The sequence below is a fragment of the Peromyscus californicus genome, unplaced genomic scaffold (assembly GCF_007827085.1).
Source record: "Peromyscus californicus insignis strain IS unplaced genomic scaffold, ASM782708v3 Scaffold_14__1_contigs__length_90479793_seg_2, whole genome shotgun sequence".
NCBI lineage: Eukaryota > Metazoa > Chordata > Mammalia > Rodentia > Cricetidae > Peromyscus > Peromyscus californicus.
Window position 1 is genome coordinate 75,165,492 of NW_026294436.1, and position 72,089 is coordinate 75,237,580.

Below are 72,089 nucleotides of genomic sequence, written 5' to 3' on the forward strand. Positions count from 1 at the left end.
TGAGTGTGCCTCCTGCTTGTCTTAGCTGCGTGCTCCCTTAGCGGATACTCATCTTCTCTTTTGCCCTCAGCCATCAGGCACATGGAGACAAGAGTTAATCCTCAGGGCCCAGCATCATCCACGTTCTTCCTCACACTTACTGAGGACCCCATGGCCTCTGCTCTGTTTACCTTTCACTAACCCCATGCCACAAAACATGTTTTGGCGAGATGCCATCTCAGGTTCATGGCCACTCAACTGTCACTGATGGTTGACACATTTGATACCCCTCAGGGAGAATGGCTTGTCTCCTGGGGGTGGTTTCTCCCTGGGACTGCACACCTTCGCCTCTCCTACTTTTCCTGGTGTCTTGTACTCTGTCCTTCCCAGTCATCCACACTGGTGTCTTCTGTGACTCTGCTTCTCTGTGCTACTTGCTCAGGAAGTCTTGGGCAAATCATGCCTGCCATGAACCCACCTGGATTCGAGGGGTTTCCAAACCCACGTCACCAGTGTCTGCTACTTTTCTACTGGGGTCCATGTGTACTTTGGAATGGGTCCATTTTACAGGTACCTCAAAATATGATGTTAAGTCAAAATGATGTTGTTAAACTCTGGACGTTTGATGGATGGCATCATTCTACGGTCCAAGTGAGAAGCTGACACTTACCCTAGAGTCCGTCAAGACTGACTAACTCAGTCAAGCTGTTCTCCTGACACCAACTCTAACTTCTCTTGCTAGCCCATCCATGACTACATCTGTCTGTGTTTTTGTTCAGATTCATGACAACGGGTCATCCAGGCTGGTGCCCTTGGGGTCTTTGCTTCATCTCCAACACTTTCGTGTCATCTTAGGTCCACTGACCAGACAGACGGTCTTTCCAGGTGAGACTGCCAAGCTCACAGCTTCTTTTGGGGCCTTCCACCACTCAAGCTGCACAGAGAAATTGAAAATTAAATCCATTGATGGGTAGTTTCTCAGAAGCTGAGGCAGTGTCTCAGTGAGTCGAGTGTCCGCTGTGCAAACGTGAGGATTTGTGTTCAAATCCCCAGAACCCACACGCAGAGCCAGACTGGATATTGCATGTGTGTAACCCACATGTTCCTACAGGGAGGTGGGAGTCAGAGACAGGAAAATCCATCAACACAGGGGCTAGCTGGTGTGGTGTGTACAGTGGTGAATAGCCAGAGAGGGGGCCTGGGCTTAACCAAGGGGGAAGGTGAGGGCCGACACTGGTGTGCCATAGCAAGTGTGAATCCACACTCGTGCATATCACATGTATGCACACATGCAGGCACACACATCACACACACACACACACACACACACACGCACACACACACACACACACACACACACACACACACACACACACACACATCACATACTCCCCAGTCACATTATAACTAATTGCCCACGTGACTAGCAGTCTCTCCTACTGAACACTGCAAAGAAAAGACATTTCCATCATCCCAGGATGTTTAGTGGGCAGTGTTGTTCAGAGCATGACCATGTCACATCCATGACCTTGCCACCCCATCTCTTTGAATTCAGTGGTGCTCTGCCCTCTGCTCACAAAGGTGGTGTCCCCTCATCCCTTCTATCCCCTTAGAATTCCTGTAGAGTGTCTTGCTCTGCCCAGTATCACTCCATTGTGAACCTTCTCTTGGCTTTTCTAGCCAGAGTCTGAGCTCACTTGTTTAAGATCTCATCTGGCATTTTTTACTTTTAGGACACTTGTCATTTGCTCGTGTAAAGCAATGTATTCATTCACAGTAGAAAGTTGAATAATGGCTGCCCAAAGATGCCACATCCCAGTTTCCACCTCTTGGCACATGCATCTTCCATGGCAACAGGGACTTTATAGATGTGATTGAAGATTATGAGGTGGAAAGAACCGCTTGGATGACACTGAGGGGCCCAAAGAAGTCATTGCAAGTGTCCTTAGGAGAGAGATTCAGGAGGGTCAACATGAGACATATGCGATGGTAGAGGCTGAGGTTAGCATGATGCACCTGGAGATGGAGAGGAATAGAAATCAGGCATCCCTGAGAAGCAGAAAAGAGAGAAGCAGATTACCTCCACCGAGTTCCTGGAAGCAGCTCAGCTCTGCTGATGGGTTTCAAACTTGCAGGGTTATAGCACAATGACTTCGCTGTCCCTCCCAAGCTGGATCATGCACACATTCTGAGAGCCTCATTGGATGTGTGAAGTACATGGAAAGCCAAACCCCACAGAACTTTCCTACATTTGTATAAATATATAACATTCATCTTACAAACTAGGCATATTAAAAGATAGACAGTGGTAACTCAATGGTCTTAGCAACCTAATCATAAGATTTTTTTCCCTTATGGCTTCCCCTTGTGATGTCTGAATGCCCAGTGTCATTACTTTTGTACTTTGGGACCATGATTAAGTAAAATAAGAGTTACCAGGCTAAAAGAATTGTGATACAGCAGCAGTTGATCTGAGGGCTGAGCCAGCTACCAAGTGACTAAGGAGAGGGTAGCATACATAGAGTGGATACACAGGACAAAGGATGATTGACAGTCTAAAATTCTACCATGCTACTCGGGATAGGATACAATGTACAACTTCAGATTATTTACTTCTGGAATTTTCTCCTTTTCCATTCTGAGGTTGTGGTTGACCATGTGACTGACCCCAATGGAAGGCAAAAGTGCCCATTGGGGTAACCATTCTAATGCATCTACTCTTCCATCTACCCATCCATGTATCTCTGTACATGTCTGATGTCCATGGTGTACTCTTGTTCTGTGACAGATCTATGTTACCATAGTAAGCTTGAGCCAGCCTTGTTGTTGAGGAAGGAGAAGGCAAGGGTCCTAGAATCTAAGAATTACAAAGTAAGTCAGAGGCTGGAGTACATGGGGCCCTTCCTTCTGGTGTGTGATGTTGAAGCTCTGACCTGTAGATGGTACCGAATGACGAAGGATTTTGCATTACTGGTTTTTGACCAGACCTGTGTGTGACCTGGTTTGGATCTAAATCAATGCTGGAGGCTGGCAGACGTAAGGCTGCCACAGTTCTCTGGATGAGAAACAACAAGAAAGGCAATCAGGAAAGAGATGGGGTGATATTTAGGTGCTATTTCAGAGGCAGAGTGGAGAGGGCTTTGTGTTCAGTTAGATGCTGTGCACGAGAGGGCAGAATCCAAGATGACTCGGCTCCAAGATGACTCCGAGAACAGATGACTCTAAGCTCAGTGCCTGGCACACAGTGGATAAGACGCGATTGTCTTGAATTGAATGGTGTGGCGAGAAGACAATGGGGTGGATGATCACTGGGAGGAAAGGATGATGCCAATGAATATGAATAGTGGAGGGAAATAAATAGAAGAATAAGCATGTGTGCGCGCATGTGCGGGTGTGCGGGGGGCTGGAAAGGATGTGAGCCTTGTGCCCTGTCAGCCGGTGTGATTTCTGCGGCACCGTTTATCCTTTACTCTGTGAGCCAGATTCACGCTCAGAGAGTGAATTTAGGAAACTCTACCCACCTTGCACATGCCAGCTCTCTCAATGGCATGCTTACCAACTGGATTGATCTGGAAGGGCCTGAGAAGGAGGGAGGGAGCAAGTGGTGTGGGCTGACTTTTAGGGCACTCACTGTGCCATCCTGAACAAAGGCAGCGCCCCCGTTTTCTCCCTGCTCACGGCCCACACGTGGGGCAGTGTAGACATCTTTAGGCTGGACCCTCTTCAGGGATATGTGGTGATATATCAAAAGGACACAAATGATCTCTGCCCCCCAGAGTGGCATCCTGATGCCACCACACCGATGGAGGGATAAACAAAATGATCCAGAAGAGGCCATGATGTCCCTGGTTCCCACCAACGGTGTTCTGCTGTGGATCAGCTGTCGTCCCAGTACAACATGTCAGGGACAAGGGTAGGTGGACCAATCTTTTCCTTGACTCCTGTCTCCAGACATTGTTCTACCTGTTAACTGTGAGCTCACAGACTGAGAGAACTGGGAAGGTCTTACTGTTTAATTCAGTTTAGAAATTCTGGGTTGTACAAATATTCTTCAGTCTGGATGAATTCTGAGGCCTCTTCCCCATAACTGTGGCCAGCGACTGAGGAGGAAGCAGAGATTGCCATAAACACGTTTGTCTCCAGGGCCCCGTGAAGCCTGTGTGGAAAGGCAGCCCACGAGCGAAGCACAGCTGGGAAGGAACACACATCCAGCATTCTTTCCTGTGCCTGGCATGCTCAGCAGGAGGCCACAAGAAAGGACCAGCCAGTATCCATCTTCACAGTCACCAGTGAGCATCTGCCACCAGAGCGAGACCGCCGTGGTAACCGGACCAGTCTCCTCATTTTCCTTTCATTTGGGTTCTAAAATTCAATTTTTCTACTGAACCAGGGCAGAGTAATAGATCAGAGCCATTCTGTCATTTTCCTATCACCCTGGAAGCTCCACCCATCTTGTTCCCATCAGGCCACTTTACTAATCTATAGCACTGCAGTTTTCAAAGAGAGCTTTTCTCTCTCATTGTGTGTGTGTGTGTGTGTGTGTGTGTGTGTGTGTGTGTGTGTGTGTGTGTGTGTGCTGTGGGATGTTCTGTATGGCAAATGTGTTGCTGATTAGTCATTAAATAAAACACTGATTGGCCATTGGCTAGGCAGGAAGTGTAGGCGGGACAAGGAGGAGAATAAAGCTGGGAAGTGGAAGGCTGAGTCAGAGAGACACTGCCAGCCGCCACGATGACAAACAGCATGTGAAGATGCCGGTAAGCCACGAGCCATGTGGCAAGGTATAGATTTATGGAAATGGATTAATTTAAGCTGTAAGAACAGTTAGCAAGAAGCCTGCCACGGCCATACAGTTTGAAACCAATATAAGTCTCTGTGTTTACTTGGTCGGGTTTGAGAGGCTGTGGGACTGGCAGGTAAGAGAGATTTGTTCTGACTGTGGGCCAGTCAGGAAAACTCTAGCAACATGTGTGTGTGTGTGTGTGTGTGTGTGTGTGTGTGTGTGTGTGTGTGTGTGCATGTGTGTGTTCATGTATATATTCATATTTACGTATGTGTGTACACATGTGTGTGCACATGCAGGTGAAGGCCAGAGATTGATGCTGGAAACCATCCTTCTGTTTTGAAGTGTGTGCTGAGGATCCAAAGATGGGCCTTCATGTTTGCACATCAGCTAGGTTATCTCCCCAACATCTTTCTTTTGTTTTTTGAGATAGAGTTTCTCAATATAGCCTAGGCAAGGCTGGCCTGGAAGGTGCAATCCTCCTGTCTAGCCTCCAGAGTGTCAGCTCTTTTGACACTACTTCTATACTGCTCTACATCAGATGAGGCAATTTAGTTACACTTTCGTGTAAGCATTCCCTGTGGGTACCACTGAGCCCCTGTGGGCAGAGGTAGGCTCCCCAGCTTCTAAATTCCCATCGGTAAACTTCCCTTTTCTTGAATGATGAACGCTTTCAGCCATAAGCAATGGTGTATCTTGCACATGATCTCAGGTGGGGCACTCTTCTTGCACTCCAGTTAAGTTTTTTTTTTTTTTTTCACTCTCTAACCTTTAGTCCTAGCTGGTTAAATGCTCCCACTTTCTAGCTTCTGCTGTGGGTCTATCTCACAGAACCTGGAGTGGTCTTCAGAGATGGTTGCCTGCCGTGAGACCCTGAGCCTGGCTTCACACAGTCCCTTTGGCCTCCTGTGCTACACTGTCACTTGTCAGCTTCATGTTTCCATCACCGTCCTCTACCATGAGGTGATGTCAACCAATCTGGGGGTGGGGACAGGAAACACACACACAACCTCCCTAACATTTCAGTCAATCATTCTGATTGCTTGTGTTCTCATTCAGACTCTGGGGGTTGGACAGATGTGGTACGGCCCCCTGGCGGACCCTGACATTCGGAACAAAAGCTGGGCAGGACAGAATCCACTTCCAGCCCCTTTGGACTCACTCACTCACCAAGGCTTCTTCAGCTATTGAGCGGGAGTCTGTACACCAGCCCTTCCTGCCTTCTGTGATTAAGGAAAAGTTAGAGGACTATGATGGAAATATGGAAAAGGGTCCAGGCTTCCCAGGGAAGAAATGGAGCTGTATAAATCTAAGGCAGTTACGGCCTCCTGGGGGAGGGCTTCCAGGGGTTCCTTTGTGTTGGCCGTGCTTGCGTGCGCCAGTTGCCCAGTCATTTTCCCTCCTGCACGGTTAGGCTTCAGGTCGTTAGGCTGAAAGAAACATGTACTTCCCTGGAGGAAATTTAGTCACTCCCCTCCCTCTCCCACTCACAACCAGACTCCAGGAATCTCTGAGCATCTCTTGGAAGGGACTTAGAAGTCATTTAGCCCAACTGCCAGGATATTCCCTTGGTGAGCAGACAAGTGGGGTATAAGATAACAGCGTGGTTAATTCTCCATTATTTGGACATGGAATCTTCAGAGACAGAGAGTAAGAGACGTGCTCTTGCGGATGCTGGCGCTGGAGCGCTTTTCTTATCTTTTCCCTCTCCAAGCAAAACAACCCTATATCGCTCCACTGTTCCTCAGAGAACGGATTTTAAACTTTTGAAATCACATAAATCGAAGCCACCTTCATCTAACTAATGTGGATGCCGGCTTCATTTTCCTTCCAAAAACTTTTGGCGATTCCCCATTCAGGGGGGATCGACAGCATTTGAAATCAGATGACAGAATTACTCTAGCTGATACTACCCTTCAGCTACATCGCAGGACCAAGAGGCTCCGCTAACTGCTACCCGCCATAACGACTAGCAATCACGGTGCCATCACTGAAATGAATTAAATTATTAATTTCAATCGCACCCCACGGTGCGTTTATAAATCCCACCATCTGGGGAACATAAATATGGAGGTCCACATTCTAAACTTGGAGGCATGGTGCTGAGTGCCAAGGGCTGTATCTTTGAAGGCAGTAAAGATTTTTCAAGACACTATATGTGGAGCAGCAAGCTGTGCGATTCTGAGAGGGCTGTCCCTGCGCCTCGGCTAGCTGCGCCGTTTACTTGAGGTTCTGATGGGAGCCTTCCTCTTTTTTAACTGTTCTTACCAATAGACCCAATGAATTAAAAAATCTTCATTTAAGAAGGATATAAAATGGGGAATAAAATAAAGCAGTGACTCGGCTGTTTTGCCGCCCCCTCCTCTCCCTGTTGGATCCCTTCAGCTCCTCCCAGCATCTCTGTTCTTACGCAGTAGCTTCACATATGTAGCTATCTGTGTTAGCATGTGACCCCGAGCCAGCTATTCTTGGATATTGAATGTTTTCCAGATCTGTCTAAAATGTCAAGATAATTGTTCCTAAAGAAAAGGGAATGGAAGATCTAGGATGAGTATTTAACAGACCCCTGTAAGAGATTTAATTCTCCTTCCTTATGTGGAACCATTTGACCAGATGTTGGGGTTCAGGGACCTTCCCTGTTTGCCATCTGTGACATCCCCAAGGGCTGGTGAGAGAGGGACACTTCTAAAGAGCGCATGTAAATGACTTTCATGGAGCCCGGCAGGGGCACTGCATCCTGTCTTCCCCTAATGTGGGTTGCCAACTCAAAGCTAAGTCACAGCCCAGCCTTCAGAGGGTCTCCATGCCAGAGTCCTCACACCCACAACAGCCTGATTTCCATGGCACAGGGTTTCTTCCCTGTGACAGCAAGGAGAAATGCGGAGTTTTCTGCAGAGCGAATATTTTGAATGTTGTGATTCAAACAGGATCTTGTCCTGTTTTCTGGGTGGCCAGGGCTTTGTTGAAACTTTCTGTCTTGACTCCTTGATGGTAGGGACCAGTGTTCTGTAGTCCAGTGACTCTTCAGGGTACATACACATAAAACTGGACAGAGTGTAGCTGGCAGTGTCAATGTGCTCCTCAAACTGCTGCATCCCCCACCCCTCCCCTGTATGTGCCACTGACCATGGCTGTACAGCGGTCAATGGAAGGTAGTCCTATATGTGAAGAGAAAAGAAAGTGTTTGGGGATGGGATGTTTCCAGAGTCTGCCTTGAAGGTGGAGTCCCTGTAATTTCCGACAGAGGTAAGCATCAGTGTAAAGAGTACTCGTTTGTGCCCAATTAGAGTTTCATTTCTTCAGTGAGTGTTGAAGATGCCTGTCTTATGTTACTTAGCCAGATTAGCCTGCTCTGAGCCCTGTTAGGACAAGCAAATAAATTGAAGCGGCAATCACCATGGATTTAAATGAAACTTCTGATCTTCATGGCAAAGTCCTTGCCCGCAGCCTAGCCTCCCTTTTTCTCTCTGGGTTATAAAATCAATGCACATGGAATTTGAGGGAGCTGATCCTTTGGAGACTTCCATGTCCTGAGCTTATTAATGACAATGAAGGACCCAAAGTCAGTGATTTATGCACTGTAGACACGGTTCTCCCCAACCTCTGCTGGAGTTAGTAGACTGGAATAATTACAGACTAAATAACGATGATAAGAAGGAAATGTGCTGTAGTTGGAGTTAGTGGGCTGAGAAAACAAATGTTCCCAGTCTCAGGAGAATCTGTTTGCTGCGACAGAGGAAGGAAAGACAGAAGTGAAGAGACCTTGGCCTGATCTGCATGAGTTCAGTAACTGGGAGACATTGTGCACTGCTTTCACAACCAACACAATACGACAATCAAGAAGAGGCCTTCAGCAGCCTGCTTGGTGTCAATCCCCACCCTGCTGTGGGAAAACACCCAGTGGGCACGGCTGTTGAGGTGAAAATCTAGAGTGTTCACTGCTCTGCACCTGGCGTGGCTGCTGCTTCTGAGCTGAGCCTGGAAGACCCAATGTGAGAATGCACTTGAGCTTGAGTTTGCTTTCTACAGAGGAACACTCCCTCAAAAGAACTGAGAAACGCCCTGCCAAAAGCAAACTGTGGTTGCTTGGTGTGAGTGTCGCATGACTACCCTGGTAATTTCAGGATGTGATAGCTGGTGTTAATTGTCAACTGCATCCTAGAATCATCTGCAAAGTGAGTCTTAGCGAAGAATTATTTAGATTATGTTGGCTGGAAGGCATGTCTATGCGAGAGTGTCTTGATCAGTGGGCAGACTGCCCACTGTGGGTGTCACCATCCCCTAGGCAGGGGAATATGGATTGTATAAGAATGGAGAAAGCCAGCTAAGCACTTAGAAACGTGCATATGTTCATTGCTTTCTGCTCTTGACTGTAGATGGAATGAGATTAGCTGCTTCAAGTTCCTTGATTTCCCTACAATGATGGACTATAGCTGGAACTACATATGACTTTTGACAGGGTATATTATAACATCTGGAAATGAAACAGGGGTTCTTTTATCTTGGAGTGTCCCAAGGACTCACCCTACGTAACTAGTACTTATACATTTCCAAGCTGAATCCCTCAGCATCCAGTTCAAGTATCCTGGCCTAATGATGGAGGGCCAGTGTTCACAGAGAACCTGGTGAACATGGCTTCCTGCTGCAGAGAATGACTGCCCTCCATGTTCCCTTGAATCTCTACCAGGATAGACAGCACTGGCTGACACTGCCCTGTGGTGAATACAGGGAACAGAGAAGACAACACTCATTTCATATGGTGCCTTTGAGCAGGCTGGGGAGAGAGACACAGAAGCACACTGGCGACATCTTCAAGGACAAGCAGCACAGAAGAGATGTTTTCTTGCGTCTTGGACAGTATGTAAACAGCCTTCACCCTGGGAAGAGTGAATGCCTGCCTGAGCTTAGAACTCCAGCTCTGCATCCACTTAGCACTTCCTGTTCAAGGGTAAATGCTTATCCTAGCAACTCCTTTTCAGGGAACATTTTTTTTTTTATAATAAGATGTGATGGCCAATTTAATTGACCCCTGAGGCCACAGGATAGAGAAACAGCAAAGCTCTGTAGAGAATTATTTAAGGAAAAGGACACAGAAATCTAGAGCATTCATGATTCAATCCCATATAATAGGATATGTGTAATTTAACAGACATTGAAATAAGATCTTTTGAAGGGGTGTGTGTGTGTGTGTGTGTGTGTGTGTGTGTGTGTGTGTGTGTGTGTAGGGGTATTTGCATGTGAGTGTAGGTGCTCAAAGAAGCCAGAAGAAGGTGTTGGATCTCCTGGAGCTGGAGTCACAGGTAGTTATGAACTGCGTGTTTTGGAGGTTAAGAACAGGTCTTAGGTCCTCTAAAGAAACATTAGATGTTCTGCGTCTCTCTCCCCAGCCTGATCAAAGGTACCATATGAAATGAGTGTTGTCTTCTCTGTTCCCTGTATTCACCACAGGGCAGTGTCGGCCAGTGCTGTCTATCCTGGTAGAGAGTCAAGGGAACATGGAGGGTAGTCATTCTCTGCAGCAGGAAGCCATGCTCACCATGGCTTTGATCACGGAGCCATCTCTTCACCCCCCAAATACGATCTTTAAAGGAGTCACCTGATTTCCTACAACCTTCATTTTCCTACTTGGTTGTATACCCAGGAAAGAGAATAGGGCTAAGGGGAGGGCACCTCTGTCTGACCAAGGACAATTTCCACAGAGAACAGCTGGCTGAGCTTTGTCAGCTGGCAGTATGCCAGACAGCTGGGGAAGGGAATGCGTTCTTGAAGTGGGCTCTGGTGGTGTGTCCCAGGACTCACTATACCTGGCACAGCCTCTGTAACACACACACACACACACACACACACACACACACACACACACACACACACAGCTCGGAGCTGTTTAATTCAATCATCTGTCAGTTCGACAGTGTTTGAGTATCATCCCTTCACTTAGTGTGGGTCATCTCTAAGCCTCCCAGAGCCCTCCAGCAGGGGGTTATCTCTTTCTCCCAGTCCTCACTAGGGCACCAGATCCTTCATCATTGAACAGTGTGTAATGATACCCCAGCTCTCCTGTTTCCCTGGAATCAAATTCTATACAAATTCCAGTGGTTCCTGCTAGTACCATGGACTATATCCTGAAGCTCCTTTACTCTATCCTGGTCACCAGTCCCTCTGCGGACACAGCTGGGCTAGATTGGTACCTGACTAGATTTTGGTCTGGTAGCCATGTAGAGAAAGGGGAGGATCCCATGCCACCCAAGTCAGGGTCTGTGCTGTTACCAAGCAAATGCAACTTGTGACCACCTCAAGGCTCAGCACCCAAGTCCTTCTAAACCAGACCTCTGCTTCTGGCACAGACGACTTGCTAGGATGGACCAATCTTCTCTGAAATCTTCAATCTTTAGATTCAACAACAGAGCCTTATCCTAAGATTTTTCTGGTCTTTGGATGCAAGGCATGAAACTTTTTTAAAAAAAATTTCCAGGCAGGTCACTGGGCACTCTACCTAACGGGTGGTTAGCTACCTCAGGCTCCCAATAACTCTTTAGTGCACCCGAAGCACTGAGGAGCAACCACCCAGCTCCATCATTCTTACAGTTTCTACGCTCCCCAGGGCTCTCAGACACTGGAGATTTTCTATCTCCAATTCATCTCATGTGGCTGGCACCACACCCCTACTCTCCACCAGCGAACATCTTATCAGTTGGACCACTAGAGCACCCTGGAGCTTGTCTGATGGCATTTATCACCTTCCCAGGTTCCTTGTTGCCAGTGGACCAGCAGATGCCCAACTTCCAACCTCTCTTGGAATGTCATTCCTTAGACTGCCCCCGGCATCAATCTCCTGGAGTCAAGTTCCCAAGAAAATCCTTTCAGAGATGGAGATAGATTGGAGTGTCTTCTTGGGATACTGCTTCTAGAGGCAATGCCTGTGAAGGAGAGAAGGCAATGTGGAACAGGGGTGATGCCTTTGCCGAAGAGGTTGCAGGCTATACATGAAATGTCCTGGAATAGGACATTAATAGTTACTCCAAGGAGACAGGGTGCAGGGGTACAGAATAGTCATTGGATACACACTGAACATGGGGACGAGGGAAAGCGCCAAGGACCTGCCTAGTGATCTACACTCCTGGTGGCAGGATGGTGTCACGAGGAAAACTGGGCACCGCCCCCCCAGCATTCACTCACTGTCCCAGCTCTACAGAGCAGGCTCCTCTCTCTCTATAGCTCTACTGAGTTTTTGCCTTTACACACCCCAGTGACTAGGTAACCTCCTGTTAAGCCCTGTCTCAAAGCCTCTAACACCTCCTGTAATGCCAAGCTGAGAGCCAAAATTTTAACTTGTGTGCCTTTGGGAGATGTTGCAGATCCACACTGCAGCGTCCTGGAGGGTTAATGTCAAACACCAGAGTCTCCTTGGTGAATGCTTGGAGCAGTCGCTAACTTACTCAAGATCAATGGCCCGACTTAGATGCAGGTCGCAGGTGCTGGTCACAGCTGCTTCCTATCTGTTTTTATCATACTGGCAGCCATGTAAATTGTCATGTGACTTCACATTTTCTACCCATATCAAGTTTGGGGCACTCTACCTGCGAGGTTTGCTACATTCTAGATGTCCTACCTGCTCTGACCTGTGTCTTCTCTCACCCAGCTGAGCCTTCTTGCCTAGCATACTTTATTTTGAGGATGCTGCTCAGGGTACCTTTTTTTTTTCATATAGACCTTTCTGTAGCTCTAACTAATCTTGCATAAAATCAATTGTCTGTGTGCCTGTGCATGCATAGGCATGTGTGTGAGTCTGTGTGCATGTATTGGATGCTTTTCTGACTTTCTCCTGATATCCACCTCTCTCCTCTGTAGCTCTGTGGCCTCTGGAGACACCTGGACACAAAAGTACCCACTGCTTAGTAAGGCTTTGACATGGCTTGTATTCACCTTTTGCACTAAAAATAACGACTCCTTAAGAAAAATCCCAGTCCCTGTATTCATGCTGAACACCCAGTGAGTTCCCACTGGACACTGACTGATGAGGATAGTTGAGAGTGATAGTTCCCTGGCCAGAATAATCTGGAATAGCAGCATTACCCTGGTGTATGCACAGAGGTAAAGATATGCTGAAACTCACGCTCAGCACTCTAGTCACCAATCAGAAATGCTCTATGCTTTGAGGAACTTGTCAGTATTTGTGCAAGATTGTGAATTATTAGTTGCTACTTAGAAGGAGTTTCACTGTAGAAAATGCCACTCCACTCTTTGCTAGGTGGTCTAAGCGAAGTGTGCCTCATTGTGAAGACTTCTTTATTGAGCTCAGATCCCTGCTTCATGGCCTCATGCCAAAAGTCCTTGACTACCTTGTAAGCACACCCCTCTCCAGGCAAAACCAGGACAAACCTCCAGCTTACCACGGGCAGTCTAAAGAGCTGTAGTACCATTCTCTGGGACTTGGACTTCCTCAGGCCAAGGGCAGGAAAGCAGAGTGGTTGACAAGCCTCACTTCTGAGATGTGCCCTGGACCTGAGAGTGGTCATATCTCACTCCCTGTCTCATGACCACAGCCAGGATTCCAATATCAGTCTTTTCAAGGGTCTGTACCAGCTTATGTACCACCTTATTCCTGGATGACCCTGGCTCTCTGGTACTGAATTCAACGGAGATTTTAGTAAAGATTCCTGTCTTATGCCACTGATTTCTCTCTCTCCCTCCCTCTCTCTCCTTCTCTCTCCTCCCTCTCTGTGTGTTCAAATATGTGTGTGCATGTTTGTGTATAGCTACACACACAAACATATATGTGTATGCATGTGAGGTCAGAAGACAACCTTTAGTGTAGTTCATCAGGTATCTTTTACCATCTTTGTTTGAGTCAAGGTCCTTAACTGGCCTGAAACTTCACCCAGTGGGCTAGTCCAGATGGCCAGCACTCTGTAGAGTTCCACCTGTCTCCACCTCCCATCTCACCACTGCTGAGATTACGACGTGGGTTCTGGGGATCCAGACCCGGGTCCTCATGCTTGTGAGGTAAGCGCTTTACTGTCTGAACAGTCTCTCCATCCTCTAGGAAGCCTCAACCCCAGCCCTTCAGCTGATCTCTGCCCAAGTCCTTGATCCACCTGTAGGACTTGACCTTTTGAAGATTGTTGCAGAATTTGGTCCCTCCCATCTCTCCCGTAGGAGTGGATTTATTATAGAATGTCTTCATTCTCAGGTTGCCATGGGATTTCACATACAATTCTCACCTTGGAAATAAGAGCAAATGGCAACTGAAACTCATGTGGGTTCCTCATAGTACGCATTGTTAACTTGACAACCAAGAGAGAAAGTACATGGAGAAGCAGCCAGGAGAGGAGTAGCTGAAGGCTGATGTAGAGGGAGACTGAGGCACAGGCCCAGTTACATAGTCAGTACAGACTTGCTCTGTGTGCAGGGAAGATATTCTGAGACTCTGAGTGGATGCCTGAAAACACACAGGATGAAATCCTATGTGCAGCATGCCATTTCCTAAACATGCAAACACAGATTTAGTGTTTTATTCGTCTTTGACTAAGACCCTATGGTGTATCATGTCTGTATTTTTGTGACTACCCAAAACTAACATTGAGTTCTTTTTCCTATCAGTTTCACAGATGGAAGACCCTTTCTCACACAGATGTCAACAACTATAGTTTATGATTTTTTTTCTATTCTTATCGTCAGATCCATCTACCCTTTTACCAAAGAATGTACTTTGTGGCTTCTCTTCTGTGTATTCAAGTTCCAGCATCTCTATTCTTACACACTGGGGACAACATTAAGTAAAATAAAGGTGACATGAACTCATGTTTTGTGATATTTTGACACTCTCTCTGATATCCAAAATGTCCACCAGAGGACTAAGGAGAAGATAGCCTACACAGTATGGATACTGTGGGCAAAGGAAGTGTTCGCATCCCACTGGGAGTGAGCCAGGTAGAAAAGGATTGCATCACACTATTCAGCATGCAACTTAAAACAGGATTATTGACTTCCGGAAGTTAACTTTTTCAGACTTTAGTTGGCCTGGTAAATGGAACTGTGAAAGGGCAGCTACAGCTAAGGGTCTGCACACCTTTCATCTCAGTCAGCACCCAGGTTCCAGGACTCGGGTACCTATATAAACATCCAAGATGGCTAAATTCTTTCTTCCTGGCTATGCAAGCCAGACAGACTCTGGAATGGAGCACCCCAAAGTCCCCATGCCTTGTGTTCTCTAAGATCTAGAAGTGGTGATGTGGGGTCAGGGGCCTCTCTACTCTACAGACAGGGCCCAAGGATGACCCTTTTCAATGTTAACTCTCAATAAGAGGCCCAGGTTTTGCCTGTAAGTCTGTTGACAGTGACTCCAGAGGGTTGAATATAAACAATGGGATGTTTTTGGAATAGCCTGCTCATATTTTCTTTTCTTTTTTTTCTTTCTTTCTTCTTCTTTTTTTTTGTTTGTTTGTTTTGTTTTTCGAGACAGAGTTTCTCTGTGTAGCTTTGGAGCCTGTCCTGGAACTCGCTTTGTAGACCAGGCTGGCCTCGAACTCACAGAGATCCGCCTGCCTCTGCCTCCCGAGTGCTGGGATTAAAGGCGTGCACCACCACCACCCAGAATGTTCATATTTTCTTAGCCTAAACCACTCATACTGGACATAACTGATTTCAAGCTGTAGAGCTGAACTATCGTCTCCATTCCTGGAAGCAGAGGAGAATGGGATGCAGGGGCATTAGTGATGCATATCAAATCAGATCAAGACCGGGCTATAGATCCTGTGCATGGTTTGTGGGAGGAGAGGGGATGCTCCATATTGCCCTATTCCCATACTGGGAAGAGCAGAATATGGGAGAAGGTGGGGAGTCACTAAGATCTTAGGTCCCACAGGCACTCCACAGAGAGGAATGCATTCTAAAACACAGCCAGTCCACAGCCAGGAACTGTAGATCACTGGGAGGACCCAAATCTGGTCTCTGAGAATGGTCTCTTCATTCTTTCAATAACAAACGTTGCCCAAATGAGAACAATGTAAAGCTAAACTGTTGCTATCAGGCTTGGCCACGCACACACACACACACACACACACACACACACACACACACACACACACACACACACTGAGGATATCTCTTCAGTGAACTGTCCAAATTCCACTTTTCCTTGTCATCACTGTGACACCATCCTGTGTGTTGGCTTCGCTGATACTATGAGCCCTGGCTAGAGAAGAGCCCTGCAGCTGGTCCAGGGATTGAGGCACCATCTTTGGTTTTATTAGCATCATGTCCTGCCTGATCCTGTCACTACATCTCAGGATCTTCCAGAAATAACCCAAGTCTATAAAAATACTATTTAGATGCAATTACATATTCTTATATCCTAAACAACTATATATGGTTAGTATTGTCAACTTGATAGAATCTAGAATCACCTGGGAGATGGATTTCTGGGCATGCCTGTAGGAGATTTTGCACATACACACACACACACACACACACACACACACACACAGTAAATTTATTCATTTATTTCCATCCCTTTTGCAGTTTCTCCTCTCTCCTTTCCTCCTATTCCTCAACCCCACCTCCTCTCTGCCCCCCCACCCCCCCACCCCCATCCTGCTCCATCCATTCCTCCTCTGTTTCTGTTCAGAAAGGGACAGGCCTCCTGCGGGTGTCACCAAAGCATGGCATATCAAGTTGAGGTAGGGCTAAGTTGCCCCCTTGTATTAAAGCTGCAGGAGATTATTTTAATTGCATTAATTGAGATGGGAAGACCCACCCACTGTGGGTGGCACCATTCCCTGGATGGGATCCTGGACTACACAGGTAAAGAAAGGGACGTGATCAGCAGCATGCATGCACTGTCTGCTTCCTGTTTACAGACGCAGTGTGACAAGCTGCTTCTTGCTGCCATGATGTCCCTGCCATGGCTGGCTGTGTCCATGAACTGCCAGTCAGAGGAAACCTCTTCTCCCTTGAGTCTCTTTTGCCAGAGGGTCTTACCCCAGTGACAGAGGCTAAGGACCTAAGATGCACAGACACGGAGGATACAGAAATATAAAGCTGCCTTTCAGGACACAGGAGATTGTGTCCAAAGTTTAAGAACCACTTTAAGGGAAGTGTTTTCCTTGGAAAACCCACTATGGAAATGCCCCAGCCTCAGATTCTCCAGTCGAAGACATGCTCTGCTCCCAAACAGAATCTCTCGGTCAGGACCGGTGATGTGAACTGGATCCAAAGAGGGTGCCAGGGATGGGGTCACAGATGCCAGAGCCCCAGCACGGCCTTGACCTGACAGCTATGGCAGAAGGGACCTCTGCACACCCCGAAACCTCCATCGCCTTGGAGCCTAGGAGCCACACCCGCTACAGTTCAAGTGAGCCACACAAGGAAGGGAAACGTCTTGGAAAACTCCTGTGGATGTGCATGTCCAGATTATCTCACTGCAGCCACATGCTCTTAAAATCCAGCCGTCTGGGCTTTTCTTGACCCCAGGTGAAGAGGTGACTTCCCTCTTTGAGTCAGTGTTCATAATTGGGCTGTCTGTTAGCTGAGGTGGGGAGAAAACAATGCTCTAAGAGGTCAGGGGTTCAAGGCCCACGTGGGTTAGTTAGTGTTCTTCTGTTCTTTGGCCAAAAGTCTATATCCTCTATGCCTGCCCAGCTACTCTGATGATAGCAGGGGCATGGGGGTGGGGGGAGGGGAAGCTGTGAGTGTCTCTCTTTCCAGACCTGCTCTTCCTGTTCAAGAAAACAAGACCTTACGTCAGCGATGCCTTCTCCAGGGCCGAGGACTGTTCCATTAGTCAGCAGTGAAGAGAACAGCAGGTCTCATTCCCCAACGGTGGCCAGGAGGCTGGAGGTGCAGGAACAATGGTTACAGCCCGGTACCAGCTTGGTCTCTTACTCAAGTGAGAACATAGCAGAGGTGAAGTCCTTGTTACCCTGAAGTGATTTATTATTATTATTATTATTGTTGTTGTTTTCTTTTGTAGTTGCCAAAGTTTCAACATTTTCTGCACATTTGTGTAAAGAGTAAAATAGGTTGCTTCAAATTTCTTCTGTTTTTTTTTTTTTTTCTATAAATGGTATCCCCTGACATGATTAGAGAAAGAAAGTTCTCAGAGGAGGCTGGGAAGAGCCCCAAGTACTCCCAGACACCCACTTGTGGCCTGGGGGCTTTTTAGATGTTACTTTTAGCCACAGTTCCTGATTCCTCTGGTCTTCTGTGATGACCACATGACTTCTGGATGACCACATGACTCCAAGATGGCATTAGCCCTACATGGTGGGAAAGCCATGAGCTGCCACATGGGCCAGACGTGGTCTTATGAATCCCTAATTTTGTATGCGTGTACCTATGGTACATGCCTGGGAAAGCTGCTCTACTTCACGAGCCTCAGTTTCCTTACTGTAAAATGGGAATATCAACATTTACGTTATAGGACTGCCAGGAGAACTGCGTGGGGATGTATAGTCTGGCAGGTGGAGAGTGATACTCCGCAGATTTTTAAGCTTTTCTTTTACTGGCTGGAGTTCTCAGTATTGTATGCAATTCTTTTCATTGTTACATTTCCGCCGCCTTCCCTCAAGGCCACGTGCATAGAACATTCCTTCCTGAATTGTCATGGGCAGATGCTGTGGAAAGTCCTCCCACCTGGCTCAGCTCATCTGAATTCACCAGCAGCCACCATCCTCAACATCTTCCCAGGATCATCCATCTCAAGGACCTGGGCTTTCTCACTGTTTTGCTTGAGGATGCTCCAAGGACCTGGAGAGCTCAGGGCTTGTGCTGCCAGGGCACCATCCACCAGAAGGAAGCCACTCTCCCTTCCTCAGGTGAGAGACTCAGCCCCAAGACTGTCTCAAGGGATTCTCCAATCCATTCGCTTGACCTGATGAAGTCCACAGCGAGACCCACCCACGAGGCCTCTGTGCTGGCTTTTCTAACTTGCCATATTTCTGTGCTTGTGAATCCTGCATTCACTTTGAGACTGACACACTAATAACCACACTTAGGAAGTGCCTGAATGTTCACTTCTAACATAGACTTCTAGCCTTTGCGTGCTCATCTAGTTCAGGATTTTTTTTTTTTTTTTTTTTGAGAACCCAAACTAAAATACCCATCTCTTGGAATTTTTGCTTCTTTTATTTCCAATGTTTGTATATAGTAAAATTAACCTTTTATTTTATTAACTAATTAATTTTTTGAAGACAAGGTCTCACTATGTATCTCTGACTAGCCTGGAACATCCAAGCTGAGCTCAAACTCATAGAGATCCACCTGCTTTGAATCCTGGGATTAAAGGCATGTACCACCACTCCCAGAGTAGTTAAGGCTGGGAATTGTGGATAGAGCTCTTAACCTAGAATGCACGAGGCCCTCTGGTTCAAAACCCAGTATTGAAAGAAAAAAAAAGTGAGAGGGTCTGTAAGTCCCGAGTCTTGACAAGGAAAGTGCTAATATAACGGAGAGCGCAATGGGACACACAGCAAAGTCTCACACCAGCACATTCCCTCAGGGTGCGGTAGTCCACACACCTCTCACCCCAGCCCTGCCTCCAGCAACCAGGAGACCTCTTGAAGCCCGGCTTCTTGCATGCTGTTTATTGCCTCTGAGTTCAGCATTCCACCCAGAACTTGGGAGGCAGAGGCAGGCTGATCTCTGTGAGTTAAGGCCAGCCTGGTCTACAGAGTGAGATCCATGATAGCCAGCACTGTTACACAGAGAAAAAATACAGCATTCCATTCTATGGACATAAGACAGCTTATCAAACTCAGGAGACCGTAGGACTTGCCGCACAGGATGACCAGGACTCCGGGGCCAACACTATGCCGTTTTATCCCACACCAGAACGTTGAGTGCTCAGTAGATGTTAAGCCTGTGTTTGCATCACCCTGCTCTCTCCTTTGCAGACCTCCGCTTTAGATGTCCTTCTGCATAGACAGCTCTTTCACCCTCGCACCAGCCTACTTGCTCCTGATTCCTATCACTCCCTGTCAAGGGACAGCCCCAATGTCGACCTGAAACTCTTTCTTGTCACCCCATCACAGCCTTCAGTGCGTTAGTAAGCTGTGAGCTATGCCAGGGCAGAGAAGGTCTTTACCACACCAATCTGTCTGATGGATGGATGGGTGCACATCTGAAGGAAGGAATGAACGAATGAATGAATGAATGAATGCTTTCATTTCATCTCTGCCTGTGAGTTCCAATTGGACGTTTCCTCTGAGCACTGCCACAATGCAACCTCTTTACTGCGTATGTGGGTGGGTTCCTGCTACTCACTCCAGGACCCTGCTTGCAGTCAGCCAAGCGCATGTTGCTTCTTTGACAAGTTGGATGCCGAGTGGAGAAACTTGAATGCTTTCATCTATTTACTTTTACCACATGCCATAGAAATTAAAAATACATTGTACCACAAGTGCTGTATTTAGTGTCTCCCTTTAATTACATTCAAGTGTGTTGCTAAATAGTCTTGAGGAAACCGTAATGACCAGCTGTTCTACCCTTTTCCCATATGTCAGAGATGGTTTCTGAAATCACATTCTGGGACAGGCAGGTCGTATAATTAGACAGTGTATAGTTAACACTTCTAGATTTCTCCCTTAAACTGTGGGGCCTTTACACTAACATATTGCATGATTCTGCCAGTTTGGCACAATACAATTAAATGATGTGCCAAAGAGCAAGGAGAATATACCAGCGCCATCAGTCGTGGGCTGACAGTGTAAGTGTGTGTGCACTATGCAAGATTCAGTGTGCTCAGCTGACAGATACACTTAGGAAAGAGGACTTTAAATTTTTAATAGTCCCTTGTAGTACCATTTATCTCGTTATAATTAGATGTGAAAGTAGCTCTTTTTTTGTCCTTTCAAACAAAGAGATATCATCCAAAATATACAACAACCATTTAAGAAAACAGAACTGAAAATCTCTGGGGTTGGATGAGAAGACAATACGGGTTCCTGTGGGGGACATGGGAATTGTTTTCTATTGCCAAACTAGATTTGGAAGATAAAAGAAGATGGGTTGAGATAAAGGATTATTGTGAGATAAGCTGTGGCTTCCGGCAGTTGTCTTCTTCAGTTTGGGGACTTGTCTTGAACCACAGTAATAGTTCACTTGATCAAATTCAGCTAGTTCTTTGAATTTTAAAATGCAGACGTTGAAATAGAAATATAAAATAAAAGAGTCAAATCCAAGTAGATGATGTTCTTCATGTTCCTCTTCCAAGGAAAATGACCTGATGGTCATCCTAAGCCAGGAGTCATAAATGTAGCTCTGATTTCAGAGAAGACTTGTCCTCAAGAACACAGCCAATTCATGGCCAAGGCTTTCTTCCATCCGAAAATAACAAAATCACTTTTAAAAAGCCTGAGCGAGGGAGGTACACTCTCCCAAAAAGACCGATTTACAACGCTTTGTCTGTACATTTGAATCTCCAGCGACTTACTCAGATGTAAGCGCCGACAGCTGTAATCATTTTAAATCTTGCTTTGTGTCCTGAGTTAGAATGGTGTTCAATTGATATTCAGAATAATGGCAGCAGTGTGGTGTGCTGCTTTGAAAAGGACCTGAGTACAATCCAGTGCTTTGGGAAATTGACTCGCCAGAGGGTTAATCCACATTTAGAACTTGCATTAATAAAAACTCTACCTTGTGCCACAGGGTGTTCAGAAGACTTCATTTTTTTGAATGTTTTAGTTCAGCAACATGGCTTCCTTTGTCCTGACTTTTAAAGAGATTTAAAAGTTGGGCTCCTGTGGTCATTCTGCAAGGCCCCTTACACAGAGCCAGATGCTCGGCTCACAGGTGCAAGGATGCCTTTGGTGTGGTGTGTTGACCTAGATCTCCATGAACCAACAGAGGATCACGGACAATGACTTGATCTGGGAAACTTCAGCTTGTGTCTCCAACCCACCTCAGAGTGCTGTCTACTTTCCTCCATCTTTTCCAGAGTTTGGTTAGCCAAACCCAGCCGGAAGAGAGAGCCGAAAGCAGTTGGAGGGGGAAGATCCATGAAGCGGCTGCTCTGCCACAGACGGTGGTTAGCAGCATTGGTGACTAGAGGGTCCTTTAAAATACACAGAAACCTCCGAGTCCCTCACATACAACAGAGAGTCTTGTCCTCAATTTAAAATAAATCATTCAGATGGAAAATAATTCATGTCTTCAAAGAGTGGACTGAAGTAGAGAGAATGATAATGAAGACAGGAGGGAAAAAACCATCTCTATTCCCTGTGAGTAGAGTGGTGTGCTCCTGTATGACCAGGAGTCAAGGTGGCAGGCAATGGATTCCGTCATCGTTCTCTTTAGATAGGCCTGTGTGTGCTTGGCCATGACTGGCTGCTTCTCCTCTGCTGAGGGGGACTTGGGCCTGGACTACCCCTCATGCTAGGGAGAGGACTCAGCCACACAAGCAGGAGGATCCCCAGCACCTGGGCAAATGTTGCGTGGATATGGAGGCCCACCTCTAATCCCAGCACTCTGGAAGCAGAGACAGGAGACCTAGGAACAAGATGGTTGGTTAATCTAGTCGAATCAGAGGTCACTGGGCTCAAATGAGAGACCCTGCCTCCATATATAAGCCAGAGCATTATCAGAGAAGATGACCCACATAGACCTGTGTCTTCTACATGCACACAAATGTACATCCCCCAAACACACATATACACATGCATGCACACCACAAACATACATGCAAAAGAATACCATCCCTTACTATGTGCTCTTTCTAGCAGACGCTCTGTGTTTTATCTTCACATAGAACTCCTATTCACCCTTCAATGCCCAGCTCAAACGACACCCTGGCTACGATTCTTGCTGAACTTCCATGATGCCTCCTCTTTTTGTCTACTTCTCTCTTACCTCTGAGCTTCCTCAATGTCTGGCACTTATCCCAGGGGCTCTGGTTACTTTCTTTCTTCTCCCACACAATTCTGTTATTTAGGATTCAAAGTCTGTTGCCGTACATTTTTGTTAAGGGGCACTTGTCCTTCTGTAAGGATTAAGCACATTTTAGACTCTTACAATAAAAAAATTAAAAAAATGTGCATCCAAGTGTTGAATTGTTTTCCTTAAGCTTAGTAAATAAAATAGCTTATAAATTAAGAACTTACGCCTACTTTTGAAATGTAAACATTTTCAGGTGAATGTATATATATATATATATATATATATATATATATATGTGTGTGTGTGTGTGTGTGTGTGTGTGTGTGTGTGTGAACACATTTCTGATTTTCAATATCAAACCATAAAATGCATATAATATAATGATACAATACAATGTAATGATTTACTTTTCTGATCTCAGAGGAAAAATTAGAATGTAATCAGATTGATTTATGATTTTGACTATATCTGGTCAATCTCCCCACCTCGAGAAACACTACTGCCTAGATTATGAATTTCCCACAAGATTTTGATCTGCTTCAGTGTAAGTGTGTATAGATTACACTGAGGAACCGACAAAAATAATTTTCTGCACTACATGATTGAAAGAAAAGTTTTTTTGTGCTGTATTGATCAAAGGCAGGGGCGATAGGGAAGAATGCCCCTTTTCTCATTGTGGAGGGTGGTGGCCACCATCACACACACACAATGTTGTCTCCCCAAACAGACTCAGTGAGACAAGACTCATACAGACCAGGACTTAGAAAGCTGCACTTACAGGCCCCATCCAGGGCCCCACTTATTCCTGCCATAATAAAAGGTCACTGAGGTACCGTTGGGCTCTGTGGTGGCTCTTACACCATCCCTGACTGCCTCCTGGTCACCCTGGCAGAGGTGATGTATGAAGACAGATACTGACCGGCAAAATGGAAAAACGCTCATTCTCAAGCTCCTTGCCAGAAATATTTGCCAATAATGTTTGACCTAGAAGCTTCCTTTTGTCTCAAAGGCAGTGTAGCCAGGTGAGCCCTGCTCTGTTAGTGTGGTCACTTGTATCTTTGTGACACACTGAAAATGATCCTCATTAGAGACCCTAGTTTTGGCTTTTGTTTGTTTTTGGTTTTTGTCTAAGAACTTCTCCATAACTCATGCCCAAGCATGCCAATTGTTCCTCTAATGTGAGACCGTATTTCACTTACCCCTACATGCTAACATAGGCCCTAACATGGCCCCCAACACCATTGGAAGCTAATGATGCTTTGGTTAAGTGAATGTCTATAACTGAGCTGAAAGGGAGTGCAGAACTGTAACTCCAACAGCTTCCACTCAAAGCCCCAGTGCACCTTCTCAGTTCCTGCACACACTTCCTACTCCTTTCTATGGACTTTTGTTTTTCTGTCCTTACTCAACATAACTTAGGAAAACACAACTGCCATCCATTGTGAGTCTGAAAAAAAAATCCAAGAGCATCAAATGATGCATGCCTTTCTCTGTAAAAAAGAACATGGCCACATTCTCATTGCTCGGGACATGCAGGGAAGCACAATTGGACTCGTCCTGAGAAATGGTGCAGATGGTATATTTGGCATCACCAGCCTGCATAGATCAGAGATGCATTTATTTCCACGACTTTGTTTGCGTTGTGACCATTTATCTGGGCTCCTGCTCACATCTAACCTCTGAAAGGATCAAGAGAGTGAAGCATTTTACTCCTGGGATTGGAAGGCATGGGGATGTTTGCATTTCCTTCTACCTGCAAAATACTCATTTCTTGCAGCATTAGAAAACATTTGGTTATGTTATCTCGTGGGTCCAGGAGGAGCACGGAGTGTGCCAAATTTAAGAGGCACCGCCAAATGCCGTAGCCTGCATTATGTAGCTGGGGCTGCCAGAAGAACTGGTGCTAACTAGTTGTACATTCTAGCTCTTGCCTCAGAAGCAAAACAACCCTGTTAGTCATTTCCAACTGGGCTCCCAATGCTCGCCTTTGCTTAGAAGATGTCTTTGTTTCTGTGTGCAGATGCTGGCCTGTGGGCACAGCTGATTGGCTGCTGTGACTGCCCTCTTTGAGCTTGGTACAGTGAGCATTGATTGCCACAGCAAATGGCTAAGACCTTCTGGGGACTTGGACATCATGTTTTTAGCAAAAACCTCTGAGGGCCAGATTCTCACCTTGACCTGAGCCATACTGCCCTGGGTCGTCTTACAGTTCTTATGTGTAAAATGGGGATAGATCACTTAATCTCTTGGAGTGTTGGTTTTCTCCCCTTCCAGCAAAGACAATCATAGAACTGTTGTGAAAAACTTGTTATGGGTGGATGCACTGGATACATAATGCCTAGATGTTGTGGACTGTTGGTCTGTAGACCTGGCAAGTGTTTAGTAACTATATGAGGTGCTGGAGATGGGGTCCCCGTGATGGCATCACCACAATGTCCTGCACTCTGTACTTGACAAGAAGACCATCTCCATTTGAGACTTCATGGCCTTAGACCTCAGGAACTATGATTTGAATAAACTCTTATACCTGATAAGTTACTCAGTCTGTGGTACCCATTATAGCAGCAGAAAGCAGACTAAGACAGACTGATACAATGTATCTGAAACGTCTGGCCTACTAACTGGAAAAGAGAGGGCTCTCGGCAAAAAGATCAATTACTTCTCAGTGTTATTATTGTATTTACTGATATTGGCACACACCAGTAGAGGAAATCAAGTGAAATAATGGGTGTTAAATACTCAGAACTTGGTGGATGTAGGGCTTGTTACTGTAGATGAAAGGCAAGTACTTGACTATTGACGCAACATGGCACAGCTTTTGGCCCAGAGTCCTCACCTACTTAAATGAAGAAGCCACTGTGACCTGTGCTAGGCCCCCAAAGAGACCGGTGCCCAACCCTGGGTGATCAGTTGTGCCAAGGTGTCATCCATCTGTGATGTGCCTGTGACAATATTGCTGAGCAGAACCCACCTGCCAAGACCGGCTAGGCATTGGGTCATCTCAATTGAGACATTCTTCAAGAGGGACTGGGCAATGACAAGTGTGTGCTGGGGGTCACCTACCCCAGTAGCAGCATTGGAACAGATCTTTCTGGCTTGCCTGCCAGCTTGCTGTCTCAGTTGACCTGTTGACCTAATGGGCTGCATTGAATGACAGTTATTGCTGCCCAGCCCCCCTTGGCTTTGCAAAAGGGGTGATGATGGGAGAGACTGGGTGGGGGTGGGGAGCTCTCTTTCCGGTTGCAATGTGGAAAGGAGGGAATGAGACTGCCTTGGGTGATAAGAGAGGGTGTGGCTGTCACATGCCATCCTTTTTATAAGAACATTCTCTCCTGAAGAAAGATTCTTGCAAATGTTCTCATGACCTTGTCATGATGAGTCTTTTAAATTCAATGAGAAGAGATCCCAGATGCTCAAAGTGACAGCTACTGTCACAGCAGAGACTCTGGTGTCACACATGCTTCACACCACCCAAAATCCTCACCGGTAACAACCAGTTGAGGAAGAAGCCATGCAAACTGGCACGAAGTTTCAGTGGCCTTCTCTCAGGCCACGTTGTCTTAGTTGGAGGCACATATATCAGGCATCCAACAGGAACTGAAGAGCAGTGTAAGAACAGATACTAAACACTAGCGCTAGGTCTCCTCCAGGTGCTTTCTATGCATTGGCTCATTTTATCCTGGAGGTGAGCTCTTCAGGGAGTTAATGTTATTATTGCCCATGTTAGAATAAAGAAATAGAGCTCTGAAGAATTTAAGTAGTCTGCTCAAGGCCACACAGCAAGGAACAGTTGAGCTGCAAATGTTTGTGATGTTTTGTTCAAGATTGAAATTTTATCCTTGGTTCATATATATATATATATATATATATATATATATATATATATATGAACATACAACATATAATTATATATACATACATATTATATGCTAGATAGATTTGAAACAGTCTTGTGTAGCCCAAGCCAGCCTCAGACTTGCTATGTAGGATGACCTTGAACTCCTGATTCCCTTCCTCCACCTCCTAAGTCTTGAGAGTGAATGCTCACCACTGTGCTTGTCTTAAAAGTTTACATTTTTCTATGTAGATAACTAGTAAAGATTGTGCAAATTCAATTATACCAAAGCATTTAGAACAAAATTGGTGATTGATATGAGGCCATCAAGGAAAGAAAGAAGCAGGGATAGGAGGGAGGGAGGGAGGGAGGGAGGGAGGGAGGGAGGGAGGGAGGGAGGGAGGGAGGAGTGAGAAGGAAAGAAAGTAGGAAACAAATTTGGTGGTATAGATCTGTGTGTGTGTGTGTGTGTGTGTGTGTGTGTGTGTGTGTGTGTGTGTCTGTGTCTGTGTCTGTGTCTGCGTATATATGTGTGTGTTTGTGTGTGTCTGTGTCTGTGTGTGACAGAGAGAGAAAGAAATAAAGAACCAAGAAGAGAATAGTATTTTTTCCATTACAAGGCTCCATGTTTTCTGTACTTCCCTGATGGTCTAAGAGCTAGAATTTTGCACTTCCCAAGGCACCTGGTTTTCTCTGCTTTTCTTGTTCTTTCACAAATTGCTGTTCTCAGAGAAGTCTCACATAGTGACCCAACACATTCTACCTCCCGCCCCCGCCCCACGTCCTCAGCATGCTCTCCAGAAACACAGCCAAAAGAACTGGTGGGCCAGCAAAGCGTGTGTTGTGCGAGCATCAGAACCTGAGTTTGTTCCCCTGTATCCCTGCCCTGGGGAGGCAGAGAGCCCGGAGATCCCAGACCTGCTAGCCTAGCCAAATAGGTGAGCTCCAGGCTGATGAGAGCTACTGTCTCAGAAGATAAAATGGAAGAAACCGAGGAAGACACCTGCCCTGCCGTCGAGCCCTTGCCTCCACACACAGGCACATGTGTACATTTGAAAACGCACACGTGACAACGCACTCACACACAAATACAAAGGGGGGTGCAGGGGTGTCACCCTCCCGGGCTCCAGCAGCGTGAGTGACAGAGGACACAACTCAGTAAATCTTCATCGTCTTTTTCTGACACCGGGTAACTGACTTCAATTCAAACCAAATCCGCTGTGTGTTTCTTTTCAGTGCTATGGGCTGAAGAGAGTTCTCTAAAGTTCAGGTTGAAGCTCTGACCCCACACGCTGACAGCTAGGCGGGGTCCTGAGGTTGAAATCACGGCAGGATCCACCTCCTTCAGTGTCTGTTCTCGCTGTCCTTCACGTGCAAGGACACAAGGTGAAGGCAGTTGGCTGTGAGCCAGGCAGAGGCCACATAGGCTTCGACCTTGATCTCGGCTCTTCATCCCCCATAACTATAAACCAGTAAAAAAAAAATTAAAAAAATCAATTTCTACAGTTTAAGCCATGCCATCTGTATTGTATGTCAGCAGCACAGACAGGCCTGGGTGAAGAATGGCCAGGGCTCCATCCACAGTTCTGAGACTGTCACCTACCACTGCATGGTGCTAAGAAGTTACCCAGCATGGGCTGAGCACAAAGGCTTCTGTTTGAGGGGACAGAGGAATTTTATTTTTTAAAATTCTGTTAGCATTTTCAAACATTATTTAGTACTATTGTTTATGTGTATGGAGGTGGCTTCATGTGTCACTGAACATGCGTAGAGGTTCAGAAGACAACTTTTGGAGTTGGTTCTCTCCTTCCACCTTTATATGGGTTCTTCATGCAGGACACCAAGCACGCAGGGCATATGGCTTTACGAGTTGAGCCCTCTCACCAGGCCTCTGCAAACATGCCTGCAGAAGAAAAAATGCTATGTAGAAATTAAACCTGTTAATTTGATGCATTTGCAAAAACAGAGAAAGAACTAAAACAAAAGTTAGGTGCATCTTTATTGTCTTAAAAATGTGGGTAGACCACCTTCAATGTTGAATACTTCATTTTAAAAAAGAAAAATCCATATTTCCCGGTGTTAGGAGTCTCAAAATATGCTCAAATAAACTCCATCAACAGAATCAGGGGAATTTTTACAAGGGGGAGGTCGTTTCGAAGACACCAGTAGTTCGTTTTCTCATAGGGTGGAAGGGAAGTTGATTCAGTGTTGTTGTGAAGAGCAAGGATGGGACAGCAGCCTGGGCCTCTGAGGAGTTTGAGCTCCTACCTGCGGGCCAGCTTCCCACCTGCTTCTGCTGAGTGACTGTGCTTGCTCTGGGTCCCAGTCGGGCTGTCCCCTGGCTCCTGCCCCTTAGTTCAGGACCCATCTACCTCCTGCTTTCTGACCTCACTGGCTTTCCAGTTCCGCTTTCTTCCATCTTCCCTCTGCTCTTACAAGACAGAGGTAAGTCACATTAAATCAAGGGCTACAGGCGGAAATCACTGGCATCCTCCGTCTCTTAATGCTGATGGATCTCAGAATGACCAGGGTTGTTTGTGATTAGGAAAGAGGATGCAGTAAAGGGCTGAGAAACGTCATTAGTAACGGGTCATGGAGGGGCAGGTCAGGTGGCACAGGGCTTAGAGGGGAGCATGGGGAGATCCAGTCATAGGCCACTGCAGGCCAGCTGGGGCCGTGGGTTCAACCTGTGCTCCTCCTCCTCAGTGGGTGGGTCAGTGGTAGTGAGTAACTCTGACCATACTCAATTAGTGTTTATTAAATGGGTCTTGAAGAGAGGATAATATGCATCGAGTTTGGGATGAAAACAGAGTCCTAGGCATCACGGAAGAGAAGCCCAACGTGACAACCCCCTTCCCAATAAACCCATGGAAGGGATCCATTTCTTCTTGTAACATAGACCATGGGCTAAGTAGCCAATGACAGAAAATTAGGATGCTCATGTGGCATGGACTTAGTAAGGCATTTTAGTGTTTTCTTTGACTGATGAATCTATTTCTTCTACTGTATCTTCAATGCTAGAGATCCACTCTTCCATCTCTTGCATTCTGTTGGTTATACTTGCATCTGTAGTTCCTGTTCATTTACTCAGATTGTCCACTTCCAGCATTACCCATTACCTCAGTTTGTGTCTTCTTTATTGACTCCATTTCAGTTTTGAAATCTTGAACTGTTTCCCTCACTTGTTTAATTGCTTTCTCTTGGCTTTCAAGGGATTTACTGATTTCTTCCCATTTTTTTGTTTGACTTTTCCTCGATTTCTTTAAGGGAATTTTTCATTTCCTCTTTTAAGATCTCTAATATCTTCTTAAAGTCATTTTTATGGTAGATATCTTCCGTTTCATCTGTGTTGGGATGTTCAGGTCTTGCTGATGTAGGTTCTGATGGAGTCATATTGGTTTTTATGTTGTTGACTGTATTTTTGCACTGGCATCTACCCACCTCTTTCTCCACTTGGTGCAAGTGGTGTCTGTGTCTGAGGGAGCCTCTCTTGGTCTGATTGATACTCTTGATCCAGTGGGAGCTCTTGCTCTAGTCAATGCTGATGGACTCTTTGTCTCAGGGAGCAGCTCTTAGTCCAACTGGTACTGGTGCGCTCTGTCTCAGGGAGTAGTTGCAGTCTTACTGTGTGGTAGATGGTGATAGTCTGACCTGTCTGCAGGAGGTCTGCCTGCCAACTGGCCTCTTAGTCCAGTTGGGTGCTGGCAGGTTCTATCTCAGGGAACAGTTGCAGTCTTGGAGGGTGGGTGGGATTTGGGAGAGGTGGGGCTTGGGTTACAGGGTCTGATGGTTACAGTAGTCTGACCTGTGTGCAGGAGGTCTGCCTGCCAACTGGCCTGAAACTGGAACTGCAATGGGTGGGGGTGTAGGGGCGCAAGGTTGTGCCCCTGAGCCCAAAGCCTAGGGGCTGGGGTGTTCGGGCAGATGAACGAACACACACCTCTTAGTCCAGTCGGGTGCTGGCAGACTCTGTCTCAGGGAACAGTTGCAGTCTCGGAGTAAGGCATTTTGGATCACGTGATTCTTAAAAAAATTCTCCTCATTTTGTGTGTGTGTTTGTGTGTGTGTGTATATGTGTGTGTGTGTGTGTGTACACGCGCACGCACGCGTGAGAGTGTGTACAAGTATGTATGCATGTATGTGGAGCTGGAGGGCAGTCTCAGCTTTGTCAGCTCAGGAACCATTCACCTTGGTTTTTGAGTCCGAGTCTCTTCTTGGCCCGGAGCTGGCAGATAAGGGTAAGCTAGCTGGCCCTAGGATTCCACTTGCCTCCACTTCCCCAGAGTTGAGATTACATACGGGCACCAACATGCCTGGCTTTTAAAATGTGGGTTCTGGAGTGGGAAAATCAGATCCCTATGCTTGCAAAACAAGCATTTCAATGACAGAGCCAACTCCACAGCCCTGACTCTTATTTTAAAGGTGGAGTATTTGAAGTTCAGAGAGCCTGGGCACCATGTAGGTGTCCCATCTTGTAAGTGGTAAGGCTGTGACACAAACAGGATCTCTCTGTGTCTGATCTTCTTGGGTGCTTGTGAGTCAGGAAAGGTCATGAACCATGTTGGCTCCGCTGGGCTTGACGAATGATGGATTCTGAGTAAGATGAAAGGATACATCATCTGCCAGGACTCTGCCATGTGGCCAAAGGCCAGGCCTTCATGCATTATTTCTCCTCACATATCTGCTGACTGCATTCTCAAGCAAGAGGCTGAGTTCAGGGATGGGGCTTGAATGGCTAGTGATTTTGTAAGCTTGCTGGCTGAGTGTGAACTAGCTATTCTGCCCTTTGGCAACTATCTTGGGCTCTCGGAGGAATGATCGGGATGTGAAATTAAATGAAAATGGTGACACAGACCAGAGAGAACATTGGTCACAGGGGACGTCCTTTGGAGAGCCCTCTGGCCCCTAATTATCACCCTTAAACTTTAGCATCTTCAATAAACTGTCCGAGTTAGCCAAGGCAATGTGTCTGCTTTCTGTGGCTCTAAGATAAACATGACTACTGCCATCATGTACTTGGTGGTTATCCTGTGTATCTGTCTGCGTATCTCTGTGTTTGTTCCGTGTGTGTGTGTGTGTGTGTGTGTGTGTGTGTGTGTGTGTGTGTGTGTGTGTATTGGGAGGAAGACTCTTTTACTAATCTTTGTGCTAAAAACATGTGTTTTTAGGTAAGGAAATAAGGGAAGAAAGGATTGCCCCAAGATTATGCACAACTACATGGAAACAGACAGACTCCCAAATAGACAGGTATTCTAAAGGTGCTGTCATAGAAGTCTACACAAGAATATGGAAAAGAAGAAGTAAACAGGGCAGCGTAGTGAGTAGTACCAGGAAAAGGGTTCAGAGAATTGGGGACTTCTGAGGCCATTTCAAAGATAGATTTGGAGTTGCCAGATGTGGGGTGAAGGGTGCAGATTCATCAGTAGAAAGAAGACACGGACCTCACTGCATGGGGGGGGGGAGTGAACCGCACTGCATGGGGGTGTGGGGGAGGCAATGAGATGAGAAGGTGGAGCTGGTGGAGTTCAAAGATGAAAGGGTCTAGAGGAGAGAGCCCACATCTCAAGGGCGACTGAGGAGTCTTAGTTTTCTGCGCAAAAGTGATTTAATAGAACTTTTCCAGAACGAAGATCTCAGTTGATGATTATGCTCAGAAATGTTTGACAAGGTCAAGATCAGAGCAGACAAGTTTTATTTTTAAGGAGGTAGAGATGTGGGCAGTATGTGGAAAAGCCAAGAGGTTGGGAAAATCACAGCTCACGAGCCAACACTCAGAGCAGAGGCTGTGCTGGGGAGCCGAAGAGAAGGAACTGGGTCAGGGCTGCAGAAGGGATGCAGGAGCAAGAAGGTTAGAAGCTGGAACAGAGGTCTTAGAAGGATTCCAGAGTGAGAAGGGCTGGCCAAGGAGCCCCGTTTGGCTTGACCTGGTGGACAGGAGGACAATAATGTCCAGAAGAGAGATTTGTAAAGGGGAGCTGCTAATACTGGTTTGAGGTGCTTGTGGAGGCCTGAGTGATGTAGGTGCCATGCAGTTCAGAAACAGATCTGCCTGGGGATGCAATGATACTCAAATGATAGAGTACCTAGCTAGTACACATGAGGCTTAATCAGGTTTAATCCCAGCTCTGCATAGATGCGGCAGGGTGCTGCGATGCGGCAGGGTGCTGCACGAATGCAATACTAGTAGTCAGGAGGTGGAGGCAGGAGGAGCAGAGGCTGAAGACCACCCTGTCCAGATGGGGCAGCAGAGAAAAGCACTTGCTGCAGAGACACATGGTAGACGGAGAGAACTAACTCCTACAAAAAGTTGTCTTCTAACCTGCATATATGCATGTCCACACACAGCTAGCTAGATAGTTGATAGATGGTAGATAGATAGATGGTGGACAGATAGATGATAGATAGATAGATAGACAGATAGATAGATAGGTGATAGATGGTAGATAGATAGATACATGATAGATAGATGATACATAGATGATAGATACATGATAGGTATATGATAGATAGCCTGATAGATGATAGATAGACAGATAGATGATGATTGACATATTGATTGATAGGTGATAGATAGATAGACAGATAGATAGAGAGATAGATAGGTGATAGATGGTAGATAGATACATGATAGGTATATGATAGATAGCTTGATAGATGATAGATAGATAGACAGATAGATAGATGATGATTGATAGGTGATAGATAGAGATAGATAGATAGGTGATAGATGGTAGATATATAGATGATAGATAGATGATTGATTGATAGGTGATAGATAGATAGATAGATAGGTGATAGATGATAGGTAGATAGATGATAGATAGATACATGATAGATGATAGATGGTAGATATTTAGATGATAGATAGATAGATAGATAGATAGATAGATAGATAGATAGATGATAGATGATAGACAATAGACAGATGATAGATAGATGGTTGATAGATAGATGATAAATACATGGTACATAGATTATAGAAAGATAGATAGATAGATAGATAGATAGATAGATAGATAGATAGATGTGAAAATAAGCTCAACCCCATCCCCAGTTTTTTTTTTTTTTTTTTTTTTTTTTTTTTTTTTTTTTGGTTTTTCGAGACAGGGTTTCTCTGTGTAGCTTTGCGCCTTTCCTGGAACTCGCTTTGGAGACCAGGCTGGCCTCGAACTCACAGAGATCCGCCTGGCTCTGCCTCCCGAGTGCTGGGATTAAAGGCGTGCGCCACCACCGCCCGGCTCATCCCCAGTTTTATAGCAAGTTCTGGCTCTATGCCACCTGGTCTCAAAATAAAATAAAATAAAATAAAATAAAATAAAATAAAATAAAATAAAATAAAATAAAATAAAATAAAATAAAATAAAATAAGACTGAATTCACAGCACCCAGTGATCAAAGAAGAGAGAAGCAACTCCTGTGCCTGAGCTCACAGTCAGTGTGACGTGGTTCTACTGACCAACTAAGGTCAAATACGCAAGAGTCCCCAAATTTAGGACTAATTCTGAAATCCTCCTTACCTTTTCCTCATTTGTGCTCTTAAGGAATGTTTTCATAAGGAAAACTATCCATCCTTCAGATGACGTCAGCCCCTTTAACGGTTCTACATCCCATTTGGATATATCTCATTAGGTTCCGTGTTTTCCTCAGCTAAGCCTGAGCATGCACACATCACACTGTTGTGATGGCAGCAAGATGGATCAGAATACCATGGCTTTGAAGGGACATAGAACATCATCAGATGGTAGATGGCCCAACTAATCTAAAGTAGAGAGTTTTCGTGTCCTAGGTACAGGGCCAAGTAAAAGCTCCATCTCTGGAGAAGCAATTAGCTCTCTAGAGAGAGCTTGTGGTCCGTTTAGACAAGTGTCAGGCACTGGGGAGATTTGTCAGTTGTTAAAGAAAGCAAGCTTCAAAATGGGAAGACCTCAGTTGGATTACAGGCACTCAATGAAAAGGGGGCTGCAAAGATGCCTCAGAGGTTAAGAGCACTGGCTGTTCTTGCAAAGGTCCTGGGTTTGATTCCTACCACCCATATGGTGACTCACAACTCTCTGGAACTCCAGTCCCAAGGAGTCTGACTCTCTCTTCTGGCCTCTGCAGCCATCAGACATATACATATACAGGCCAAATAGCCCACCTCCCACCCACACAAATTAAAAAAGAAAAAAGAAAAGGCCAGGCTAGTGGAATTGGTGAGCTCCAGGTTCTAGTGAAAGACTTCGTCTCAAAAAAAAAAAAAAACAAAAAACAAAAAAAACCAACCAAACAAAAAAAGCCCAAAACAGCAACAACAACAAAAAAACAAACCAAGGTGGATGGCACCCAGAGATGACCCTCTGCATTCCACATGCACAGGCATCTCCACACATGTAACACATGCACATATACACATGCCAACACAAAACATCATGGACAGAAAAAAACTCCAACCCAAAAGCTGGTGCATCTTTCTCAACAGTCAAACAATGTCTGGGGAGAGGGAGTCAAGACAAAAGCGTACAAACTGAACATCCGTCATCAATTTCAGAACCTCTTTGTAATCTAGCAATACAAATGTTTTACCTTGAGGCAACTTAAGATTTCCCTCTGAAACCCACAGCCCATATCACACTTCAAAGTGAAATCATAGAAGTCTTCTTACTAAAGTTAGAGGAAAGGTAAGGGTGGATGCTGTCATAATTACTTAGTTAGCACTATTCTGAAGCTATGGCCAGTGAAAGGGGTAGAAAAGGAAACAATAAATATTATTATTGGAGAAGAACGGAAAATTCTTGTTACTTACAAATAATATGATTGTCTGCTTAAGAAGCCACAAGAAAGAACTAATATGTTTTTTAAGTAATTAGAAAGTTTAGAAAAATGGTTAGTTACAAGATAAATATATGGAAAGTTACCATGTGCCAGAAATGATCAGTTAAAAGCATAATGAAAAACGATGTTCTGCCCACCAGAGAAACAATTTAAAACACAGAGGTATAAATTTAATGAAAGTTCTACAAAAGCCACATAAAGCCAATTGAAAATTTTTACTGAGAGACATTAAAAAAAAACAACAAAAAAAAAACCCCAAATGAAACTCAAGCTTCTGTTATGTCCATAAAAATCAAAGTACAGTGTTATAGAGGGATGATAGTCCCTGAAGAGACATATTAATTTAATGTGAGTTATCTACAAATTCCCAATTGTTTTATGCAACTAGTTAAAATTATTATGACTTTACCTTTATATATGAGCTTTTGAGGACAGCCAAGAGGGGAAAAAATTTTTAAAAAAAAGGGGGGGGTGTGAGAAAGAAAACCTCCTCATGGTAGCCCCTGCATTTATGCATCGACAGAGACTCAAAATGTGAGCCGAGGATGCCAATCCCACTGCAAGCCAGAATGAGTGATTGGCTGCTGGCGGAACAGCCCCAAAGCAACCCAGGTAAGCGCCAGCTTTTGCTAGGCTCACCATCAACTCAGCAGCAGCCAGAGCTCACCTGACAAGGTTTCTCTGTCTGCCCAGGCACGGCCTCTGCAGTGCAGCCTGGGACTGTCAAAGTCCAGCGACAGCAGCTCTTCCACGCCGTGACACCTGGGTGACTGTCCTAGCAGCCCTCCAGGGTGCTTGGAGACATCATTTCCTTTCCTGTTGCCGTATAAAATATGCTGACAAAGGCAGTTAAGGGAGGAAGGGCTTGTTTGGGGTCATAGTTCAAGGGTACAGTCTATCGTGGGGCAGTGGAGCGGCAGGAGCTTGAACCAGCTGGTCACATCACATTCACACCCAGGAAGCAGAAAGAAATGTATGTTGGTGCTCAGTTCCCTTCCTCCTCTTTACACAGTCCAAGATACCAGCCCAGGAAATGATGCCACCCACGGAGGCCAGTCCCTCCACCTCACACAGGCATGCCCAGAGGCCGCTCTTCCAGGTGATTCTAGATTTTATCCAGCTGACAACTGAGATTAATCATCATAGTGAGTGGTGCGGCTCAAAGGTGCAGACTCCAATCCCTGGGAGCTGATTGGTGATTCCTTGCCCCTCCCTCTGCCTCTGCATTACTGGACTCAAACATTGGTTCCCTCAGCCTCTGTGGCGCCCCCTTAATCCCAGCTGTAGCTACATTTCCTGCGACTCCTTGCTTTGCATTCACCCTGACACCCCAGGATGCATCTCTCCCCAAGCCTTGAAAAGGGCATTGCCTCAAATTCTGCTTTGTAAGGGTCTAGAGCAAAGACAATCTCCTCTTTCATGACTCATACCAAATTGAATCATAAGCAAACCAGAGCATTGCAACATTCCAAAACCCTAAAATAAAAAAGAAAACAGTAGTTTATCGATTTGTAAATGTGTGCCGCTGAGATATGAAAAAAACTGAATACAAGAATTTAATAAATTTGACTTTCTACAGAGTAGCACCCTCTGCCGGTTAGAAATATCTTAAACAAAATTAATGACAGAAAACCAAGAAGAAAACATTCAAAACACGTTTGGCAACAGTAGGACCATGCATGATAATGGGTTGATACAAGTTAATATATAAAAAGCATTTGGACATCAACAAAAACTCATGGGAAAAAAGAAAGAAATAGAATCTGGGCCTGAGTAAGAAGACATAAAATATCCTAAGAGTAGGAAATACTCAGTCTCACAGAAATCAAGAAAATACAAATGAAAATAATGTCTTCCTTTTTCCTATTAACATATTTGCTGAAATTAATCCCAAAGGTGGGGCAGGGATATGGCGTAGTGAGTAGAAAGCTTGCCTAGCCCTGGGTTCAATCCCAAGCACCACACAAACCGAGGACAGTAGTGTACAGTAATGCATACCCGTAATTCCAGCACTCTGGAAGTGGGGCAGAGGATCAGGAACTCAAGGTCATCCTTGGCTACAAAGTCAAGAGTTCCAGAGTGGCCTGGGACATGGGAGACTCTGTCTCAAAACAAAAACAAAACCCAACAACAACAAACCATCCACCCCCCAACCACTCCCACCCTCCAACTCTACCACCCCTCCAGGTCTGCTTCTGGAAACCCCAGGAGGTCTGCTGATGTGAACATTCTCTTTAGGATAGTTTGGAAGCTTAAAAATGCTCTGTTCTCAGTGGATAGCCACAAGCCATAGTTTATCCTAAATAAATGTCGGAAAACTCAAACTCCCACCCAAGTTCAGTCAGGACTCCAGCTTGGTTCCCAACAGGCAACCAACAGTTCAAAGCCACACAACCAAGCGCAAACAAGGGAAACCCGAAGCAGGGCCTGGGTGCCTCTACATGTTCATTAGACTTGATTCCCTGCCTCGCTTTTAAAGGATTGTTTTAAAAATAAGATGGGAAAGTTTACAAAATACTCCAGAACATAAAAGTGTACATATAAAATTACAGAAAATGAAATCTGAAGTACAAAAAGCCCACAGTGGTTACACAGTGTGTGCAGCCAAGTCCCTCATCTCCTTTTTCCTCCTCTAAGACCAAAAGGAAACCAAGCAAGAACTGGAAGCTCAGACTTTGAGAAACCAGGGGTCCATCTCACAGTGGTATCTGACTAGAATGATTCTTGTTAACTTAGTAATAATATTATTATTATGCTTTTAAAATAATTTTAGACTATAGGCCTAAATGTAAAAGCTAAAACTCTAAAAAAAAATGTCTAGAAGAAAGCATGGGAGCAAATTTGGGAGACTGTGGAATAGCAGGTTATTTCTTAATAAGATGGAAAATCTTAAACTATCATGGAAAAAAGATGGGTATCAAAATGTCATGCTCTTGTCCCTCAAACAAGACCACTGTCCACAAGAAGGTGCACTGCAGAATGCATGTGTTGCATTATATGCATTTAACAAAAGAACTGTATATACAATGCACAAAAAGTCCTGTGTTAGCAAAATGATATCTCAACTTGGAAAAAAGGGGGGGGATTTGAATAGATTCCACAAAGGAAGAGCTATAGTAAACACACGGGAAGAGGCAACAGACAGTACAATGAGATGCCACCACATGCCACTAAAATGCCCAGAATTAAAGACATATGAATACATATGGAACCACATGATAGGAAGGAGGTAGCACAGCCATGGTGTCCTCACACCACTGGAAAAATGGAGCCCCATTTTTAAAAGCTGTTATTAGTCTGACAGAAAAACACCAACTTCCTACCACACTATCCATTCCACTCCCAAGTACTTACACCAAACAAATGAACATATGCTCACAAGAGGTCTTATGCAAAATGATCACGGTAGCTTAACTGAAACATTCCCCAAGTGGAAACAATCCAAATGCCCACCAACAAGTGAGTAAAAGCATTATCACCCATCTGCACAGTAGAGTATTAGTGCGCAATGAAAAGGAATAAGGAAAAAACTCAACTTATCGATATATCCATCAATATGGAATAATCTCAGAATTATCTTACTAAGTGGAAAGAACCAGAGATGAAAGAGGCACATGCAGTGTGATTACATTTATGTAGGAATCCAGAAAAGACGTGCTAACTTCCAGCTGCAAGTCAGTGGCCACTGATGACCAAGGGAGGGAGAGATGGAGGGTGTTCTAGTTACTTTCTGTTGCCGTGAAAAAGAGTTAATTTCATCTTACAGCTTACATCATGAAGGAATGTCAGGGCAGGGACACCAGGAAGGAACTCATGGCAGGAACTGAGGTAGAGACTATGGAGGAGCTTGCTACCTTGCTCCCCATGGCTTATTCAGCTACCTCTTTTATACAGCCAGGACCACGGTAGCCTGGGCCATCCCATATCAATCATCAATCAAGGAAATGCCCCACAGACATGGCCACAGGTCAACCCAAGGGAGGCAAGTCTTCAACTGAGGTTTCCTCTTTGCAGGTATGTCAAACTAACAACCAAGAAGCCATCACAGAGGACATTGCGGAATTTGGGGCGTTTTGAACACACCTCTGTAGATGTAACCAACCTTCTTATTAAATAAGAAACACAGAGCTGATTCAGAGAAGAAAGCCAAGAGGTCAGAGCTAAGAGCCTCACCCTTCCTGATTCAGCGATCCTCTTCAGCCAAGAGAACTCTCCGAAAGGGACCTACTTCCTGTGTGTATGTCTTTATATAGTCTAGCTATTCTGCCTTCTCATTGGTTGTAAACCCAAACATGTGACTGCCTCGTCACTGCCTGTATGTACCGCCCTCCAGGTCCTTAAAGGCATGCACCACCGCCGACACGCACTTGCTATGACTCTAATAGCTCTGACCCCCCAGGCAACTTTATTTATTAACATACAATTAAAATCACATTTCAGTACAAGTAAAATACCACCACATTTCCCCTTTTCTATTTTAATAAAAAGGAAAAAAAAGAAAAAGGTTATAACTAACAAAAGAAAAACTATATACAAAAGTACAATGACTATATACAATATATACAAGTAATAAATGTCTAAACAATGTCTAGTCCATTTGTATTTGACAAATTCAGAGAAAATAATTTCATTATCTATCCTATTTTGTTAAGTCTAAAATGCATCTAATTCACTTTCTATCCTAATTAATCTTCAACTATAACTAACTAACCTTCAACTATAACTAACTAATCTTCAACTCCCTCAGAGACCCAAGAAGGAAATAATATTAGCTAACAAAAATAAAAACAGGAAGTGCATACAAGCAACTTCCAAAAAATTTGTGAGTTGACAGAAACAGCCAGCTCCCTGGACAGTCACCTGAGGTTTCTCCGCAGTGCTGGGGCATCATCTTCAGCCTATAGGCTTAGCGTATCTGACAGACTCATTTGTGAAGTAGGATGTACACAAGGTCAACAGTTCAACCTCACATTGGGTGAGAGCAGTCCATGTACCAGAAACACCTGAATTCCACTAGTATCATGTCATGATTCAGGATTTTAAATTCTGGAAATTGTTGATGGTTTTTTAATTCAACTGTCCATTCTTCTTGGCTGTGTATATATGGCTTCATCTCAGCATCCGGTTCTTCTCCACATCCCTCTATCAAATGCCAGTCTACTATTGAGAGGCGTGAGCTTAGTTACTCTTCAAGAATAACTGTTTCAGCTGCTGTTCTATTGCACATCAGAAGCCATCGGCCCACTGCCTATTCAGCTGCCTTTGAAGAAAAGGGCACTGTACCTTTTCCGAATTGCGAAGGCCACTTCAGGGATGGTGCCATATTGTCCTGGCCTCAGAAGATGCCTTTTGATAAAGCCATAACCACACTTGTTTTGGCAAGAATCAGTAGTACTTTGTTTCATGTCCTGTCTGTCCATTTTGTCAGCAGTTGATTCGAAGATACTTTGTTGTCCAGTGGCTAACTTTTGCCACAATGAAAGTTAACTCCATATGCAGTTTCTTCAATGCCCATATTTTCTCTGAAGTAGATTGGTACTGCCAGGAGCCGACATGTCTCATAATCATAACAAAAAAGAAAAATTTTCTGTTATTAAAACATTTTAAATGCCATATTCTGTAGATCTCTGAAGGGTTTGAAGATGACCTGTCTAAAATATATCTGCTCAATTTTTAAAACATATCTAATATGACTACAAGTTCTATTGTAATGTCTAACTACAAACTTTCATTTCTTTATATTCTAATAGTTGGTAATAATAACATTCAAGAATCAGAAAATTGCATTGTTAAATGAACGGTATAAGTACAATTAGAAATATACATATAGCATTTTCTAACAATATCAATTTCAATATATATAATTTGTATGCAATATAAAACAATCCAATCCAATGTAAAGTATTTAAACTAGTAATTGTCTTTTTCTTCTTTTCTTTTCTTTCTTTTTCTCTCTTTTTTTAAACAAGAACCTTAAATCTAATCTCCTTTGCTTAGCCTTTTTCCTAACCCTTGACAACAACTTGTAACCAACCCCCCTAAACAATGAAAATTATCTCAGACCCAAGACCCATTAAAAAAAACAAAAAATCACCCGCCCCACACCACCTTTTTGGGAATGTGGGCGTCGTATTCTTAAAATTGCTTCCTGCTGGGTATGGGCGAAGTTGTCTTTATCCTAAAAGAAAAATTTTAGGTTAATTGTCAAATTCTAGGAAAGGTAACTATGTCCTTCATTATCCAGTCTGTGTATAATGTCAAAGTTCAGGGTTTATCTCAAGTCCTTATTCAAGTAGTCTTTGAGACTGGATCATCTCAGCTAGTCATCTCAAAATTGCTCTGAGCACCTTGTAGTTCAAAGCTGATCTGTAGATGATGTTTGTCAACTTAGTGATATTATTATTATCCACATGGAATTGTTGTTGTTGTGGGGCCCCAACTTCTTCCTGGAGACTTCAGTTGATGTTAGGCCTGGCCGTGATTTCCTGCAGAAAACTGATAAGAGACTCGAACACAAAGACATATATATGCAGCTAATTGAAGCCTTTTTTTCTAGAATTAATTAATACTCTATATGACCATTCATATCTTAACAAAGGTTAAAATGTATATATATCTATATATCTATATATATTAATCTTGTAAATTTTGATATAAAATTTATATTTTAAGAAAAGTTTAAAGAATCAGAATAGAATCAAAGAGTTGAGATTAGTAATAGAATAGTCCCTTAATTAATTAGGCTTTTCTCCTGTCCCATAGCAGAAGATGGCTCTTTTATTCTGGCATGATACAGGGAGTTTGCATTTTCCTTTTAACAACATGCTTGAGTTTAAAGAAGGAGAGAGCCGTTCTCCAACTTCAAAGTCAGCTTTAAATTTTAATTTAACTGGGACTATAAGAAGACCAATAGTGTTAAATCTTTAGAGAAAAGCAGAAACAAACATTTAGGAAGACATAAAATTTTTTAGATAATATATACCCATAACTATAAGTTAGTTTAAATTGGATGTTCATGCTTGTTGAAGAACTATCACCTCCTCTAATTGAGAGGTTTCTCTTGTTCAAATCCAACCTTTATCAATTTTGATGGTACCCACAGCTTATCTTCTCCTGTAGAAACAAAAGCAAAACCTCCTCCCCAACGTAACACATACCCTGGTTTCCATTCTGAGGTCAGCACATCCTTAAAGTATATAGGCTGATTTAATTCTGTAGTTTTTTCTATTATCCAATGTCTCTCTGCAGCTGTTGTTCCTTTCTCATTGGCATTGAGAAAATTCAAAGTTAATAGAGCATTATGCAGTCTATTTCTGGGGGTTTTTGTTACCTCTTTCTGTTTATTTAGCATATCCTTTAGAGTTCTGTTTGATCTTTCTATAACTGCTTGACCTGTAGGATTATGTGGTATGCCTGTAATATGTTTTATATTGTAATAAGCAAAAAGCTGTTTCATTTTAACAGAGACATATGATGGAGCATTGTCAGTTTTGATTTGTGCAGGTATACCCATGATGGCCATAACTTCTAGCAAATGAGTGATTACAGAATCAGCTTTTTCAGAACTCAAAGAAGTTGCCCACTGAAATCCTGAATAAGTATCGATAGTGTGGTGTACATATTTCAGTTTTCCAAATTCTGCAAAGTGAAACACGTCCATCTGCCAGATTTCATTCCTTTGAGTACCCTTTGGGTTACATACTGGTGGTAATGGCGTTTGATTGTAGAAGGAACAAGTAGGACATTTCTTTACTATTTCTTTGGCTTGTTGCCAGGTTATGGAAAAACCCTTTTTTAAACCTTTACTATTGACATGATGTTTTTTATGAAATTCTGAGGCCTCCAGCACATTTTCTATCAATAATTTGTCAATCTCATCATTGCCTTGTGCTAGAGGGCCTGGCAGACCAGTATGGGATCAGATGTGAGTTATATATAAAGGATGACTCCTTTTCCTGATTGTATCTTGTAACTGAATAAATAGTGAAGTTAATTCTGAAGCATCAGGGATAAATTCTGCAGTCTCAATATATAATACTACTCTTTCAGCATACTGAGAGTCAGTAACTATGTTGAGAGGTTCTGAAAAATCCATTAATACCAACAGAATCGCATACAATTCTGATTTCTGAACTGAATTATAAGGACTTTGAACCACTTTACTTAAATTTTCTGATTTGTAACCTGCCTTTCCTTGTTTGTTGGCATCTGTATAAAATGTACGAACTCCAGATATGGGCTTTTCCCGTACAATCCGAGGCAAAATCCAATCAGCTCTCTTTATAAGATCAATTCTATTGCTTTTGGGATATTTGCTGTTAATTTCTCCCAAAAAAATTACTGCAAGCTCTTTGCCAAGGTTCACTTTCTGTCCATAATTTTTCAATGTCCTCCTTAGTTAAAGGTACGACAATTTCTGCTGGGTCTATTCCTGCTAATTGACGAAGTCTCAATTTTCCTTTCCAAATCAAGTCAGAGATTTTTTCCACATAAGTTTTTAATTTTTTATTTGGTTTATTTGGTAAAAATATCCATTCTAATATAATATCTTCCCTCTGCACACCTCTGTCTTGCCCATGGTGACAGTTTCATTGACATTTACTTTCCTCAAAAACAAATTGTATACTTTGAACATTTGTAGTGAATAATGTTTACATTAGACACTGGGAAAAAATAGCAACGCTTATTTTCCTTCTACTGTGTTACTGTATTCTCTGATGGATAAGAGTTACACAAATGGCACTCCTTTGCTCATGGTCATTGTCCTATCTGATGTTGTATTGCTTCTGTAGAGGTTGGCATGAGCACGAGTGAGTGAGTGAGTGAGTGTGTGTGTGCGCATGTGTGTGTATGAGGTAGAGGACATTGAAGATTCTCAAATGCTGGAGTTTGTGTGAAGGGAAAGTCCCCATGTCATGGGATCAAGAATACAGACAGGGACGTGGGGGTTGACACGCAGTAGGGCTTGGTATGCAACAGAGCTAGGATGAGTTGCTTTGGGCTGGTATTCTACAGAAACCACCCCAGATGTGAAGAATTCCACAGGAGCAGAAAAGCTCAAAGGAAGGTGGGAAGCTCCAGACCTTAGGGAGCTCCAATGCTCAGCCCCTCCTGCAGCAAGTATGCTGTAGACTGCCAGTTGTCACCTTTATTCAGCCCCACGTCTGAGTAGACTTTTGGAGGGGAGAGATGAGGAGAGAGAGAATCTGATGTCTGATGACAGATGGGTCTTTGTCTAATTTGGGCAAGTGTCGCCAAACCTGGCCTCTCTCCAGCTGACTGGGGGACAAGTACCGATGCTGTAGACCCACCTCCATCGGGCAGCCCCGGAGCCTTCCCTTGCTCCATGTTATATTATTCTGCATATAATGTGTGCATTAGAGGCCCTTTGCTGGGCACTGGCAGAAGGTGCACCTAGCTGAAGGGAATTCCAGGAGCCCGCTAAGTGGAATGTCAGGATGGGACCATTGCCGGGGTCTATGCCAAATGCGTTTTCTAATGACACCTTTGTTCTCTCATCAGTCTTAGATAATTGTGCTGCGGCAGATATGACGTTCTTCTAGAAGTGGATAGAATACATGACATGTTAGCACCAGGATTAATCAGACCCAGTCCTCACTGGAGAGCTAAGAGGTATCAATTCACAGGCTTTTATCCCTGCCATAAAATCCATCTACACAGCATACAGGAGTGAGACATCCACCTTAAAACTTATTGTTCAAAATAATAAAATACTGAGCAGTGGCTCAGTGGGAAATATGGAGACCTGAGTTCAATCCCCAGGACAGAACTAACTCCCAGACGTCCCCTGACCCTCATATGAGTGCTATGCCACACACATATGCACACACTTTTTTAAATTTAAAAATAATATTTAGAGTAAAGAATCACTTGGGTCCCTGGACCCCTATAAAGAGGACAATTGACAGATGACAAATGGGATCAATTTCTATTATTTTAATTTGAGATCTCAGAATTTTGTCATGAGTTATTGGTATGAATATATTACACTATTATCCAGATTGCTGGAAGATTCCCCTTCTGCCATACCTCAACAATGGCAATATCATGGACATTCTGAAGCAGAAGGAAGAAAATCTCGGAGTCCTACCCTTAGACAAGAAACTACAGACAACTGATGACCTCTGAGAGAGGGAGAATTAGCCTCTCCCAAGGATGAGCACCCTAACTGGTTATCTAGTACAAAGTGGTCGGCTCTGAAATCATATGTACATAGACAACAAAAGGGGATTCCACAGATTGTACTTACATATTTGTGCATAGATACATATTTATATCTCTCTCCATATGTAAAATATATATTAATAATAATAGTTAGGGGAGAGCATTCTATCAATTTGAGAGTAGATGGGGATATGGAAAGAGTTGGAGGGAAGGGACTTTGGAGGGGCTGAAGGGAAGAAAGGGAAGGGGGAAAGGAATGTAATTCTATTAAACTAAAATTTAAAAAAGAATAGTCTGAGAGAGCAGGTCATTAAAAGCAGGTAGAAAATGTACACATCATTGCTGAGGGATACTGAGCAAATGCTGGTACCTGCCCTCTATGACGTCACTGTGCTCTTGATTGACTTAATTGGCAAGATAACAGAACAGAACACCTTTACTCATTTTTGATGTTTGGTTTTTGATCAGGATTGTAGCAGAAGCAAGAAAAAAATAGCTTTGAGAGAGTAATTAGCCAGCTAATTAGTAAGTCTGCTTATGTCTTTATTTTCACCATGTTTATTGGCATAAGTATTCCTGTTTCTTTGAGAATATCAGGACCCAGGAAGAGTAAGGAGTTGAGTGCATCTGAGCAGCGAGTATGCTGAGCAGAGAGCCCAGCAGGACTGACTTCAATCCACTTGGGACTCTGTTCTCTTCTTGTTCTGAAACTCAAGAAGAGATGGTAACCTCCTAAATGCTGGGGAAGCAGTTGCTGGGTGGGAGAAGGCTCTGAGGGACAACACAAAGTGCAGAATCCAAAAATGTTCAAATAACACAGTTCTAAGGCTTGACTTACAGTCCTCACGCCCACGCGTGAGGTAGGGAATACTATTGCCCCTGTGTTTCCAAGGAGAAAACTGAGTAGAGCGTGAGCAGGTGCATCTTCACTGAGATGGGGAGTGGAGGGACTGGAGTTTTTACTCAGGCAGTGTGGGATGAAGCTCTCACAGCAATAGTAAGATGAGCTCGTGAGTTTTCAGTGATATGTCCTTCATGCAACATGTAGGAGCTCAGAAAAGGATCAGAGGTGTCTTTTAGCTTTCATAATAGAGACAATTTCAGTTGGTGTCTGTATGGATCTGAACATCTTAAGCCAATAAGTATACAGAAGCAGGATATTCAATAACAATGAGCTTTGTTCTCTGCTCTCACAGTCTATATGAACAGTTAATAATGACTGTTCTCTATAGGCTAGAGTTCCACAGGTGTGGGCACTTCTCAATGCCACGTGGTGAGGTGACAAGGGAAAGGACACCATTCTCCCTAATCACATAAGGATAGTACCTGAGTTCTTTTGTCTGGCCTAATGATTTCAAAACAACCAGTTAAGTTAGTAACCATGATCTGGAAGTGCGGAGAGAGAAACTTACTAGGCACTATACTGAAGACAATCATTTCTTGGCTGGTCACTCTCGATCAATAATTACCGAGCTGGGAAAGACATTCGAATTGATTGATTGCTTGTTCTTTTCTTCTTCTTCTTCTTCTTCTTCTTCTTCTTCTTCTTCTTCTTCTTCTTCTTCTTCTTCTTCTTCTTCCTTCTCCTCCTTCTCCTCTTCCTTCTCCTCCTCCTCCTCCTCCTCTTCCTCCTCCTCCTCCTCCTCTCCCCCAAATCCCCAGCTCTTTTGCTAAAGGGCTTCAATATAAAGCTAAGTCTTGGTCCTGTACTGTTCTCATTTGGGGGGTGGGTAGAAGCGGGATGGGACTATACTCCCTAAGGTGTGGGCATTTGGGGGGTTGTCTCTGAAGTTCCTATACACCTATATTAAACAGGTGAGCGCACACCTTCTTTCCTTCATTTTACTCTTGCAAGGTATGTCTGCTGACTAGCTGTTTTGTTTTTAAACTTTCGAGATGGTGTCTCATGTAGCCCTCGGGGACCTTGAGCTTGCTGGGTAGCTGAGGATGATGTAGAACTGATTCTCGGTCCCCCTTGCCCATGTGCTAGGATTATAGGAGTGTGCCACCACACCTGACCTGGATGGGATTTTAAAGAAACCTAATACATGGTGATTGGCTGAAGAACTCAAGAAAATCTATGCCCTTTCTCCATTCACACAAAACCCAAGTGTTGTTTTTTGTGTTTTTTTTTTTAAGCATTATCTTATTTGAACTCAACACCTGGCTATGCTATCATTATGTTAAAGAGAACTGTGATTTTTCAAGCAAATCTTGGTTTATTCTATTTTTCGCTTTTTAACCTTTCTGCCTCTTGCTGGTAACTTCGGGAAGAACCCATCAGGGCTTACATGGTTAATGAAGGTAAACTGCAGCAAACGCTTCCCCTTCCGGAACGTCTTTCAGCTTATTCTAATTTTTTAATGGAGAAAATGCATTCTTAAATTAAATATGCATAATAAGGAATACTAATGATAAGAATAAAGTGGAATATGTGAGAACGAGTCGAGTGTTGTAAGCAAAATGCATTTGATTTGCTAAGGCTAAAAGCTGCCTCGCGTCGGTAAGACTTGGTGCAAAAAAGAAAAGCCTCATAATGCGCACAAATTGTCCATAATTGTATGGATTTTAAATATAAAAGTTGGCAGTGGCAAAAGCTAAAAGCCATTAGGAGAGACACTATTGTGCAGTATGCTGGGAGCAGAAGTCATAAGCTTATGAAAAACTCCCTGGCTGGAGTTTTCTAAAATTTTGATAACTGTACTTGAGGCTTGTCTTGATGTTTACCACAATGCGCCCATTGTTCTTCATGGCATGGCCTAATGCATATAAGAAGAGCGCTACTAATTAGCATGAATAGTCTTCTTCCCTGAAGGTCGTTTATTGCGAAGTTCATTCTTCCTTCTTTTTTTTCTCCTTTGTAGCTGAACATCACTAAAGGAGTTTCCAGCGACTGCCATTAGTTCAAGAGATCTGTGTTTTCTCCCTGACACTGGGTCATGGATTTTTAAGAGTCTTTTTCCTAAGCCAAGAAGTCATAAAAATAATATTTAAAGGCAAAGAGGCAGGGGAAGAAGCTCACCTTCCTCTTGCGTGGGTGTCTTCCCAGTGCAGGTATTTTCTCCTCTCACAAGGTTCCTGCTGCAGTATTGAAGACTTCGATTGGGACCAGAGAGATGGTTCCGTGGGTAAGAGCATTTGCTGCTCTTGCAGAGGACCTGGGTTCAGTTCCCAGCACCCACATGGTGGCTAACATCTGTTTGTAACTCCAGTTTCAGGGTTCCAACGGCCTCTTCTGACCTCCTTGGCACCGCAACACATGGTGCACAGAACTATGTGCAGGCAGAGCACTCACAGACATAAAATTTCAATGAATGAACTCTTAACAGGATGTGTCTTACACTGTTCATAACAGCAAACTGAAGCACCAACCCCACCCCCAATAGTGATTCTTTCAGCTCATTCTTTCTTTCTCATTTTATTTTGAATGAAACTGATTAGTTTCCCCAATGTTTTTTCTAGAACTTAGTGGGATGGCTCTGAAATGTTTTCCAGATACAGAAAGCACTTGGGGACTTTGTTCTACTATTCTGTGCCAAGAGGACTTTCCACACTTCCCACTGTTTCATACTGGGGACCAGTAGGTTTTCTGGTTTCAATGTTTCAGGAAATTTAGTTAAAATGAAGGGATTCCCCACATTTGTTGAGAAACAGTGTTACTTGCTGGAGTTCTTTGTCTGTCTCAAATGATTGACTTTGTCAACTTGTGTGTGTGTTGTGGGAGAAGGTGTCAGGACAAATCGCAGTCTAGACACTGCTGTGAAGGTATTTCTAAGATGTGACAACATTTCCAGCAGTAGAATTTGAGTAAAGCAGATGATTCTCCATCCACCTCATCTAACGTGTTGAGGAGCCTCAGAGCAAACACCTGGGTGTTCTGAAGCAGGGAAGTCTGCCATGTAGAAACACCGTCTGCTTTCCACCCTACAGACTTCAAACTCAAGACTATGAGACATACCAATGCCTCCTTGTCAGCCTTCTGGTAGGTTCTACAGATTGGCCAGTCCCTAAAATCATATATAAAAATATAATTCCACAAATCAGCTGATTTATTATATTTGTCTAATTTGCTGGTAACAGAATGTATGAATGTAAGGAACAGCAGTGAAGCTTACCCAACATGAAACTGTATCAGTTTACATAAAACAGTGAGAGGATTTTGTGGTTTTTAAAATTCAGTTGTTCAGCTCTCAGACGTGAACATTATAGATGACAACACTGTGCTGTGATGTGGAAAGCTGGACGCCCCGGCAGGTGGAGAAATCAGACTCACCTAACGCATCACTTAAGTAAAAACAAGTAATTAAAATTCTGGTACAAAATATACTCTTTAACTATTTGGCCTCTAAGATACAGCTAAGCTTGGGGCCGTGTTCATTCTTCTAACGGATGATACGGAAATGTGTTTGACAAGCACACACTATGTTACCTGGACCTTTCTGTCCCTGGACCCAGACAGATCAGCTTGAGAGAGAAAAGTTTCATTCAGATCATGGTTTGGTTTTGGAGGGTTCGGTCCATAATTGCTTGATTGGGCCAAGCTTTGGAGAAATCGTGCGGTAGGTCACCTACTCATCTCGTGGCTTGGAAGTAGAAGTGGGGAGGAAGAAAGAGAGGTAGGAAGGCAGAGAGAGAGAGAGAGAGAGAGAGAGAGAGAGAGAGAGAGAGAGAGAGAGAGAGAGAGAGAATATGAGGCTCCATGGCTTACCGGGGCACCAGATAGAAGTCGCACACTGAATCTGCTGCCCCTTTAAGTTCTCAAACATGAAGGGATTTTACAATTTGAAATAAAATTAAAAGTTCCTTCAGCCTAACCCTGCCTATCAAATTATTAAGTGCCAATTAGACAAAGAGACACCAATGTCGGGGGTAGGAGGAAGATGTCTTCCTGGAGCCCCCGCTGGGGGATTCAAAATCTACAACAATCGACGTATTTATTGATGGTTCCTCATGTTGGGAGCACTCCATTACACTCATTTGTTATGGGATGAGCCCCTAGAGAAGGCATCATTGAGGGGCTCATATATAATATGAGGAGGGATTCCATTCATGCTGCAGGCCAAGAGGCCATGTTGATCAGGAGAAGCCCAGTAGCCAGCATCAGCCCCAGAGTGTAGCACAGGAGACGATGTAGTCAGTGATTCCAGAATCAAGGATTGAAGGCATCGCAGACAAAGGCAGGGTGGGTGGGGAGGAGAAAGCCTGGCTGAAGTAGTCCAAGAACATAAACAGCTCTGCTTATCTCAAGTTGGCTGTGACTGGAGCAGCACTATGACGGTAAGAGGATGCAGAAGCAGGAGGACCTGGAGGCTCAGACTCAAAGGACCAGCCATGAGGCTCACAGGGCTGTCACCAGGGAACTGCTGCTTTCTCCATCAACCTCTCTCTGGCTGCCTCTGGACACACTGCCCCCAACAGCCTCTCTGGAAAAGTCTGATTTTATCATTACAAAAAGCCAGTCCTTAAAACAAGTATCCTTCCTTCTCCAAATGGAATCTTGCCCTGGTGCAGAAACATATCTCCTAGGATGAACTCAACCAGACCTGGGGTTGGGGGTGGGGACCAAGTCTGGAAACGAAGGGGTTTCCTCGCAAGAAAGATGGCAAGGGTAGTGTTTCTATTTCCCTGTTTAGGGAGCTTAATTCTTCATGCTTTGCTTGGCTGTCAGAACATTTCATGTTTTTATTTGTGAACGTACATGGTGATCATGCTTAAGACAGGGAAACTGACGGCGGGTCCCTAGATGCGCTTCTTTCGCACAGATGTTGCAGTCCGAGCTGAGCTTTCAATGCTCGCCCCCTGAGATGCAGTAAATTGAGTTAAGAAGGTTCTCCCCTCCTCTGTTCTCCTTGCGCAGACAACTTACTAAGATAATGTTGCAGTCAAGGAGTTGAAGCGGGCAAATCAGGCGGTCTGAAGATGACCAAAGAGAGACATCGTCGATACGGATGGCTCCCCCACAGCCCAGTGACAATCAGACTCAGCACATTAGGGAAACCGGGGACAGAGAGCCACTGGTGTGGAACAACACTCAGGAGTCATTGCCTCAGAAAACCTGAAGCATTTCTCTTCTTTTGGGGAGGTGGTGCAGGACAGATGGAGCAGTGGGGCAGCCAGCCCGAAGACTATGTTCACTATGAGAAGAAGGCTTGTAGGAGCACAGGTCCCAAGCTAGGGACAAACAGTGGACAACTCATGGGATAGGAAGCCTTCATTCCTACATCCTGTTAGGGTGCAATCTCCTCCCCAGAATCCCCCTGTGGGGTCCTCTCCCTTTCTTCTCTTCAACTCTTCCCTAGACCAGAGTCCTACATTCCGACTTGTTTGAGCCTCACAGGGCAGAACCTAAGTCTGGATGGGAGGGTGAAAATTGGATAAACAGCCACACTGACTCAGGGGAGAATTTTTTTTTTTTAATGTGAACATCTGTTTCTTGTTTTTGGCCATGGTAAGACTTAGGGGAAGGAGGAATACCAACTGATGAAAACAAGGCCAGGAAGATACAGCCTCATCTTTGTGTATTTCAGGAGCATGCAACCTGGATCCTTCCAGCACAGCAGAAGGAAGAGGAGACTTCATTTCTTCAGGCTCTGTTGATGCCTGATTCTCCTTTAGGTAGGGCCCACAGATGCTTTCTGGTGCTTTTGTGAGCCTGCTAAGGTACCTGTTTTTTAACAAATTCCCACACCTGTGTCCTCAGGTATAAACCTCGGATGAAGAGGAACAGAGACACTCACAAGAACCTGAGAAGCACTTGCCATTTTCCAGGCTCTGGACAATGCACTAGGGTCCATTCAGAAGCATAGAAGAGGGACTCTTTGTTCAGATGCAGCTTGAAATTTAGAGAAGATGCATGGATACCGAATAATAAAGGGTAAGCTACAGCCTAGTGTTAGATGCTGGGGTACCTGGAGGCGGGACACTTGTATGCACTTTTAAGAGGAGAAGAGGCGGGGTTGCTGAAGTTGGGGGAGATAACAGAAAGTTGGAATCCTTCAGGAGCAGGGATCAGAGTGACAGCACAGTCAGCCGAGTGTTTACCTGACAAAGACTAGTCCCTAAATTTTGTCCCCAGAACCCATATTTTTAGAAGCCAGGTGTAAAACTGGGGCGAGGGAGATGTCTCAGTGGTTAAGGGCACTTGTTGTTCTTTCGGAGGACCAGGATGTGGTTCCCAGCACCCACATGATGGCTCATGTAGCCAGAAGGTTTCTCCGGTCCCACCTGGCCCTGTGGTCCCATAGACGCTTATGAAATAATCACTTAGAGGCTTAATATTATTTACCAACTGTATAGCCTATGGCAGGCTTCTTGCTAGCTGGCTATTTCATCTTAAATTCACTCATTTCTATTAATCTATGTTTTGCCACGTGGCCGTGGCATTTCCAGGCTGCTGGCATCCTGCTTCTCCCCCAGCAGTGGCTAGACACCTCTCCAGACTCCACCCTTCTTCTCTCTGCCCCTCCACTTGGATTTTTGCCTGGCTGTAAGCTTTCTTGCCATAGGCCAAAACAGCTTTATTTACTAACCAATGGGAACAGGCACCAAACGTGCACACAGTACACATACATACATGCAGGCAACACACTCATATATATAAAATAAATAAAACTTTAAAAAAGCTAGGTGTGATAGCATTCACTTATAATCCAAGATATGGGAAGGCAGAGACAAGTGGACTCCTGGGGCTGACAGGCCAGCTGTCCCTGGAAAGACAGACCACACCAGGGGGATGTGCCAAGGTCAGCCAGGGCTCAGACGGCATGGTCCTGTCAGTATAACTTCCTCTGTCAGATGCCGTGATGCTAAGACTCTGGCCGGAGGGAACCTGGCTTTCCATAATACAGCTGGCTGACCAATCCTTATGGCATCATTTCCAGAGGTTTTAAGCAAAGAGTTTAGTGGGGATTAAGTTTTCTTAAATGAACTACTTAGAGTCTCAATTCTTGAGATAGAAGGTGAACAAGACTAAGAGAATCCAGCCAGTCAACAGAGGGGGTCCACTTGCCGGATTCCAGTTTTTACCTGTCTTACCACCCATCTCTGACTTTGCCATGGGACCTCTGGGCTGTAGAACTTAATATAGTTCACGTATCTCAGCTAGGGTGATGTAGCAGAATATTTGACTAATAAAAACTTAAGTCATGACAACAGACACCTGAAGGCAATGGCCTGCCAGTGTTGTTTCAATAATTTGGAGGCCCCAGAGCCAACTAATTTTTGCTTTTCTTGATTTTGATTTCACAATCTGAAAGAAGCTGCTTCAGCTATAGAAATCACACTTCTAAAGAAAGAAGGAGGCTGGAGCACTGGCAGCTTGTCAGGTTGTGTGTGGCCCCGGGTTTGATGCCTAGAAACTTGTCAAAAGTTAATCTATGCTAGGAAGCCAATGACTTCTCTCTTGATTGGAGAAGCTTCAGACAGGTTCCTATAGGATCCTACAGAACAGGGACTGAGAAGAGGAGCCTGTAACAAAAGATGGAAACAGAAGGACAGATAGCTGGCAGCCCCCGAGGTTCTTCCCAATTCTGACTGAGTAAACATACGTCATCTAGTGAGGATTTCATATTTTCTGGAATGATGAGTCTTAAGAAAATAGTGTTTTGTCTCATGTGTGAGCAGTATAGGTTGTCCGACCAAATGCATTTGCCTGATCAGCCAAAGGATTGGCTTGTTGAAGCAAAATGAACTCAATGTACTGTAATAAAATAAAGCTAACTGTTAACTCAGTGAGGTGTGTCCCAAAGCCCATATGTGCACACTCATACACACACATGCACGCACATGTGCACATGTGCACACACTTGCACATGCACACACACACACACACACACACACACACACACACACACACACACACAGATTCCTGACATTCCTGACTCGCACAGCTAGGGACCCGGACCAGTCTTTCTCTGGGTATAGTCCCAAGGCCTTCTCTGTAGAGCTTGGGACTGGTCCTGAAAGACAGACAAAAAGCAATTCTTGATCATGTGTCCCTTTGTCTAGCTATTGCTTTGCTTCTGAAGAGTTAGTCCAGGAAAATATTCAAAATTAGGAGGCAGGCCATATAGGCAATTAATGGGATTTTAAATTTTTATAGAGCGAACAGAGTCACCTGGATTCTATCAGAGGGCCCTTTAAGCCCACACAGTTAGGGGCCAGCGTATTGCAAGGGAGGTTGTCATCTCACATGCAGGACCTTGGCTTCTCCTACCTTATAAAGTCTGGCCCTACAGAAGGGAAACCCAGCAGGAAGTGGCAAGGAGTGACCCAGGACTCCATTTAACCTCAGCCAGCAAACCAACCCTTTGGTCCTTGTTAGCAGAGGTTTAGTCTACGCTCCATCTTTAACCTGGAGAGAAACCCACAGACATCCCCCCTGCCAGGGTCTCCAAGCTATGGTTCCTGCACATCCATGAGCTGTGAAACAGGGCTCTTCAGCCAGAGGTGCGTGGGCCAGAATAGAATAGAGTAAGTCCAGAAAGAGACGCACAGCAGTAAGGGGGCTGGTTAGAGGGGTTTGGTAATGTAGGTGTGGCTACAGAGATCACACTGCCTCAGTCAGGTAATCTGAAAAAGCTTCAGGCTAAGTGCAGGAGGGTGGAGCCTCATCAGCCCCTGACACTACTGGAAAGTGATAAAGATGAAGGACAAAGCAAGGGAAAGAGGAGGAGGAGGAGGAGGAGGAGGAGGAGGAGGAGGAGGAGGAGAGGAAGAGGAGGAGGAGGAGGAGGAGGAGGAGGAGGGAGGAAGGGGAAGAATGAAGGAAGTAAAGAGAAGAGGGGAGGAAGAAGAGGAAGAGGAGGAGGAAGAAGAGGAGGAGGAAGAAGAGGAGGAGGGTCCCCGATGTAGCACACCATGGCTCCGAATGCTTTAAATACAGGCAAGTCTCTTCATTATCTTCTTCCATGTGAAGTTTAGGGAACCTTTGCCAAGTTCCTACTTTAGCACCGTCCGGGACTTGACTGGGACTGTTTCACCCACAAACCCAAATAGAAAGTGCCTCTGCCTAATCACTTCCATCATCTTTCCTAAAGTGTTTCCAGTCTTCACTCTGTTTCCTACCCCTCACCTCCCCAGCCTATTCCCGAAAGCAAATGAGAACAGAGACAATGTCTCCGCAGATGCTGCATCCTCAGCCCTGTGAGGACAGAGAGGGAATGACATGTGACAGGCTGCAGACCAGTGTGAGCGTGGAGCTGTGACTTCAGATGAAGAGAACGGACGGCATCGCTCCTTGTCTTTAGACAGCCTGTACTCAGAGGGCAGCACTGCTCGGAAAAGTACCCTGTGTTCTAGGGAATCATTTTGGGGGGTGTGTGTGTTTGGTGTGTGTAAGTGTGGTGTGTGTGTGTGTGTGTGTGTGTGGTATTTGGTGTGTGTAAGTGTGGTGTGTGTGTGTGTGTGTGTGTGGTATTTGGTGTGTGTAAGTGTGGTGTGTGTGTGTGTATGTGTGTGTGTGTGTAGTGTTTGGTGTGTGTGTGTGTGTGTATGTGTGTGTGTGGTATTTGGTGTGTGTAAGTGTGGTGTGTGTGTGTATGTGTGTGTGTGTGTGGTATTTGGTGTGTGTAAGTGTGGTGTGTGTGTGTGTAGTGTTTGGTGTGTGTGTGTGTGTGTGTGTGTGTGTGTGTGTGTGTGTGTGTGTGTGGTATTTGGTGTGTGTAAGTGTGGTGTGTGTGTGTGTGTGTGTGTGTGTAGACTGAGGAAGAAAATGAGGAGGAAGAGAAGGAGGAGGGAGAGGAGGAGAGAGAGAAGGAGGAGGGAGAGAAGAGGGAGGGGGGGTACAGAAAGGAGCCCTTTAGAGCTGTGAAGGACACCTTGTAACTGCTAGGCACCCACCTCTTGTTAAGACTCTTCATTGTTAAAGATGTATTTTGCATCTGATCTTACAAGATCTGCTACCCTGTGTGGTCTGGACACTCTGGAGGTCACACTGGTGGTCTTGCTCTGGGTTTCCAGCCCAGGCCTACAGCATCAGTTCCCAAGGTCAGACAGGAGCTGGTCAGTGTCAAGTGCTTAGGAGTCCATGACATCTCTTCGCAGGGGTGTGGTCATGGTTCGGCTGTGGTGGGCTGTGCTTTACCATTCTGGGGTCTGGACTGTAGCACTGCCCTGCTTACGCTGGGTACAGTCTCCTTCTCTTTAGAGAAGGCAGGAGTCTAAGCTCCTCCTGTTCCCAGAGAGGGTTGACTAAGGGGGAAGCCACTGAGCGTGAGTGTCACCACCCAGTACTCTTGGGGTCCAGAAAACTAAAGAGGAGAAAAGAAGAAACTTGGTTGCCACAGGCATTCCTACCCCCACTCCTGGTTCTCTGCCTTTTAGGACAGAGGGACAGAAACCTCTGACCCTGTGAAATTCTTCTTGCTGAAGTTGTTTCTCCCAGGTGTTTGCTGCAGTGATGGAAGAGGGGGCTACTATAGCTAGTTTCGACTTCAATCTCAGGGACAAGAAGACAGAGTGTGAAAGTTTATGCAGGGTGAACTAGTATAATAACAATAACAATAATAATACAAACAAATCTTTGTTTCTAGAGAAAATAGTACACTGTTTCCTATTGCTACTGAAATAAACTCAGTGACTTAAAACAACGTGTATATGTATTATCTTACATCTCTGGACCGTAGAAGCCTGAACTCAAAGTGTTGGCAGGGCTGGTATTTCAGAGCTTGCAGGAGGGAAGCCCTTACCCTGAACCTTTCCAACTTCTAGCAGCCACCTTCACTCCATGGCTTATGGCCTCTTCCTTACTCCACCCAACCCCTGGCTTCCCCATCCTATCCCCTTTCCTGCCACTAAGTAATGCTTCTAACTTCCTCCTAAAAGTTCTATGATCAGAGTGGACCTAACTGGACATCCCCTGTTCTCAGGATGTCTCACTTGGCCACATCTGCAGAGTGGACCTAGCTGGACACCCCGTGTTCTCAGGATGCCTCACTTGGCCACATCTGCAGAGTGGACCTAGCTGGACACCCCGTGTTCTCAGGATGCCTCACTTGACCACATCTGCAGAGTGGACCTAGCTGGACACCCCCTGTTCTCAGGGTACCTCACCTGACCGCATCTGCAGAGTGGACCTAGCTGGACACCCCGTGTTCTCAGGATGTCTCACTTGACCACATCTGCAGAGTGGACCTAGCTGGACACCCCGTGTTCTCAGGATGCCTCACTTGACCACATCTGCAGAGTGGACCTAGCTGGACACCCCGTGTTCTCAGGGTACCTCACCTGACCACATCTGCAGAGTGGACCTAGCTGGACACCCCGTGTTCTCAGGATGCCTCACTTGACCACATCTGCAGAGTGGACTTATCTGGACATCCCGTGTTCTCAGGATGCCTCACTTGACCACATCTGCAGAGTGGACCTAGCTGGACACCCCGTGTTCTCAGGATGCCTCACTTGACCACATCTGCAGAGCCTTCTTTGCTATGGATAGAGAATCTTCACCTGTTTTTAGAATGAAGACATATGCTTCTGTGTTCTGAGGAGAGGGAATATGCTGTCTACTTTAGATAAGGCTGGAGCTGGGGAGACGGAGGAGACAGAAGGGAGGATCTGACCCAGAGCGGCCCAGTAGCAGGGAGTAGAGACCGGGCTCTCCTTCATGCACAGATTTCAGTGGCAACTGACTGTCAGCAAAGATAGCCCCCCCCCCCCCCCCCCCCCCCCCCCCCCCGCCAGCACGGGGATCTCTGAGCCGCCTGGAGCAGCATGACCATCGCAGATGGCAAGACCAGCTCTGGGAGGTAGCAGCAATGGCAGCAGTGGCATCTTTTAACCAAAGCAATGGCCACGAGGGCAGTGAGCATCAGGCAAGAATGCCCACCCATCCCACTGGCGTCCTAAAATCGTATGGCGGAGTTCTTAAGTGACCGCCTACAGCATAGAAGAGGGGAGAGGTGTCTCCTAAATGACATGTAATGAATATCTGGACAGGGTGACGAGGAAATGAAACAAGACTGGGTAATTGTTCACGATAGTTTTTGAACAAATGTGACAGGAAACCTTCGTGTTGTGCTTTAAAACTCACACTTGTGGGTTTTGACAGACTTCATGCCGTGAACCTAGAGGGCAGAAGAGCAGGTGAGGTCAGCGCTTTCTGACCCTCACAGCCTCTCACAGCCCCTCACAGCAGGGTCGGCCACGGCGAGAAGACTGGTTGCACATGCTCGTTCCTCAGGGTCTAAACCCGCACAACCTGCTAGTTAGCCAGGCTCCTTCCACAGCATACAATATCTGAATAACAATAACCATATTAATCAGTGGCTCCAGCAGGAGGGTGAAAAAAAGGTGGTAGGGTATTCCCAAGATGAAATTAATTTCTTTTTATAATCTGCAATAGTTTATTTCACAAACTCATGACCTACCCCAGTATGTTTGTTCTTCATGACGAGCCATAAAAATGACAAAATACATTAGCCAAGTTCTTCGCTCTGCTAAAATGACCATATTCAAAAATAATAGCAGAGACTTGTATCCACAATGCAAAAGATGCTTGAAGTAATTGGGGCTTAATTTGTACACAAACTGTCAAGGCAGTTTTCCTCACGGCCTGCATCTTCTGAATTCATTAGTCTCTAATTACGGCCAGTGGGGACCAGCAGTTAGAAGGTTAAAGAGGTTCTGACAGGCCTAATCATTGCTCAGGAAGCTGAAAATGTATGCGCAGTCTCGGCAGATGGGGTGGGAGCGGCTGCTGCCAAGTGATAACTGTTTACTCCTTTGCACCTCCAAAGCTGTCATCCTAATAGGCACATTTTAAATTTATTAATGCTCTAGTTACAATGCATACCCAGTCTCTAATGGTATGTCAGCCTCAGTATATAAACGGAGCAATTAACACATATTACCTGGTAATGGTAAAATTATTTGTTGCCTGTTTGATTTTTTTTTTTTTTTGGTTGGAGGTGTCTCATTCCTGGAAGAATTGTCCCAGGAAAAGCCTCCTTTAGTGAGAACGTCGTGAGAGCACCACTGAGGATGGCTTTCCTCCTCTGATGTAGCAAACGAACCAGAATGCCTTCCCCTGGCTTCTCCCCAGCCAGTTTCATCACGCTCTGGTTTCTGACCTCTCCTGCTGGAATCTGGTAGTTGGGGACAGCTCACGTGAAAAGCTGGTTTGGATTTTGGGGAAGGGGCGGGGAGTGCTCAGCTTTGCAGGAGTTAGGTCTCTCTCCCTACCACGGAACGAGTGTCACGTGAAAAGCTGGTTTGGATTTTGGGGAAGGGGCGGGGAGTGCTCAGCTTTGCAGGAGTTAGGTCTCTCTCCCTACCACGGAACGAGTGTATTGGGGTTGCTAGCCACTGCTGGGTGACAAACCACTGCTGGGTGACCCCGGCACCTGCATCATCAAAGTCACTTCCTGAGTCATGGGTGATGATTTTCAAAAGCTGCCCCTTTGAAGTCCCTGCCGAACTCGCAGACAGCGGCACCCCAGGGTCTTGCTTACTGAGCATGCACTTCATGAGTCCTGTGGGTTTTCTAAGTTTCCTGGTCCTTGTGAGTTCCCTGTGTTTCTAGAGTTGGAGAGGCTCCCTGCTCTCCCCTGCAGTCTGCAGGCAACAGTTGTACAACGGACCGTTAGCATGAGAAGCCAGGGTCCAGCCCTCAGGGTGACTTCATGCTAACTCGTAAAAGCAGAGGTCCACTGTGCTTTGTAACTTCCCATTCCACAGTTGCCAGGATCACATCCTCTCAGACTTTGTCCTTCAGCCATGGCTTTAAGGCTCACTGCTCATCAGCGAGAAGTGCCTTAGAGAGAGAAGGGGGTGGTCTTCTGTCTTCCCTGTGACTGCAGCTAGGGCACTGCACAGGCCTGTAATTAAATGCAGTGTTTAGGACAACAATTGTTTTTGTCTAGGAGGCTGCAGACATGGAGACAGCCAGAATGTACAGTACCCCCTCTGTGGGCTTTGTGGAGACGGCAAGACTCATAAGTGTCCTGGGAGCGTGATAAGGTGTTAATCTCAGCAGCAGCGGTCTGACCCCTGTTCTCACTAGCTGTCACTAGTCTGTGATGGCTAACTGATTTACACCCTATAGAGGCAAAGTAACAACAACAACAACAAATGCCTGGGGATTTTGTACTCATTAAAAGCTATGATTACATTTCCCCAGAAGGTGATCTGTTTAAAGTTTGTTTGTTGTTGTTGTTGTTTTGTTTTTGTTTTTAACCACAATGGAAAGATACTGCGCTGGATAGTTTTGAGTCAACTTGACACAAGCTAGAGTCATCTGGGGAGAGAGAAGGTCAACTGAGGAATTGCCTCCATCAGATTGACTTGCAGGCAAGTCTGGAGGGACATTTTCTTGATTAATGGCTGATGTGGGAGGGCCCAGCTCACTGTGGGTGGTGCCACCCATGGGCAGATGGTCCTGAGTTGTATAAGAAATCAGGCTGAGCAAGCCTTAGGGAGCAAGCCAGTAAATAGTGCTCCTGCACGGTCTCTTTTCCAATCCCTGCATCCAGGTTCCTGTCAAGAGTTAACACCTTGGCTTCCCTCAGGAGGGAATGTGACCTGAAAATTGTAAGTTGCAATATCCCCTTCCCTACTGAAGTTGATTTTGGCTATGCTGTTCATCTCAGCAACAGAAAGCCGACCAGGACAGATACCAAACTACTAGGCGACAAGCATTCTTTTCCAGGGACCAAATAACTCATCTATTGTGATTTCTTCAGAGGCCAGAAGATTAGCACCCAACTGATTAGTTAAGTATGAACTGTGTGACCTCAAGCTAGTGTCCTCCTGTCTCTGGGCTTCATTTTCTTCTATCTCAAGATGAGGAGTTGGCTTAGCCCACTTGTAACATCTGAGATTGTTTTGTTGTCTCTCACAGTTCACAGTCCTATGAACTCGAACGTCATGTAGCCAGGAAGGAGCTGTGCAATGGAGCCTGCTAGTCAGGGGTGGATCATGTCTTTTATCTTCAGTTCTCATTTTCAACTTGGATGTTTAATCTGTTTTGACCGTTCAATTTATTTATAACTTGTTTTTCTCTCTGTGCACAGTGGATTTCTCCAGCTGTTTGCTGTATTTTTTGCTATATGAGACAACCATTCATTTTTGAAGATTGGAAAATAAAGGAGGAAAAAACCTGTTTTCAGCACTACTTTAATGGGAAAGCCAGGGAAGAGTGTCTAGACGTGCTCTGCAGTGCGTGTCCATTGGTGTGGTGTGACATCATAGGGAGAAGGGTCGCCCTTTGGGCCTATGAATTGGGAGTAGATGGGGTCTGCCTGCATGGTTGTCCCATGTAGAACCCCTGTCTGTGTCCCTGGTCAACCATCTGGCCTCCTCAGGCCCTCCTTTCCCTGGCTACGGAGTAAAAATGGATTGAATAACTCTAAGTTCTGTTTCAGTGTCAGTGTTGATAGGGGAAAAAAAAGGGAATTTCTTCAAAATAAGAGCAACAGAAATGAGTGGTATATAGAGGAACCCGCAGCTGGAAATAGAAAAGGAGGGAGTGGGCTTTGAAAGCTATTTGTGGGAGAAGTTACCAAGAAAGCTTGTGCTGAAGTAGAGAGTAGGTCATCGTGGTACAGCTTATATATACTCAGTAAAAAGAAAACTATTAGTCAGGGTTATTCAGGTAAACTTTTAAAAAGATAACTCTGCTCTCCTGCTCACTTGGGAGTCTTGGGGATGCGTTTTTAAATCTCGTGCTCTGAGCTGCCTGTGTTCTCCTAAACGTGACGCATCTCTCTCACTACTGGAGTGGAGTTTCCATTCTGTAGAGGATGCTTCAGAGGATGGACCATCCACATTAGCATCCTGAAAGCTTGGTCCATGGTGAGCAAAGGGCCCACATTTCAAAACATTTTTAAGAGATGCACAGGCAAGACTAAAGTTGGAGAACCAGCGTTCTAGAGAGTGGAGGCAAAGGGCCCTGGAGGCCTTCCCTCTGAAAACTACGCTCTCTGTCTCCCCACATGGTAAAGCTGCCTTTCAGCTTCCTCCATGGCAAGTGAAGAACCTGGTGTGATGGTTCCTCCCCCTTGAAACTTCTCAGGAACAAGGTCAGAGCTTTGATCTGCAGGTCAAGGCCAACCTAGACAAACTTAGCTCTGCCTAGAGGCTCCATTCTTCCACTGTGCAGTGGTTTTCGTAACTGGAGCATGGTGGACTTTGTGACATGAGTCACTTTTACTGTTGGCCTTAGATGTCGAACTTCCCCAAACATTCCCTTGTGAAGAAGCGTCAGTGACATGGGGAGATCCAAGAGAAAACACTCCCTGCTCCCTACATGCACATTGCAATGTCTAGCCGAAGCATGCAAAAGGTCCCTTTCATTGTGCTTTACTCCATCTGCGGCAGCCTAGGACTTCCTCAAGATGCTTTAGAGAAGGGAGACTCCACAGGATGGAAATCTTAGTTTCCATGTTTGGTTTCGGAAAATGATCACGAGAGGTACCAACCCAGCACCCTTGGTCTAGTCTACTGGGTACAAATGCTGGCTCCCCCGCTGTGTCCATGGAGCCAAAGCCAGATGTTCCCTCTTCTGTGCCTCAGTTTCCACGGGAATAGTAGGTAGGGCTTATCGTCTAGGATTGTGCTAAGGGTTCAGTGAGCTGATACATGTAAAGCTCTCAGAACTGTGCTCAGAGAAAACAAGCACTGGCGAAATGTTAGTGGTGGTTAGTTCTAGACCATCGGCCGGCAGGTTCCATGGGGACAGGACATGTCCAACAACAGAGCTCAATTTCAGACGAACTCCGCACTTGCTTTAATGTTCTATTTTCACTGTCTTGAAATCTTAGTTATTTTTGGCAAGGAGCGCTCCCAATTTTCATTTCTTTTAACCAAGCCCAAAAATGATGCAGCAAGTCTCATCCAGAGGTTGTTGGGTCTAAAAGCTAACATCTATGTGGTACTGAAATTAAAGCGGCCCGCCTTAGCATTATCAGAAAGGCCAGATGCTCCCTAAAGAAAATGTGTTTGATAATTGTGCTAAGGTAAATATTCTTTGTATATTTGCACAGAGCCAGCGATTACCTGGCTTCAGTTGTGCGACTTAATGATAATACTATGGCACATTTATGTTCCTTTCGCATCAGCTGGACTTCTGTAGTCAGTCAACATCAAAACACACAGAGGTCAGGTCTCACACTTAAAAAGTTTACAGTATGATTCCACATTTCTTGTGTTAGCTTGAGATTTTTTATGTGTTCAATTATTTTTCTCCTAAGCATAATGACAGTGTATCATCTGTTCTCTGCATTCTGCAGTGTCCATCATGCTCGTTGGCAACCAGCCATTATTGAGTAACTTTAAGGACAACCAGTGGGATGATCATATGTCACTCATCCTGTGAGTGACAGTGAACATATCTTGAGTAAGGATGGAACTGATGTGCAGTCAGCCCTCTCTCCAGCACATATTTTGATTGCTTTCAGTTTATTTGCTTTGGTTCAATTAAAAAACCCAAGGAGACATGTGGGAGCCCGTTCTCGGGTTCCTCGTGGCTTTACCCAGCAGGTCCGCATAGAGGATGATTAGACCACGGGCCTGAGTGCAAGTGTCTGAGATGGTCTGCACTTGGCTGTGCTGGGGGAGGAGGTCTTTTGCTCCACCCCTTGGCGTCTCTATAAAAACCCTGGGGCAGAGACAGTCGGGGCCTGTTGGAATAGGTTCCAGGCCCTCTCGAGGCTATCCTTTATTTTCTGTTTATCTCCGCAAGATTCTCCACAATAAATCCTTCTATCTAATATTTCTTGCTGCTCGCACTCAAGAAAACTCTGGGGAACTGTGGGGGTGGTTGGGTAAATGCCCCACAGAGACATATCACTTATACATATAATTTAAAAGGTTATGGGGGAGGGGAACCTTAGTACCTATTTTTGTGGGAACTGCTAGAAGCATCCCAGGATGAGCAAAGGATGTGGTCCCCTAATATCCCAGTTGTAGGATCTTTTTAAATCTCTGATTATCAGAGCTGTGTAGGATCTCAGAGGTATTTTACAGTGTCTGACTTTGAAGATAAGGAGAATGAAGCCCACAGTGGTTGGGATTTCTGAAGGACAGACAGCTCATCAGTCCTTGAAAAGGGCTTTACTAGAGTCCCAGGTCAGTATCAAAGGATGACTCACGTGGTGGGGACACAGACTGGGTACAAACCGGTCCCTCAACCTGGGGGCAACAGATTGACAATGGACTGGGTGTCACTGGCTGGCCCTGACAAGCTCCCAGAACACGGCGTCTCCGTCTCAATCTGCTTCCCTCTACCAGGGTCTCAGGGACAGACTAGAGTTCATCAACCAAGCATCTTTCTGTCCCCACCCGTTGGTGCCTCCTGGTTTTAAACCACTTTTGTAGAAAGCATGGCAAGCGTGCTTTCAGGTTTTCTGCATTCACACTGATACCACACCAACTTCTGTGAGTAGTAATGGAGTGCAAGCAGTCTCTGTTTGTGGTCCTGCAGAGGGGAAGTCAGGGATAGCTGTGAGAGGGGACTTTGGTCCCCAAAAAGCATCTGTGACCCCAAAGGAAGGGTGGGTAAGTGAGGAGCATAGTCTTTGCTCTGAAGCCCCAATTGTCACGTGTGAGTCTGGCTTCCCAGAGGGCCTGTAAGGGCTCTTGGAATTTCTCCCATGGAGCCCCTTGTTTTGTTACTTGGGAAGCGAGTCCTCCTGCTCCTTTGCCCCTGGCCAGCACCATTGCAGAGTGACTGCCATTATTCAAGCACAGCTTGTGCATGCCTCAGCCAGCACCAAAGGAGGCGGGCAACAGTGCAGGTTCCTAGTTTCTTGTTTCTTGCCAGTGCAAACCCTGGGCCGTTTTCCAGGAGCCGTGTCCTTAAGTTTGACTATCAGCTGGGTGGGGTCTGGGGTGGGGGTGAGTCCAGGGCATCGGGACTCCTGTTTACCAGGTGGAGGTAGATTAACAAGGGAGGCTGAAAATAAATGAATCGCTACACAGATTCAAGCTGTTCACCAAAAAATGTGAGACACATGAGCTTCAGCTGGCTGGCAAGAAGGGCTTCCCCAAGGAAGCGAAGAACCCTTAGAGACCAGTGAGGGAGTAGAATTCCACTATCAGTAACTTGGCCCCATTCTCAGGATCACATAGCCCAAGGAGATCCTGGGTCTAGAGTCTTTCTCACTGCAATACAGGACCATCTTAATGCTCGATGCCTTGACTTTAGAGAACTCGCCAGAGTTTGAGCTGTCAGGACGTTGGGGGAAACAAGGCAAGTGAGAACTACAAACCTCACAGGCACAGACTCTTCACTCTATTTGAACTGTGAAAAGTCACTTAGTCTCTTGTGTGCTTCCATTTTCTTATCTGTCAAGTCTATACCTGCTTGGTAGGTGGAGAAGCCGCCTATGCCGGAAAAAAACTTCAAAGTTTAAAAAAGTCCTTGGTTCACTGTAAGATGTTAATGAAATTCTCTTATTATTTTGTCACTATGTGTGTGTGTGTGTGTGTGTGTGTGTGTGTGTGTGTGTGTGTGTGTGTTAATGATATCCAAGTCTGAAGATGTCCTGATGTCACTACATGAAGAGTGAAGACTTAATGTTTTGGACGAATACAGTGGAAAGGGATTGCTGAGCTGTGGGCTACATCCTCTACCCTAGAGGGAGAAGGGAGTGGGAATAATCACATTTAAGGAAAATGTATTACCAATTCATATTTTTATATACTCCCAGCCCCCATCCCCACTGTCATTAAACCATTGGTCCAAGGTTTTAAGTATCACCGGTCCAATGAACTCTCAGGAGATGCAGAAAGGAGAGCCTGGCTCACGCACTCATCCGTTCATTCATTTGCCTAAGAAAGAAATATTGAGCATCTGTTATGTGTCAAGCACGAGGAAAGACCTTGCCTGAACTGTCAATAATCTTTGCCCTCAGAAAACTTAGAATTTAGTAGGACCAGAAAATAGACAAAAGCTGCTGCTTATATAACACTGCAGTGTCTCAATTCTATGAGATAAAGCAGGACGGAGGGTGAGTCACTGAGACTGTGATAGTCTGAGGGAGCCCATTCAGGTACTACATGAAGAGGCTTGAGTGAGTGAAGAGAGGGCATTAGAGGCACGGAAACAGGAGCTGGGGGTCCTGGGGATTCACAAGATGAGCAAGAGACGGGAAGAAGTCAGGGGAGCAAGTTTGAGTTCACTCTGGCTGTTGTGAAGGGGAAGTAGAAAGATGGTGTAGTGTGAAGTGGGGGGGGGTTCGGGGTGGAGAGATAGTGTGATGTGTTCCATTGTAAGAGCCCTCACCACGACTGCTGTGCAGAGACAGGACTGGAGGGGTCCAAGAGCAGAAGCAGAAACCAGTTGAGCGCTGTTGTGCTGGCCTGGCAACAACACTAGGAGCTTTGCTCTAGAAGGATCAAATCTGACTGGGAGAGCGAGGCTGGAGTAACAAGACATATGCCAGGGGACCTGTGGTTATGGAGACGGGGGTGTGGATTTGGAGCCTAAGCAAATGCAGGTGTGAGGCTGTCTTAACTGAGTTTGGGGCAGACCTGGCAGGATCACTGACACTGAGGGTGACACCCGCTCTGAACTGGCCCAGTTATTTGGAGTTGTTTATCAGACCCTAGATTGGAAGTTTAATGATCCAGCCAAGACCAGGGGCTAGAAACAGAGATTCAGGAGTTAACATAGTCACCGCATCAGGGGTGGCCTATGACATGGCCATTTTTCTAAGCAGAGATAAAAGCCAACCATGAGACAGTTCTTATGGTTCAACCTGATATCTACACCTATGAGTGAGAGAAGATGGAGGTGGGGAGGTGGGTGGAGAAATCCGAGGAATGAGCCCTGAGTCGCTCAAACAATTAGGAAATGGGAAGAGGAGGAAGGCCCACTTTTGGAGACTTGGGTCAGACATCGTTTCCTTTGGTCAGACATTATAAAGGCTCTCCATGTGCTGGGTTTTGAATTACCATGGTTTGAGTAAGTGTGTATCAAAGGTGCTATGTCAAGATATGTTGTAGCTAGAGTTTTTCTCTCCAGGTCCTACTAAGCCCCGGCAGTCCCGTAGCCCACTTATAAAATAAACACACAGACGCTTATATTATTTGTAAACTGTATGGCCATGGCAGGCTTCTTGTTAACTATTCTTATATCTTAAATCAACCCATTTCTATTAATCTATAAGTTGCTACATGGCTTGTGGCTTATGGTATCTTTACATGTTGCTTGTCATGGCAGCGGCTGGCAGCGGCTCTCTGCCTCAGCCTTCCACTTCCCAGAATTCTCCTCTCTCCTTGTCCCGCCTATACTTCCTGCCTGGCTACTGGCCAATCAGTGTTTTATTTATTAACCAATCAGAGCAACACATTTAACATACAGAACATCCCACAGCAATCTGTCCTTAGCCTGCAGTGCTGTTGATGGAAGTTTCAGGTTAAGCCCACCAGGAGGAAGCTAAGTCATTGGAGACATGTCTTGGAAGGGGATGTTGGGGCCCTGACTCCTTCCTGTCTCTCTTACTGTTCTTAGCCTGCCTGAGGCAGACTGACTTCCTCTTCCATGGGCTTCCACAGTAACATGCCTCATAGGCCCTATCATGTGCTGGAAACCTCTGAAGCAGTGAGCCAATACAAATCTTCCATCTTTGTAAGTTGATTGTCTCAAGTATGTTTTTAGAGCTATGAAAGGCTGACCAATGCAGCATTTCCTTTAGTTCTCACCCTTTATAGACAAGGGAACTCACTCCACTTGAGCCTGCAAGTGGTGGGACTCCAGATCCGGCCTTCTTCCCCTCTGTCCCACCCACCTACGAAGACTGTCGGAGCAGAGCTGGGCCGAGAGTGTGGTAAGCCTCTTGCTCTTCTGAGATTCTGAAGGAGTGTCCGTTTGAAAGTAAGCTCTTCCTCTCCCTGGTCTCAGATAGTGTGGCCTGAGTCATTCAATTAGAGGAAAATAATTGGCAGTGGAGAATGCCTCTAGCAGTGGTAATTACCTCCAGTGCCTTGTTGAAATAGCCAAGCTACATTTCAGTTTATGCTGTAAAACCTTAATTATAATATAAACAGCTGCCCTTCAGCCCCGCAGGGGCAGACTTCCCCCGCCTGCCTTTTCTGGCCTGGGAATGGCACTCCCTCACAAGTGGTCAGGGAGGTCCAACAGGGCAAAGGGGATATGGGAGGGGTGGGGCTGCTGTCTGTGTGTAGAGTGGGCCTGAGTGACTGAATCAGAGGAAGCTGAGTTCAGGGGCCCATCTTCCAATAAGAAAGCCAAAGCCACACCCCTATTTCAGTAGCAAGGATCTTGGAGACTCCACAAGGCAGATGTTTCCAGAGCTAGCCTCAGCCTGGTTCTACTCTCCTTGGGTGAATCTGGAAGGAGACAAAGTTGTTTCAGGATAGCTTCACTTTCGATTTATGCTCCCAAGGAGGGGAAACTGAGTCTTCATTTCTGGAGTCCAACTCCTTGCTTCGATAGGACCCTATTCAGCTCCTGGTACAAACCAGTATTATACCAAACATGGCCCCAAGTGTTGCCCACTGAAACTTCCAATTACTTCAATGTCTGGTGTGTTAATGGCTCCACTTGGATGTTGAGCAAAAGGTGCCTTGAAAATTCTGTAGAAGATTAGGCTTGAAATGCAGCACCCCCACGACACACACACACACACACACACACACACACACACACACACACACACACACACACACGAGAGAGAGAGAGAGAGAGAGAGAGAGAGAGAGAGAGAGAGAGAGAGAGAGAGACTGACTGACTGACTGACTGACTGACTGACTGACTGACTTATGTTCAGGCAGTTTAGTCCAGAGCATGGGAGACAGGAAAGGCTGACCACAACCAGGCATCTGAGAGGATCCAGGAACTGATGGGGATGCAGGAAGTAGAAAGCAGAGTTAAAGGTGCCAATGGATGGCCGCTTTCACAGACACCATACCATTTCTGAACCTCCTGTCCCACAGGGGCAGTTCTGTGACATCTGATAACTCCTTTTACAGACTGGAAGAGAGAATCACAAGTCTTTGTGACAGAGTGAGAGAAGGGTCATCTGTTAGCCAGAGATATCTTTTCAATAGCACGATGGCTTATCAGTGGCCCTCAATACTGAGTGACCACGACACTCCCTGAAGAGCAGGCACAATGATCAGAAATTCTTCTTATTTTTTCTTCCTTTGAAAATCTTATACCAATATAATATTATGTGCATGTATACAGGATGACAAGTATCTCATTCATAGATATCATCTATGTAAATATATGCAAATGTAGGATATGTATTTACATGCTTAAGGATGTTTTAGAACTTAAGGTGCATGATCAGAATTTTGGAGTCCACTGAGTTACGTTGTGATATGTTGCGTGCTCTAGTTTTAGAAGTCATGCTTGAGGACAGTGGCCTGTTCTGAAGACTTGGCATGATAGCAATTACTCCTCATGGAGTATTTCTGAGTTTGATTTCATTTAGCCTTGCAGAAGCCAGGTAACATGGAGTGTGACCCGTATAACCAGACTACCTGGCTCCAAATCCTTGCTCTGGTATCTCCCTGTTGAGGGTATGGGTTAGTTGCTCACATTCTGCTTCTCAGAGTCTTTGTAGACCAGAACTCACTTTCTTTTTTATTTCTTAATTTATTTATTTGTGTGTGTGTGTGTGTGTGTGTGTGTGTGTGTGTGTGTGTGTGTGTGTGTGTGTGGGTGGGTGTGTGCGCGTGCTCACCTGCATGCATTTATGTGCACCATGTGAATGCTGGTGCCCTTGGAGTCTGGTCCTCTGCACCTGCAGTTACAGGCATTGTAAGCCTTCATGTAGATGCTAGGAATTGAACCTGTGTCCTTTGTAAGAGCAGCAAATGCTCTTAACCCCTGAGTCACCTCTCCAGCCCTAGAACTCACTTCCTACAGACTCCAGCCTGCTGTGAGGGTTACACAGAAGTGGCTGTGAGGGCTTGGCCATGAGTCCCCCTGTCACAAATGTCAGTAAGGAGAGAATTTACTGATTGTGAAATGGAGCTTTGGGGAACTAAGGGGAGGAACTGGCTGCCTGGATCAGTCCAAAGCCCCACGGTTCAGGACCCGTGATGGAAGCTAGTCTAAGTTCATGTGGCACCAGATATATATGAGAAGGTCTGTTTTCTTTGTTTCTCAGGATGATTCTTCCCTTCTATCTGCACCCACCTCTCTAGCCATCTCCCCAAACCAGACCAGAGAACATGGCACCTCCCTTTCAGCAGAAGACACACAGCAATGCCATCCCCCAGCAGTTGTATGTTCTACCTCTATGGTTTTGCAGCACTCCCCTGACCTTAGGGATAGCCTTGCTCCAAGGAGGGGCTCTGCAGCCTCCTGGAGCGATAGACAGAACTAGCAGGCGTGTTATAAGAGAAAAGATGCATGAAGGACCCAGGAAACATATGTAATGCTTCCACTGGGTACAGTGTGTCTGGCCAGAAGAGACTGAGCCAGAGCTTGCTTCCCACCTCCTCCTGCTGGCTGCTGGCTTTCCTTGACGGTCCCTGGGTGCCCCACCCAAATGTTCTAACACCTTATAAAATACCAGGTACCACGTCTTTGTACAAAGATCTTGAGTCCCCTTGTGAGGATCTGGTGATTTAGTAGCATGTCATACGGCTCTACCCTTAACCTCCTACCCTGCTAACAGCTGCTGGGTTCATCGCAGGCTCAGTCTATATGGGTTCAGGTTCCAGTGAATGGGGTACTGATCCTCACCTAAAGAGGAAGCCACCAGACCTGGGGCATCTCTGGGTCACAAAGGAAGAAGCCAGCTCTGTGGGTCTCCTGGGGGAACTGGTGCTCCTACCTTCCTGCCTAGCCCGACCTGTTGATGAGCGTCCTCTGGACACCACACCAGTTTCCTACTGCACTTCTCAGGGCTAACAGCGCCATTGAGAGCTTTCTGAGGTCTTCTAGTGTGAGAAGTGGTCAGAAAGATACAGTAAGTGAAAGTCAAATTTCCAGAAAAAATAAAAAGGCAAACTTGCAGAAGTTCTGAGACGCTTTAAATGAGGCACTTAAAACACATTAGGATTGAAATTAAAGTCCTTGAGTGGCTTTTTATATTCCTTTATTTTGTGGTAGCCTGACCACAGCTATCACTTCTCTGTTCATTTCCTAGAAATCCTTCTTCAATGAAAGCTGAAGGACCGGCCCATGTTTGCGGAGACCGGTACAACCTGGGCTGGCTTCATCTTGGGGCTTCTCTCTTGATGGAGTGTAAGGAAGGACGACGGCTCTCTGGAGAATCTTAAAATGGAGCCTTAAGAAATAACCAGCAGTAAAAAGTTGCCTGTGGAGTTATGAGACCTCGCTGTGTGGCAATTTTCTTAACCTCCTAATCCCAACTGTCCAATTCTAGGCTTACAAGCCCTTGGGGACTGCTACATTAAGTAAATGGAGAGGAATGACCACATGCGGTGAGGCAGATATATCCAATGCCAGTCGGAGGAGAGGAGCACCTATTAGAACGTTCATGAAAACAGTCCCTGGGGGTAGACAGAAAGCCTTCCGCCTTGCCTTGGTGGACTGTTCATATTTATAAGCCAATTTATCTGGGAATAAATCCCTTTAACACACTCAGGTAACTTCTGCAGGGGTGTCTTGTGAGACCCCGACTCCTGAATGAACTGTCGCAGAAAGGGACTCACCAATCCTAGAATTCCCATCTCCAGAAA

The 72,089-nt window shown here is 45.2% G+C and overlaps 1 long non-coding RNA gene across 1 annotated transcript; it reads left to right on the plus strand.

Annotated features, from left to right (window-relative positions):
• The first annotated feature begins 1,380 nt into the window (after positions 1–1,380).
• LOC128110145 (uncharacterized) lies at positions 1,381–22,753 on the plus strand. The gene is made up of 4 exons (XR_008218076.1): positions 1,381–3,892; positions 4,123–13,765; positions 14,363–17,233; positions 17,468–22,753. It is a non-coding gene; the product is annotated as an uncharacterized LOC128110145 (long non-coding RNA).
• The last annotated feature ends 49,336 nt before the right edge of the window (positions 22,754–72,089 follow it).